The sequence below is a fragment of the Diadema setosum genome, chromosome 12, assembly GCF_964275005.1.
Source record: "Diadema setosum chromosome 12, eeDiaSeto1, whole genome shotgun sequence".
Classification (NCBI taxonomy): Eukaryota; Metazoa; Echinodermata; class Echinoidea; order Diadematoida; family Diadematidae; genus Diadema; species Diadema setosum.
This window is the reverse complement of record NC_092696.1, coordinates 7,143,224-7,215,312: the sequence shown is the minus strand read 5'-3', so window position 1 is coordinate 7,215,312 and position 72,089 is coordinate 7,143,224. Positions and strand designations below refer to the sequence as shown.

The 72,089-nt window shown below is 36.9% G+C and overlaps 3 protein-coding genes across 3 annotated transcripts; all 3 read right to left on the bottom strand.

Moving 5' to 3' along the window:
- Positions 1-16,526: 16,526 nt before the first annotated feature.
- Positions 16,527-22,685, bottom strand: LOC140235586 (uncharacterized). Its single transcript, XM_072315590.1, has 7 exons — positions 22,562-22,685; positions 21,035-22,063; positions 18,752-18,887; positions 18,279-18,443; positions 17,767-17,915; positions 17,187-17,278; positions 16,527-16,745 (listed from the first exon to the last, which is right to left on the bottom strand). Exons 1-7 carry the CDS (start codon positions 22,683-22,685, stop codon positions 16,527-16,529), a joined length of 1,914 nt encoding a protein of 637 aa, XP_072171691.1.
- A 6,544-nt stretch (positions 22,686-29,229) lies between these two features.
- On the bottom strand, positions 29,230-39,746 carry LOC140235593 (uncharacterized). The gene is made up of 7 exons (XM_072315597.1): positions 39,623-39,746; positions 38,114-39,142; positions 35,025-35,160; positions 34,576-34,740; positions 33,982-34,130; positions 32,946-33,037; positions 29,230-29,448 (listed from the first exon to the last, which is right to left on the bottom strand). Exons 1-7 carry the CDS (start codon positions 39,744-39,746, stop codon positions 29,230-29,232), a joined length of 1,914 nt encoding a protein of 637 aa, XP_072171698.1.
- A 7,807-nt stretch (positions 39,747-47,553) lies between these two features.
- LOC140236329 (uncharacterized) lies at positions 47,554-61,975 on the bottom strand. The gene is made up of 5 exons (XM_072316283.1): positions 61,822-61,975; positions 61,144-61,428; positions 60,149-60,412; positions 59,249-59,397; positions 47,554-47,607 (listed from the first exon to the last, which is right to left on the bottom strand). Exons 1-5 carry the CDS (start codon positions 61,973-61,975, stop codon positions 47,554-47,556), a joined length of 906 nt encoding a protein of 301 aa, XP_072172384.1.
- Between the last annotated feature and the right edge of the window lie 10,114 nt (positions 61,976-72,089).

Sequence of the window (72,089 nt, the reverse complement as noted above, 5' to 3'; positions counted from 1 at the left end):
CTTTAATAGTCTTGTACCATTTTCGCCTGGAACATCTCGTTTAGAGGTTAGGCGTGGTTGTTGAAATAACATTCACTTGATTCGACCTTTCAGAATAATGATAATACTCGTATTTTCTGACAAGATTTAAGAAATGATTGATATGTTCCTTCATGTCCTTTCTGGGATTCATCATTCCAAGGATCGTTAATCTGATAATAAAATCAGGTTCGTTATTCCGAAAACGAAATATTCTTCTTTTAGTTACAAAATACGTTGATGTGACAGCAATAATAAAAAGATTAAATATTATGCAGTAAAAATTGAATGAAAAAACGCACACGTATTCATGCCTACACACGTGCACACACACGCATTGACACACACAAGGATTAGACAACTGAAATGCATCAGAAAATTGTGCGTAAAAGTTGACGAAAAATTCACCAGCTATGACGAAATCAAATCAGATCAAAATGTGCTTACGTGATATATCAACTCGTCACGCCACTCTCTTGGGAGTTGCATGGTTCTCAGTTTGCTAAATCAATACGTTTTATCCAAGAGACGTATGCTTTGGATTAGAGGGCTTAAATGCATCAGACAGTTGTAAATAAATAGTGTCAAAAACAGGCAGCAACAGTGACGAAATCGAATCAGCCCACATTTTGCTCAAGCAATAAATCAACTCGTCATATCACTTCATTGAGATATGCATGCTTCTCAATGTGCTTTGTCAAGGTGTTATATCCAAGAGATGTGTCCTTTGGATTAGAGGGCTCAAATGCATCAGTCATTTGTAGGTAAAGGGTGACGAAAACAGGCAACGGCGGTGACGGAATCGAATCAGCCCACATTCTGCTCAAGTAATAAATCAACTCGGCATATCACTTTACTGAGAGCTGTGTGCTTCTTATTGTGCTTTATGAAGACATTTTATGCAAGACATGTGGGCTTGGATTAGTGGGCTCAAACGCATCAGATAGTTGTAAATAACGGGTGACGAAAACAGGCAGCAGCGGTGACGGAATCGAATCAGCCAACAATATTCTTTATTACCAGTACATCAACTCGTTATACCGCTTTACTGAGACTTGTGTACTTCCCAACGTGCGATATCAAGACGTTATATCAAAGAGAAAAGTGTTTTGGAATATATGGCTCAAGTATATCAAAGAGTTGACAGACAGGGGAAAACCCCACAACGAAGAGCTGTACGGTTCATATGCAGTGACTACATTTTCCGCGATCCAGACTGTACAACGTGCATGAGGGAGAAACTGAACTTGCCAACTCTTACCTTGGGATGCCAGGTCTGGAGATTAAAATCATTCTTCAAAGTGGTAGAGGGGTTGGTCCCAGCCCTATATTCTGGAATTGTTTTCACTAAAGTAAGACCCAAGCGAAATATTACAGCAAAGAAATATAAAGAATGTAACGTAAGAAAAAAATGTCGAAAATTACGTTACAAATCAAACTAAATGTTACACAGTAATTCACTGTAGCACATCAGTATACCGACCGAGTTTCGCTCTTTTTTCTTTTTTCTTTTTTGGTGAAACCGATCCTGGTTTGGAATTAAATTCCAGCTGAAGTCGTTAACAGTATATTAAGGAGATTTTCAAAGCAAAGATTAAGCAAAGTCTTCTTCATTCTGACTACCAACGCTCCCAACGTGCCCTCTCTCACCCGGTGCCTTATACCGCAAAGTCCTGCACCGTACTACATCCAGAACCAGACAGGATGACGAAAAAAAGGCAGTAACGGTGACGAAATTAATCAAGCCACGACATGCTCAGGTAATGCATCAATTCGTAATACCACTTTGCTGAGAGTTGCAGGCTTCCAAATGCTCTACATCAATATGTTTTCTCCAAGAGACAAGTGTTCTAGATTATAGGCTCAAATACATGATGACAAAGTGAATATAGGGTGACGAAAAAGGGCAACAACGGTGACGAAATGGATTAAACCAACAATATGCTAAAATATTACATCAAATCGTTACACCAATTTGTTTAGACGTACGTGCTTCTCAATGAACTATTTCAAAACGTTTTTGTCGCAGAGGTATATGCTTTGCATTCGAGTTCTTCAAGGACAAGTTCACCTTACTAGACATGTAGATTGAGTGAATGCATTTATATTTATGTATAATATCATTTTAAGCATATTGTTGCCTCAATCGATTTTGTCACCTCTGCTGCTTATTTTCGTCACCCTTTACTTGCACCTCATCATGTAGTATAGCCTCTAATCCACAGCACATGTCTCTTGGAGAAAACGTCTTGATATAGCGTACTGGAAACCAGGCACCTCTCAGCAAAGTGATACAACGATTTGATGTATTACCCAACCTCATTGATTCATTGATAAACATTGCAATTTTGTCACTGTTGCCTCTCATTTTCGTCACCCTATATGTACAACTGTTTCATGTATTTAAAGGACAAGTTCACCTTCATAGACATGAGGGTTAAGTGAATGCAACAATATTAGTAGAACACATCAGTGAAAATTTGAGGAAAACTTGACAATCCGTTTAAAAGTTATGAATTTGTAAAGTATCTGCACAATCACTGCTACATGAGAAGACTGTGATGTTATATGCATAGAACTATGATTATGACGATAATAATAAGAGAATTTCATAAAACTTCGCTTTTTGAATAAAGTGCATATTTCCTGGACTTGTTACCGACGTATGTTATATGAGTAACATTATCCCCCTCGCCTTCTGAAATAGAGAAGTCGATTGTTCTTTTGTTATGCGAGAAAAGTGGAAATATGTTTGATTTTCTTTATACTTTCTTTTTATTGTTGTACACATGTGACATCACAAGCCATATTAGTCTTGTCATCCAGCCAAGACTGAGCAAAAACTTCAAAAATTCATAACTTTTGAACGAATTGTCCGATTTTCCTTAAATTATCACTAATATGTTCTGCTAATATTGCTGCATTCACTTAACCCACATGTCTATGAAGGTGAACTTGTCCTTTAAAGGGATCGTACAGTTCTGGTTGAGACCTAATTTCAGGTTTCTAACATTTTCAGGTGAGATAATGAGAAATCTCATATGAAATATGAAGGAGCATGCAATTTTATGAGGAATTCAACGTTTATTTGATAAAAATTGGTTTTGAAATGGCTGAGATATCCAAAAAAGAACGATTCTAATAAAGTGTGGGACCCACACTTTGTAACGATCGCTTTGTTTTACCTTGTTTTTGGATGTTTCAGTTATTCCAAACCCGATTTTCATCAAATAAACTTTGAATTCCTCTTAAAATGGTATGCTCCAAATTTCTCCAAATTACAAATGCTTTGGATTTGAAGGACACGCTGAGATAGTTGTAAATAAAGGGTGGCGAAAAAGGCGGCACGGTGACGGAATTGATTCAGCCAACATTATGCAAAAACTACGCATCAAATCACTATGCAACTTTTCTGAGAGCTACATGCTTGTCAATGTGCTACAAAAAGTTTTCTCCCAGAGATATATATTATGCTTTGCATTCGAGAGATCCAATACATGAGAAAGTTGTATATAAAGGGTGACGAAAGAGGCAACTACGGCGAAGAAATCGATGCAGCAAACGATATGCTTACATACATCGAATTATTATGTCAAAGTATTTAGAGGTGCATGGATCTCAATGAGCGTATCAAGAATTATTCTCAAAGTGACATGTGCTTTAGATAAGAGGACTGAAGGGCATAGGACCGTTGTACATAAAAGGTTACGAAAAACGCAGCAACGGTGACGAAATTGCAGTGTTTATCAATGAATCAGTGAGGTTGGGTAATGCATCAAATCGTTGTATCACTTTGCTGAGAGATGCCTGGTTTCCAATACGCTATATCAAGACGTTTTCTCCAAGAAACATGTGCTGTGGATTTGAGGCCATACTACATGATGAGGTGCAAGTAAAGGGTGACGAAAATAAGCAGCAGAGGTGACTAAGTCGATTGAGTCAACAATATGCTTGAATAATAAATCAAATCGTTATACCACTTTGCTTAAAGTAGCATACTCCTTAGTGTGCTTTAGCAGAAAGTTTTCTCCCAGAGATATGTACTTTACATTTGAGTTCTCAAATTCAACAGTCAGTTGTAAATAAAATACATGGTGACGAAAAAAGCATTAACGTTGACAAAATCTATTCGGCCCACAATCTGCTGAAGTTACACACCAACTCTTCGTACCACTTTGCTGAGTGCTGCATACTTCTTACAATGCTTAATCAAGACGTTTTCTCGAAGAGATAGGTGGTTTGGATTAGACGGCTCAAATACATGATGAGGTTGTCAATAAAGAGTGAAGAGAAAAGACAACCACGATGACGAAATCGATTCAGTCAACAATATGACTTAATAACTAATTAAATCGTTAAAAACCACTTTGCCAAGAGTTACATCCGTCTCAATTTGTTATATCAAGAAGGTTTCTCCGAGAGACATGTGCTTGCATTTGAGGGCTCAAATACACAATACAGAGGTAAATAAAACAACCTCAAGCCCTTTTGGAGATATATTTCATTGAAACGCCAGGACAGAACCAGCATCCCCATTCAAACAAATAGGAAGACCGAATTCATGACAGCAAAACTAAGGCTCAGATGTTCCTTAAAGAGTTCAAGTCCTTCTTCACGAGAGTGTCTTATCTGATACCAGACATAGTTACTCCACCCTCCATGAACAGCACACCGCTACACAGTCAACGGTGTGGAAACTCTGTTCGGGAGAATAGAGGTTTCGAAGCCACAGGTCCAGACTGCACAGGTCCCGACCCATTACCTAACACAGTGCAAAAAGAATGTGCAAAGGAGCTGGCTCCAGTGCTGGGGAATATCTTTCTCTTCAGTTGTCAGTAGATACAGGCAACTTGTCATCTAACTGGAGGTCTGCTCATGTCACACCAGTGTCGAGGAAAGGAGATACACATCAACCAGGAAATTACAGACCTGTCTCCCTGACATCCGTGATGTGTTAAAAACGTGAGCAGATGATACGTAAGCATTCTTGCAACATTTGGAGAATCACAACATCCCGTCGCCCTTTAATCATGGTTTTAGACTAGTGAACAATTGCCCAGCTCCTCACAACAATGTATGATCTTTTTCTTGCCCATGGCAAGAAGATCCAGACTGACACCATCTTTTTGGATGTTTCCAAAGCTTTTGATACGTTACCGAACAGTTCTCAGGCGGTTACTATCTTTGTGCTGAATAAACGACCTACCAAATACCCTCAAGTCCCGACTCATTACTCCTTTTGGTAGATGACTACCAATTAAAAAAATAAGTCAAGTCTCAGCGCGATTATCTCAAGTTATAAGATTTATTTCAACTGAAAAAAAAATGGGCATCCGACTGGGGAATGAGGCTCAATGGTGACAAATGCCAAGTTATGAGCACTGACGACAAATCCTCATACTTGCCCCAGGCCACCATAGACAAAATTATCACTGAATGCAATGTACATATGACCAAGAATGAATTTCTCAGGAGATATCACTTTTCATGTGCTGATATAGCGAAGTACATATGGACACCTCATTACACTTGTCTGGGAAGAAGTGAAACTGAGCTTTCATCAACAGAGAACATTGAACTTGATGATCTCACGTCTGAAGATGGCTCAGATGTTTGGCCTATGAACGAGTATGCTGATGCACAAGATGGGATATAGTGACAGTGATGATGATTAGATACGGGAGTAGATCAAGTTCAAGAAACTTTACTGAATTAAAGGCATTATTTACCATGTGCAGATGAAACAAAAACCCAGCTTAAGTGCTTCAAAATAGTTCTAAAATTTGGATTAGGGATAGAAACGACAAATGTAAAAATTAAGTACTATGTATTGTTGAATATACAAATTGGGTACAAAAGTTATGATAAAAAAAAATAGCTAGACTAAACCATATTAAGTTATAGTTTATTGAGAAAGGCTTTATTGGTTGGGGCTTTTTTTATACAATGCATCAAAATTGACATGATAATTCGAACATTTTTAAATCACTACTCCCAATGGTAAACAATGCCTTTAATAATCTACATTGCCTCGTTAAATGTTTTTTACTGCTACTAATAAGTATTTCGTCTTGTGCACAACATCCATCTCTTTGTGTTGGATACACAGCATTTCGATAATATTTTCTATAGTTTCTAGGACTCCTTTCAAGTCATCTGCTCTTATCGTCATGGTTCGCTCGCATCTTAATAAAAACCGTGTTTAATTGGTCTTCTTGTTTTTGAAGGGAATATAAGCAACAATAGTGAATTATGATCAGTGCACTTCAATGCACAAGGCCAGCGCACTGGAGCAAACTGCAACCCACTGGTAGAATTAAAACTAACTAATCACATTGTTATGTGTACTATGACTGAACTGCAAACCGAATTTGGTTCACGTGAGTGAACATGTATTACACAATATAGGCCTATTTGAAAATGTAGGCCTATTGGCATAAATTTCCAGTATAGAGAATATGAGCAAAAATATATAGCAAGATTGAACAACCTTATTGCTTTTCTCAAAGCCAACATAACTTTAATCCCCTTTGCTTTCTAATGTAAATGCTATCTCGACTATATCATGGCCATTTGAGATAAAATATTTGTTGTATGGATGATTAAACTGTTGTCCTATTATTATTATACTGACCCATTCGTCTTGCACGTTATGGTGGTAAAAGTACTTGTCACAGGCAACCTTATTTTCTCAAAAGAAGGGCAATACAGAAAGCGTTTCAGCGCCTCTGTCACAAAATTCCATCATTTATCCATAAATTACAAATATATTCATCTCCCAAATTGATATATCATAATAATCATCATAGATTTAAGTCATTTTCACCATGATCATATAAATCGTTGACGCTATTTCTCCATAGTCATTAAACGACTCTTGACGTTTTATGACAGCATGTTTTACAGTAGGGCCTACTAGTAGTCGTTGAAATAAGTTGTCGGTCTATTCGCACACATATAGAATGCAAGGTTTCACTTCATACCCTATTATTCGATAAGTTATTACTCTATTGAGGCACTTCCATCATGACTGGTGATATATGTGTCGCTGGACAGAATCTGATAGAGGATCGCATTTCCATGTTTCGCTATACGAACAGAGTCACTTTCTTTGTCAGCTGAATTGGACACTGTGAAAAGTGTCTTTTTTTCAGGCAAACGTATATCAAAGCAATGAAAATTCTGGCTTTCGTGCGCTAGCCACTAACGCAAGTTATTTATACAGATATTTGGTTGAATAGATGCAGAAAATCATGATGGATAAAGCTTGAAAACTATTACAGTGTGCTGATAAAAGAGATAACAGGGTCTTTCGCGAAGCGTAACAGCGGTATCGTGTTTGACATCTTCTATGGAGTGAGAATGGTGAATCTCCACATGCTAGCGAAGCTTCTATCTGAAATCGTTCGTCACTGCATTAAGAGTAACAATTTTGAAAATTCCAATTCAGATGTCCTCATGCTCACTCGAGGTGCATCCATATTTAAAGAGTATGCTTTACCCATTTACGCCTATACTTCCTAGTCATATTTGACACTTTCAACAAAAATATACAAAATACTGCTGGCGCTCGCGCATTTCCAAACATTTACCTAATGTCTATACTTTGTGATGCCACGTTGACCTGCTGTACACCTGGAAATAAAACTTTAACTTTTCAACCAATGTATAACGTCCCTCGAAGCACTTTCTGAGATATGAAAACCAGGAAAATAAGGTATAGGAATTACCATGAGCTACCAACTATATAAGCATGTATAAAAAAATTATTCGTGGATGTTTGATTTGACAACCGTGAAATTGGATAAAAAATTACCATCACCTGTCTTTTCCGGCGCTTTGGCCATGGTCACATATCGTGCGTGTTATTCTTCAGTTTCGTAAGGGTGGGATTTCACGGAGCACGCGAACGATTTGCGAAGGACGCGAATGACAAAATCCAACATTCGGAAAAGTTTTTCTCCGAATGTTTTCCGACAATGAAGCCGAAAACTATTCTTACGCAATTTGTGCGAAGTTTTCACGACGTATGTGCGAATGTCGTGTGTATCATTGCTAAAGTACAGCATGTTACGTACACGAAGAACACGCGACGGAAATGCGAACAACGAAAAATGTTCAATAATCATGGCAGAAAATGTACCCAAGGAGAGGTGGAAGCTGTCTTGAGTTGAATTTTTTTCTTTCCTCTATTTCTCCTTTCTTTTTCTCTCATTTTTCTATTGTGTGCTTGCCTACATTTTTTTTTTTCCTGGGACGTATCTCCACTAGTAAAGCATATGATTTTTTTTTTTTTTTTTTTGCAGTTCCTCCAACACATAATCTTTATACTTCAAATGAAATTTTACATACTTTAGATTAATTTTAACTGTATTCTGCGATTTTTTTTTTGTATTTCAAACATTTCTTTCTCTTTGCTAGTCTTTAATTTCTTTTGTTACTATAGTTGTTAATAATTGTTTGATGTTTAGGTGTATGCTACGATTTTTATTTGTAGAAAACGTATAGGTTATACATCCCCCAAACGTGCGCTAAACGTTCGCGAGAATGTCTCAAAAGGTACGCGAACAGTTTGCGATTACGTCGTAAAATGATCGCTAAAACTTCGCAGATTTCGCGTAACATACGCGAGACATTCTCCAAAGTTTCGGAGTCTGTTTGGGGTTTCACGAACATTTTGCGAACATCACGCGTGTCTTGCGAAGGTCTTACGCATATGACGAGGCTTTAAAGACACTTTCGAGAACAATTCACGAGCAAATCACGACCAAGTGTGCGGAAAAGGTTCGCAGAAAATTTCAAACTTTTTTGAAATTCTCGCCGAAGTAAAAACGACATTCGCGAACAATTGACGACGCTTCCGAACCTTCACGTTCGTTTGGCGATCTTTTGCAGACCAAAATGCGAATGCTGGATTTTGCCATTCGCGTCCTTCGCAAATCGTTCGCGTGCTCCGTGAAACGATTTGCGAAGGACGCGAATGACAAAATCCAACATTCGGAAAAGTTTTTCTCCGAATGTTTTCCGACAATGAAGCCGAAAACTATTCTTGCGCAATTTGTGCGAAGTTTTCACGACGTATGTGCGAATGTCGTGTGTATCATTGCTAAAGTACAGCATGTTACGTACACGAAGAACACGCGACGGAAATGCGAACAACGAAAAATGTTCAATAATTATAGGAGAAAATGTACCCAAGGAGAGGTGGAAGCTGTCTTGAGTTGAATTTTTTTTTTCCTCTATTTCTCCTTTCTTTTTCTCTCATTTTTCTATTGTGTGCTTGCCTACATTTTTTTTTTTCCTGGGACGTATCTCCACTAGTAAAGCATATGATCTCTTTTTTTTTTTTTTTTTGCAGTTCCTCCAACACATAATCTTTATACTTCAAATGAAATTGTACATACTTTAGATTAATTTTAACTGTATTCTGCGATTTTTTTTTGGTATTTCAAACATTTCTTTCTCTTTGCTAGTCTTTAATTTCTTTTGTTACTATAGTTGTTAATAATTGTTTGATGTTTAGGTGTATGCTACGATTTTTATTTGTAGAAAACGTATAGGTCATACATCCCCCAAACGTGCGCTAAACGTTCGCGAGAATGTCTCAAAAGGTACGCGAACAGTTTGCCATTACGTCGTAAAATGATCGCAAAAACTTCGGAGATTTCGCGTAACATACGCGAGACATTCTCCAAAGTTTCGGAGTCCGTTTGGGGTTTCACGAACATTTTGCGAACATCACGCGTGTCTTGCGAAGGTCTTACGCATATGACGAGGCTTTAAAGACACTTTCGAGAACAATTCACGAGCAAATCACGACCAAATGTGCGGAAAAGGTTCGCAGAAAATTTCAAACTTTTTTGAAATTCTCGCCGAAGTAAAAACGACATTCGCGAACAATTGGCGACGCTTCCGAACCTTCACGTTCGTTTGGCGATCTTTTGCAGACCAAAATGCGAATGCTGGATTTTGCCATTCGCGTCCTTCGCAAATCGTTCGCGTGCTCCGTGAAATCCCACCCTAAGTAGGTCGTGCTTTTTTTTTTCTTCCTTTGCGTGTGTGTGTATGCATCAGCCACATTGGTTAGCTTAAATTTCTGCATTGGCATGCATTCGGAATGGTCAGAAATATGTCCTCATTTGCATTTGTAAAGAAATGTGAATCAGATTAAATCGGTTTATCATTACTTGTTGCCAGGACCACATAGATGGCATCTCGTAATTTCATGATTGCAAAGAATGCACCATATTTCACCGGTGCCTTTGGCTTTGCATGAATCTTTTTGTGTGGCAGCTCGTCTTTGTTTTCCCCTTGGACGCCCATGTTACCGCGGACGGGTAATTCCGTGACAATGTGATCACGCGTGAACACGACAGAAAATGCCAGTTTAAAGTCTATTGTGCTCCGATATAGAGATTGATGTCTTGACGGTAGCTTTATTGATGTTAAGCAAATATCATGCAAAGTTTAATACAAAATATGTGGTAACTCAAGATTAAAAATAATAAAGGGGAGTGTGTGATATTAAATACATTTCCGAAACGTACAATTAAAGTAAATATCAAGTAGACTTTACTCCAGTAATTGAAGGTTTGCATTCGGCAGTAATTTAGGCGTAGTTTCCACGTGCAAAACCCTCATAGATTTACAACTGAAGTCAGTTGCACTGATTACCATCATTCTTTTCTATTTGAAGTAAGGTAAGATGTAGTACACCTCAAAAAGTATGGAAAAGAGTGAAAAAATACTGTAGTAAGCTGAAAGAGACAGGCAAACTGTGTTTTTATTGAAAGATTATCTGTAGTATACCTAGGAGAATAGACTAGCATTTCTTCGGTCTCTGCGACGTGTTTTGATTGACATCCGATGCTCAGCCAATAAAACTTCGAGAGTTGACGACTGACAACTGTCTTGCCACACCCGGTTCCACGCCTCTATTCGGAGGTTTCTTACTAGACGTATTTTTAGTCAACTTGACTTCCACATCGTCGCGCCCTCTATTGACTGCCAGTCACTGATTTAGGCTAAAAATACGTCGCCCGCTAGACTAATGTGAACCCAGCCTCATCGCCAACAAAGTCTTATGAGAAAACGATTACAAGTAGGTGACAAAAGAGTATAAAGCCCCACACTTAGACCAAATTCCGCTCGTGCTTCTTCTGACAAAAGTTCTCCCCGGCAACGGGACGGTCTGATCAAGGTTTTGCTTTACAGTGTTTGGTGTAAGAGGCATTCTTTCACTATCACCACCTTTTCAAATCTGCTCAATAAAGCAGTTCACAAGGTACATCGGCTCAATTGACAGCTGATTGACCTTTCTGTTTTTCTCAATTGGTTAGACACATTCCACAATTTATGGGATTCACGTTAAAACAAAGAACTGACTCGCGCGGAGTAGGTGGCAAGAATGGGCTGTCAATTGACACTTCGGTATAGGCATTCCTGTCAATTGTTTTGTGTCTTTCTACCAACATTGAATCAGGCTTGCTGTTAGGTGGATGTGCTAGTGAGCACGATTTCCAAGGGTTACATGAATAATCATTGCATCAGGGATGTTTATCTCCGTGAGTTCAAAACCAAACATGCCTTATTGTATAAATGACGTTTTTCTGCCCATGCGCAAAGTACGACTGTAAACTGGCTTATTAAAAGTACTGTTAACCACTGGGAGCAGTAAATAAAATTGTTCGAGTTATCGCATTTGTACCACAAAACATTCTACCATTATATGAAACAAACCAAAAAAAAAAAAAAAAAACCACACACACACAAAAGTGAAACGTAAAATAAAAGGAAATATCACTATTTTTTCCACAAACCATAACCGTAGACGGTTATGCTAGAAGCAATTTTTTTATAACTGCGCAATGGTTCAACTGCACCCTAGTTCGAATTTTGTGCATTTAACAACATACTTATACCACTGATTACTGATTAAGATTAGTTTCTTTACATTGGCTGTTTCTATCCCTATTTGACTTATAAGAACTACTTATAGCACTCCTAAAACTGGGATTATGTTTCATCTGCATAAAATGCCTTTAATCATTACTGTAGACCTCCTTGAAATATACATCATCGATGGAAGTATGAGATTGTCAATTGAAAGGAGTAACCCCCTTTTTGTCGCGTTTTTTTAATGTTTTCTCTGTATTATACACATAGACACGAGTTACAGCTGTTCATAACAGAAGAATGTTGTGTTATGTCTTGACAAAATTAATAATATGGACGTTTCCACTGTTATTAACCCCCTGAGTGCAACTCCTGCGAATAGACAAATTCATCATCTGATTTATAGAATGATATGGACATATTTAAGCAGGAAAAAAAAAACCCCACACACATTTGTTTCATTTTGTGTTCTTGCTGTCATTAATAGATATTATTTTTTTTTTCATCACGCTTGAGCAGCAGTTCCCACCTGGTTCGACGCATTTATGTCAAATTCATTGGATGAAATGTTACATAAATGCAATCTTATTGGTCGAGACTTCTGCGTAGATTTTACTGAACAATATCCAATAAAGTATGTACCGGTAATCACTCCATGGAGCTATTGACTACAGAAATAGAGACCTCTAGTTCCATGGTTACCCTTATGCTATCTTCGTGCAGGACTTGTTACAAGCAATACAGTGGACAGCGCCATCTACGACGTATTGTCCACAACCGACGTATCATTGTTCACAGTATGTACAAGATGTACCACGCGACCTTGTACTTGTCTGTTCTCTGCCACCGACGCATTGAAGCCAAGATTCAGTGTAATCGTATCACATGACTATGAAGAAAAGAGAATAAGAAATCGATCATGCTCTGAAGAAAGATGCACAAGTTATCACTTTGTGTATTAGGTCATAACACGCTTCTATGTAGGATCCCACCACACATTTTTTTTTTTTTTTTTAATCCGTCATAATTGTAATGTACTTGAGAATGATTTCAATTGATTTTGTGTCATGCAAATGCTATTTGTATAAATATACTGAACTTATAACTTATAATTTATGTGTTACTTTACATTGTCATGGATTAATGTTGTAAACACTATAATGTATGATTTGTGTGGAAACTTAATGCATAAAATGAAATGAAATAAAAAAAAAAAATGATCCATTAGTTAGTGGCGTTTATACCAGCTTGTTAGGTGTCATGTAGGAGACATGTGGGTAACGGAAAATTCAAGACAGTAAACAAAAGTCCCATCGCTCACTTGGCAACTGTCCTTTCTCCATAGTCTTTTTTTGTTTAATTTTTTTTTTTTTTTCACAGAGCTCTTTATACATTTTTAAAATAGAATTGCAGGTGGCCACATGGTAAAGATGAGCTTTGACACCATTTTGTACAGCACCGGTAGTGCTCAAACGCGAAATATCCATTAAGTGATATGATGAATTACGATGAATTGAGGTGCAGATGGATAAAAAAGAATGAATAAACAAGGTAAGTTATATATGTATATATGTATGTATTATATAGTGTGTATATATATATATATTATATGTATAATACATATATATATATATATATATATATATATATATATATATATATATGTATATATATATATATATATATATATATATATATATATATATCTATATATGAAGTGTTTGTTTGCAAAAACCGATAAGTCCATATGTGCCAAATGGGGGTGTATTTGCGATTAAAGGTCAAGAAAAATAAAGAGAATAAGAAAATTTTTGCTTCTTTTGATCATAACTTCAAAAATGTACCTTCATATGTAGTGACCAATATAAAAGGTATTATTTTGTACTTTATGACAGAGACCGTACTTGAAAATCTTCAAAAATGGACTTATCGGTTTTTGCGAACAAACTTTTCATATATATATATATATATATATATATATATATATATATACGTGTATATATAATACATATATACATAAATAAATATATATATATATATATATATATATATATATATATATACATATATACGTGTATATATATAATACATATATAAATAAATAAATATATATATATATATATATATATATATATATATATATCATAATATCTCCTCTCATGATGATAAAAATTAGTTCGTGACTGAAGCCTACATTTTTGCATCTCTTAAGTTACATTTCATATAAACATGGGTCATAATTTTGCTTTCAAATAAACTTCTAGTCAACTAATACACCATTCAAGTCAGATGTACAGAGTCGGTAAGCGAAAAGATTCGATCAGTTTGCCTTGGCCTTGCAATCTAATATTCATCTATGATTGTTACTTGATACATAATCGCTTCTTCTTTTTTCGTCTATATCTAATGTAAGAAGGTTGCTGTAGTGACTTTAATTCTGACTTGAGCTGGGATTCAGATTAATCTGTTCTAGCCTATAACTTCCGGTATAACTTACACAATGATGATTGTCGAGGAATGGACACCAGTGACACTAATGACGAGTGTATACACAGCAAAATTCGTGTGTTCGACAATCATAATGATCTAACATTTTACTTAGCGTTTTCTTTATAAGATGAATTAAGTTATTGTGACCATCTTCTTTCGTTCTTTAAAACAACAACAACAACCATGATAAGGTCTCAACAAATAGTGTGAATTGCTACTTGACACTAATTCCGTTAACAAATGTTTAAAGCCCCTAAGGCATATTCCTCTCATGAAGCATTACGATGCAAATATTTATCTTGAAACTATCAGAGCGAACAAATAAAACCGTAGCAATATAAGTGTCTGTGTACATGTATCTGTCAACAAGATTAACGATTTATACAAGTGTTTGCTCGGATGCTATTAATTGTCATGCATTTTAAAACTGCACAAGTGCTTTATCAGATTCGTTTCCTATCCTCTGTAATCAGATATACGCAAACAAAATAAAACAAGGTTAGATATGCAGTCACTAAATGACTCCTGTCTAATATCGGCTATGTAAACTCAGCACTTTTTAATGCGAACTTCTGACGTTCGTACATCTCGTAAGATCCCACGTGAGGGCTTCGCTATCCAACAGATTCTAAGGCTGCTGTTTGTAACCTCACGTAAATCGCAGGGACGCTTTAAGAACTATATAAGCAAGAGTGTATTTACCTTGTTTGAATTGGAAATACGGTAACATGAATAATGGGTGCGGTTGTTTGAACAGTTTACGTCACGTGGGGGTTCACTGATAGCTTTGCAGAGTGTGAATGTGTGGGCAGAGCAGCCAGACTCTGCCTCATCTTTTGAGCTGCAATACAATGTTACAACCTTGTACCGAGAGGGACAGTGGCGAATGACGTGGCTCTTGCATGCGCTGGACATTGGGAAATGGTTGTGTGATGACACGAGATGATGATGATCTTTATGACTGTCAGAAAACTCACTACAGCATCATGGGAAAGAAGACATGATAAATCCACATATATACATTACGTGTACACAACAGAGGGAGGTGTTGGCCACTTTGTCAAGTGATCACAAAACGCATCAAACTGAATAAAATGCCCGTGCTTGTCTTGGCGTACAAACGCAAACATGTGTTTTTTCAACACAAAAATTATGTTCTGTACATTCCAGTTTATAGGTTAATTATCCAACAAAAAGGTACACGTAATGAAGAGTATACATTCGACAAAAATATATTTTTTGATTACTTGAAGAAATACAAGTCATAAAGTGTAATTCAAAATACACGTACAAATATTGCGTACAATTAAATGTGTAATGAGTGGAACAATTCATACTTTACAACAATAACAAAAAGTAAATACATTGCATAGCGATTAATAGAGCAATTTACTGAAATCGGAGCTATCAAGACGAGGATCACTCCAGAAAAAAATGCTAATAACACATACATCCATTTCTTTTTATCTGACTAATCCATGAAGCAAGTTACACAAAAGCATACAGTAGGCAGTAATTGTATTACAGTATAGAACATACACACATGGAATGAGATATAAATCTCACTCCACAAACCATTAATATTCAATGAGTCGTGTACACCATGGAAATATGGTGACATAAAACAGCAGTACATACAAACACACACAATTGGTCAAACAAAGAAAAATTAAAAAAAAGAAGGAAAGAACCGTTCACAAAGAACGCAATATTGTAGCAACAAAATAATAAGAACAAAACTCCAACACAACGAAAAACAACGAGAAAGCAGAAGAAAGGGTGAGAGGTCTGTTATTAAACACGCCACTTCATCGCCAGGAAATCTGGTGTGTATGTACCGAGGTTATTTCATAAACAAGCAAGATACCTTCTATAACATTTTATCTACCAAATTTTAACCGTAAATATATATTTGCATAAAAGAAAAACGTAACACAATAAAGTATGATGAATGATGACAGCGAATACTTCCGACTACATAAATTATTATGTATTTTATTCTCATGGTTAAGCGTGATGTAAAAAGGCACTATAAAAGGGCAAATGATTGCAGTATACTGGTCAAAATTTGCAACAGGTGAGGATCAGCTCAGCATAGATCCCCATGAGCTTGGGACGACAAATTACACCACTCCCTTTAGTAAAGTATCCACCATGGCATAGGTGCGCAATTTGCGGGGAACCTTGTACTGGTTGGCAGTTGCTCCTGTGTTTGCCAACAAATAGTCCTTGAGATCGTCAAAGGTTCCGGGTCGAACAACCAAGACTCTTGGATGGGAGATGGACACTTCGCGACGGAGACGTTCGTAGTCACTGTTGCGCAGTCGCAGCTCTTCGTCAATCTGGTCCGGACGAAATGAAAAAGGGAAGACAATGTGTTCAATAAGTGTAATATTTACTCATTATTTTTTTTTTGTTTCATTTTGGTTTCATATTACACATTTTAGTGTGCCATGATTGGGTTTCATATTCCACATTTCAAAAGGAAATCATAAACAAATGTAGAAATAGTATGTAAAAGAGATCGAATGGATCAATGGTTATAAAATCAAAACAAAAGAATCGAAATGGAAGCTTTGCTCGTATTAAAGGCGTAGAAAATGAAAAAGAGTTAAGTGAGGTCGAATCTTATAAGATGAATTTGGCAATACTCTAGCAAAATTTATAAATCTGTTTTAAGCTCATTCATGAACCCCCCTAAAAAAAGAAGCTGAGCTGTAGTTTAAGTTTAATTGCATAGCAATGAACGAAGAGCACAAGGACAACAAAGCGATGTTACATACTGCTCGCTTTTCTGCATCCGAAAGAGGTTTGCCTATTTCCAGTAGCTCGATGAAGAAGAGATAGTAAGGCGCTAGTTCATCCGGTTCAGCCACTGCTCATATAAGCACAGAACAAAAATAAAAAACGGAAAAACCAACTGATTCAAATCAGTTTATGCACAACTGTGATGTGTTTCATTGATGAAAGTTGGTTTGAAATGACTTAGATATCCAAAACAGAGTGATCTTTAGGACCTTTTTTCACTTTGTTTGTGGATGTCTCAGCAATTCCACAAACCAATTTTCATCAAGTGATAAACTTTGAATATCTCATAGAATGGTCCCTGTACTATCTCGCAAAAATTCAAAAGATACTGTACCGTCTTTTTATATTGCTCCTTAATTTGTTCCAGTTGCAAATTGATATTTTTTTTTTCTAGAAAAAAAAAATATCTTTCCTGCTTGTGGAAAAATTGAAAGAAACAGTTCCTTTGAATTGAACAATGATTTTACAAGTTTTGCTTTCTTTCAAAACCTTTACAAATAGTCGAGGAGGCAAGGAAACGTGTTGATATTAAAGACAAAGTTAATGTTGATATACCTGGGCAGTCCTTAGTAAGAATTGTGCTTTCAGCCACGGCGAATTCCAGCATGCATCTTCCAGGCCAGCGGTTGACCGCTGCTCTTACACTCTCCAATACCACGGTTTGGTCCAGCTTTTCAAAACGGAGATTCAACATTTGACCAGTCCTAAACAATACAAACAACGTGCATTATTGCAAACTTGGTTTTTGAATCTAGTTTTGATATATCCAATCAAAGTGGGACTGTGATTTATATGGAAAACTGAATATTACTCCTTAAGATAATTCTCAAGAGATAACGAATAACACTGTGAAAATAATGTACAGGCCACTCCCGTTACAACAAAGTCTTCGGGGCCGTTTGTTTTCATTTATTTTATAGAAATTTCGTTAAAGGTAAAAAAAAAAGTATATAGATATGTTTACTTAGATCAAAAGTTTGTAAAATGAATTCTTTACTTTGTTGTTATTTTTTTACCGCTATGACAGCGGTCTTTTAAATAAAAACAACAAAATAAACAAAACTCACCTGTACAGGAATTCAATGACAGGGGCATTCTCATAGAAGTCTTCGATTCGCACCACATCTCCCAACCGATATCGATACAGCCCTAAGCCTTGAGTGACAACTATTTCATAATTCTGTCCTTTCTCGACCTCATTCAAGAAGAAGGTCTTCGGTTTATCCAGGCCCCTGCAGGGAACAGAAGTTTGCTATCACGCCAATGTTTCTGTAAAACTCCTTTCTGTATAACCCTGCTTTACACTTTCATCTCATGCTAGAGTTGGTACTACAACCAACGCTACCCCTTACTTCAACAGTACCGATGATACCAATGATGTCATAATATGAAGCATGACTATGCAAATATGAAGCATGACTATGCAAATATGGAAAAGTATGATATTATAATATAATATGAAAATGAAATATTTCACACCGCCACTTTTACCTTCCATTTAATGTATCACGGATCCAGATCTAAGCACTTGGAAACTCACATGTCTTCCTCTCTGATGAATTCAAACAAAACCTGGTTGACGATAGGCAGGTAGCCACTTCTGAGGAACTTTGGCCCTGGACTGACGCACATGAAGGCCTCTGAACACCCGTAAACTAGCGTAACTAAAGGCAGTCCTGTCAATATGTATGTGGGTGAATGAACAACAATTGATTTGCATTAATGCTACCGTTTGGAATCTATATCTTACAAGGAGTGATTATTTGTTACCTTATTTCTCTACTGCAGTGATATCTAAATTTTAGTTTTACATAGAGTGCCTGTTTTTCTTCTTTTTTTTTTTTGGTCAATTTACCTCAAATCTGCCAGCAAATGCTGCCATAAATGATGTTACTATGATGAACCACTTTAGCCCCACCAATTGCTTATTGGTAGATAGAAGGACTGGAATAGTAGTTTTCTTAAGAGAATGTTGATTGCAGTAATGGATATCCTTGACTATGGGTGACCCTGCACCACAAAACGAACAAAAAGTCGCCAGACATGGATTTTTAGTTAAGGGCAGATTCTGAAAGAGCAGACTCTAAGCTTTAAAATGATGTGTAACTCAATTGACATGGACTCTCCTAACCTACCTAAATACTGGAAAGAAAGCACACACTCTGGAAAAGTGTGAACTCAGAAAAGAGGCTCTCAAGTACAGGGTCTATTCAAGCTCTTAATATTTCACTAAGCCGTGCTAGCAGCGCGATGAAAGGGACAAAACACAGGATGTCATACGCTGGAGCAACAACAATGAAGGGATCATCAGATCAAACTGAAATTGAGCATGTTCAATTAACAACATTCTGACCATGATTAATGCCAACTTTCAAAGCAGTAGCATTATCCTCTCAAAAGTTATTAGACTTGAAACCAAAGAGTGTACAAAGGATTTCAAGAAATTAAAAGGGGCCTCTAATAGCATACCTGATCATTCTACTCTCCCCCAAAAAGGGGTTGTATAAAAATTGCGGAAAACGCACTTTCCCATTTGTATTATGATCCCAAACTTAAGCATAATGTAGAAGAAACATAGTTCTTTCAGAAAATATGAAAAACTCAAGATTGACTTGGTTGACCCATTTCACCTTTTTTTGAGTCCTCATGTAAAATCAACGGGTGCGACTTTTTGTTCGCTTTGTGATGCACGGTCACATTTATTTTTATAATCAACATATTAAAATGTGCGTTTAGGTGACATTCTTCGCTGAGCATAAATGCAGGTTTCAAGATCATAGACTTGCACTACTCACTGTTACAAAGCAGTGAACAGAATACAACGTGATAGAAGAGATCATTAGAGCTCATCGCGGCCAGAGATAACACAGTCAGTGGCATTTCGTTAAGTACACACAGTTATTTTTCATACTTTTATTTTTTAGTTCTTACGTCCAAGCTTGAATAGATCTATTGACTTTAACTTGTCTAAACTTACATGTAGCTTTAAAGAGAAATCAGAAAGATGTTCCATTTTAGAATACCAAGAACTCAGGCATATATAATTGTATGTAGGCCCTTTACATATTTTCACACAGACATATAGAGCTTCCTAATCTTACCTCATATAAACAAGGGAAATGTTAGCTATTATTCCCTAGCTTGTTAAAACGCTCATTCTACCCATGAGTAAAAAAAGAAAAAAATAATAAAAAAAAATGAATGAATACAATTATTACAACATGATATAAATAATACCTAATCTTTTTTTTTATTTTGTTCCTTTTTTTAAGGTGGATGTTTATTTTTGGCTTACAGTCAGATTATTTCTAAAGTGAAGTCGTGACGATACGATTCACAGAGAGATATTATACAAAGGCCGGCGGAAGAGTGTACGGCAGAATATCGATACCTACGAGTCATAGAGCCCACTAGTCATACAACGTACCAGTAATACGGCTCGACACAGGGCAAATAAGACTCACGAGTCCAACACCAGGCAGATAAGGCCCACGAGTTCGATGCTAGGCAAAAAACAAAAAACAAAAAACAAAAAACAAAAAACGAAACCAAAAAAAAAAAACAAAAAACAAAACAATGAGCGCGATATATCACAAGGCTTAATAAGATAGGTCTTATGGACATTATTTGCCTAGTGTCGAGCTCATGGGCTGTGTAACTTGTACGTGTCAGGCTCGTGGATGACCCCCTGCTGACATCTATTTCTCATAAAATTTTACGTTAAGCCCTTTGAATTACCGGTACACATTATATTTCTAGCACGCTTTCTAGCCACTCTGAATAAGCAGCAAACGACTAGCGATCAACACGAAGATAATGATACCTTCAGCGCACGTCTGACTAATCCGTGGCCAGCTATTCGATGAGTCGATACCATGGATGCCGGGAATACAAGGCCAAATTCTCTTGATGATCCGATGGAAACCCTTTTCAAACTCCTTCTCAAGTTGAGCGGCTCTCTTCGGGTCGGGTCCATGTCTGGCGAGGTCTTCAGAAAGTTCTCGGCGTATCGTGGCTGGGAGCTTCAGTGCTGGATTAAGAGTTCCATGCTTTATGTCATAAACGAGTTGTTTCCAGTTGGTCTCCAACATCTTCATGGCACTCTCCAGGAAGTGAACAAACCCCAATATCATGGCACCTATATCTGGATCTAGGAGGCCAAAAAGTAACTGCACATATAGGGCTTCGTGTAAGGTGGTGATCTTGTATCCAGCAGGGGGCGTGGAGAAGCCACTAAGGCGCAGGTCGTACCCCTCAGGAATCGTCGCTCCTGTCTCGATATCCACCCCTGACTTTGTTTTCAAAATTTCTGGTGCAACATAAAAGTAGAGCGTCTTCTTAAGTGGACCAACTTGGTAAAGATCGTTGTACACACGGGTCATTATGACCATGGCATGAGATATGAGCCTCATTCGATTAATCTGGGGGATATATTTTGATTTGCCCGTTGTTCCAGTTGTCCTGATATACGACGTGGGAAGACCGTGAATGAGGACGTCTCGTTCGCCTTCTATCATTCGATCAACGTAGTTCCGGAAGTGCTCATAGTTTGTGAGAGGATGTTGCCTGCGAAATTGCTCAAGTGAATTTATCTCCATGAGGCGATGATCTCGCCCGTACACGGTGGGTCCATTCCGCTTGATTATTTCTCGCAACAGACGCTCTTGATGATGCATTGGATTCTCACAGAGTTTCAAAAGCTTTCTACCTTCTCGCTTTCCAAATTGGTTCATCAAAAACCTTAAAAGAAAGTGTGCAGTGACAGTTGTTAGGGTTTGTCGCGGTGTTGGTTGTTGGAAGAGAATCCAGGCATAAAGAAAAGATATCATTAGAAGACATAGGCCAAGAGTACCTAGAAATACAAGAAGATATGAAACAAAATTAATATCGTAAGGAGCGCAAGGACTATTCGAAAACATGAAGAGACATGGAATTATACTAAGTTGTTGCCGATTCCTTATCAGGGGAAGAAGAAGACATAAACTTTAATGAATTGACTCTAAATGTAGTTCTTAAGATATAAAGCTATGTGTGCCCTCAATGGAAAAGTGCATAACCGTAAACCGGCATTGGAAAAGTATTGGTTTAATTACCAAACTTCCAAAATTGAATATGGCGATATAAATCTAAGATGAATTCTTGTTTCGACACGACGGCACGATATGTCTCATATTCCGACACAACTAACATGCGTTCAACTACAAGCATGCCCATGAGAGCAGAAGTTGCTCGAAGAGGAATTGTAAATATTGCATTTTAATTATATATGTCCCATTTTACTCATCAGATACAATGACACGAAACTCTGCATAGTCCATGATGACATGCCATGTGGACTACTAGTAATTACCAGATATGAGACGAAGCCACAACATCGATGAATCAGACAGAGCAGTCCAGAAGAGTAGTACCGATAGGAGAAATAACGTGATGCTTAGTAAGCCCAAACGATTGTAAAGAGAATAGGACGCCATATTGTAATGGTGTCCGTAATGTTATTGCTTCAACCAGCGACCATGCAGTACCAACGCAAACTCAAGAATGAAGGCACAATCACTTTGAGGGAGCCGAACTTTTAAATATACCCCGACTTTATAAATGCAGTTCTCATATTAGTTGAACTTTGAAGTCAAACATTTACTTGATCACTTGTCCCTAGACGATAAGAAAAGCACATTGTCTGGTTCATAATGAGTTCAAAGTCTTTTTCATACTTCCATGTCACGACAAAGATCAACGTATCATACCCCTCTTTCCTTGTATTGACCCAGAGAACATCATGTGGTCATGCTCCTTCAGCTCTGGCTGGTGAGAACACCGAGTCTGATTATAATCACATTTATGACCATACATCGCAAAACCAACAGAAAGTAGCGTGCCAATGCTTTACGTGACGATTCAAAATAGGGGAAATGGGTTTACCTGGTCAATGATTCTTCTCTATTCTGTTTTCTGAAAGAATACCTATTTATCTTCATAATTGTACAGTTTGGGATCATAAGTCAATTGTGATTTTTTGTTGTTGTAAATAACACTTTCATAAAGTGTGATTAGACATGTCTTATCGAAGCCCCATTTAATTTCTTAAGAAGGAAATCACATACTCTTTACTTTCAACTCTAATAACTTTTGAAAAGGAACTTCTACCTTTTTTGAAAGTTAGCATTCGTCATGAATAGAATGTGCTTATAAAGTGTGCAAAATATCAGCTCAATCTAATAAATGTCTTTTTCATGATAGCCCTGTAGATTTACGGCCTGTTCATTTTCCCCATTCATTGCACAGAGTATTAAATGCAACTTAATAAGTATGAACTACCTTAGTAACCTGTTGATCACATGAATGGATATGTGATTCAAAATCAGCAGCATCGATTTATACTTATCTTGTTCTTCATGTTTTCCTTTCTATCCCAGCAGCAGGCGTAGTTTTCTATTATTTTATTGTTGTCTTTATGGCCATCTACTCAGTGTTCTCCTCTTTCTTTTTTTTTTCTCTATGTTGTGTGTGTGTGTTTGTGTGTGTGTGTGTGTGTTCGTGATATTCTGTTTGCTCAGAAAGGATATTTCTAGAAACGACTTTTTTTATTTCCAAATCGTGCTAAGCCATGCGTACATTTTCATAATCCACTGTGGTTACCGTGAAATGTATGCAATGATTCTGACCTATCACCTTTGTATGGGCTTGCCGTATAGCAGTTGGTTAAAGTCGAATAATACGTTGCAGTGGTGGTCTTCTCACTTTGTGCTACGAAGGTCAACTTTGATATTGAAAGGCCATTCATTCATTTATTTATTTGTTTCAATATTCTTTTAGCACGGTACCCCTTTCAGTTTAAAGGGGCCCTGCTCACATTATGTTCATATAAAAATGTCATGAACATAAAAAGAAAATATAAACATTGAAATAGCCTACGCTAAAACAGATTAGAACAAAACAAAACAACACAAAGAAACACACACACACACACACAAATACTCCAAGATAAAAATACAAAGTCAAACAATATCACTATTACCATTCGGTAGGGAAATTAGGAAAGTATTGCCACTTCAGTTTTCCCCCTTATATTATCATTATTCAATGCCTTCAGACTTTATATCAGACTGCACTATCAGTCATCATTCAAATTATTTTATTTTATTTCTTAATGTTAATTTTATGAAGGTCATTTTTTAAGTTGAACCATCTTCATCTTTTGATACAAAATTCAGTAAATTTTACGGTGTGAGTGAAGGTCAGAATTCGTAATTATGACACACTGTAAAGTAACGTTGTCTAATTAAGAAGAATGCAATATCTATTACACATTTTCAAATTTACATAGAGCGTTTGCCTTTTGAATCTTCTTTCGTTCGTCTAGTCCTATTTCCATCCTATACCTTTTTCAATTTAATTTGATCAACAAATTTAATGCACAAATTATGGATTTGTCGATTCATAACATTGATAAATTTGAAAAAAAAAAGAAATACACATTATGAAATATATACTACCATAATATGTTAATACTACTATGCATGCAAATATACATAATCATTTATCAGAAAACAACGTGCACTCTTCAAATGAAACCTAGAAAAATAAAGGCAATGAAAGAGTGATCTACTAAGAATCAGTGCTTGCACATCCTACATCACTCGACAGAAACAAAAATAGAAAATCAATTGTCAAATAACATGTTTATCCAAATTTGATATAAACATAAATATAAATATATATGTGACCCTGCACCACAAAACAAACAAAAAGTCGCCAGACATGGATTTTTAGTTAAGGGTAGATTCTGAAAGAGCAGACTCTAAGCTTTAAAATGATGTATAACTCAATTCAAATGGACTCCCCAAACCTACCTAAATACTGGAAAGAAAGCACACACTCTGGAAAGTGGGAACTGAGAAAAGAGGCTCTGAAATACAGGGTCTATTCAAGTGCTTAATCTTTACTAGAGCCGTGCTACCTGTGCCATGAATAGGACAAAAACATGATGTTAACCACTGCAGCACCAACAATTAAGGGATTATCAGATTAAACTGAAATTAAGCATGGTCTATTACCACATTCAAGTTCAAGTTCAAGTTCAAGTTCATATTTATTAGTTTTTTCCACAATATACAAACATAAATCTCACTTTCTTAAGTGAACAAAAACAATGCATACATAGAGAAGGCAACAATAATAGAAAAAAAAAACAACTAACAGTAGCGATGCATTGCAATAGGTGCTAAGATAACGAAAATGAAATGGTTTTCAATATATGCATTGTGTGAAAAAAAGGAGGGACCCACTAAAAAGACAGAGCTTGTAGAGTGTGGGCCCCTCTTGTATTAGAAGCCCGATGTAAAAATTGAATTGAAAACAACAAAAAATCCGCACAAAAAGTTCGTCACAAAAAAAAAGTTTGGGAGCCCACTAAGAGACAGACGAACAAACAGTTATACAAAAAAAAAAAACAACAACAACAAATAAACAGAGTTATGAACATGCAACAGGACTGGGACAGCAACAAGTGTAGGAGGAAAAACAAGAAACAAACAGACTTGACGACACAAGAGGAAACAAGACTATAGCGTGATAAAGAGGTAACAGAATAGAAAGGAATATGCAACACAGACAACGATCCTCGGAGGTTTGAGGAAGAAAGAGAAGAAGAAAAAAGAATATAGAACAAACCCTTCAACTGCGAAGTATAGGTTAAAGAAAATCTTATAATCAAGGCTTGAGCAATAGCTAGAATAATAAAGAGAACGGCAATGCCGATAATTGCGGATGAGTAACAAAGTAAGCCTATTAACTAATCTGATTCTGCGAGTCGTCGTTATAAGATTGTAAAAGAAAAGATTTTAATCTCCTTTTAAAGGAGTATATAGATGGAGCAGATTTTAAATCATGATTCAGGGAATTCCAATAATTTGGTCCAGTGTAAATAAGTGTATTCTTTGCTAAAATCGTTCGAAGAAGTGGTAAATGAAACTCCTTAGAACGCCGGGTGGGGTAATTATGGAATGATTGATGTTTTTGAAACATAGAACCAAAGATAGGTGGGAGTAGATTGTTATCATACATATACATGAATTGACCTAAGTTAAATAAGAATAATTCGTTGATTTTTAATAGCTTATAACAGTCAAACAATGCATTTGTATGTGAACGTGTAGGAGAATTAGAAATAATACGGAGGGCTTTCTTTTGCAATAATAACACTCTATTCAGCAGTGTCTGATGAGTATTGCCCCAAGCTAAAATTCCGTAATTAAGGTAAGGGAGTATCAAAGAGGAGTATAACACTAATAGGGTCTTTTCAGGAATATAGAATTTCAGTCTATTCATAACACCTATATTGCGAGAAATAATTTTGCAGATATGATCAATATGTATTTTCCAAGAAAGTTTATTATCTACAAAAATACCAAGAAATTTAAAACATGACACACTTTCTAAATTACACTATTTCTGAATTCAAAGAATCAACAGTATTGCTGAAAAGCATATATTTTGTTTTTTGAACATTCAAAGATAACTTGACCATGATGAATGTCAACTTTCAGAGCAGTAGCATCATCCTTTCAAAAGTTATTAGAGTTGAAAGTGAAGAGGGTGCAAAGGATTTTCAAGAAATGAAATCATGATTCAGGGAATTCCAATATTTTCCAATTTCAAGAAATGAAAAACCTGGTCACAAAATTCTACGAAAAAAAAAAGGTGTTGTAGAAAAAAATGCTGAAAACCCACTTTCCCGTTCAATTTATGATCCCAAACTCAAGAGTAATGTAGAACAAAAATAGCTCTTTCAGAAAATATGGAAAACTAAAAATTGACTCTGTTGACCCGTTTCACCTTTCTCGAGTCCTCACGTAAAATTCAAGGGGTGCAACTCTTTGTTTGTTTTGTGATGCACGGTCACATATAATACTGAATATAAGAACGACCCAAGTCCAGGGAAGACCATTTCGAGTAAACTTTTAAAAAAAAAAATCATATTTTTTTTATTTGTGCAATAATATTCCATTAAACTGTGATGGGAAGGCAACATTGTATATACATATTAGAACACATATTATTATGACAATTAACATTTACATTGATTGTGGAGAGGCCATTTTGTGTGATGGACTTGGGTCGTTCTTTGAGTGATATACATGATATTTTGCCATAGAGATGAGAGAAGGACGAGAGAGGGCGCTAAAATATGAATGTAAGAATGACCCAAGTCCTTCATTCGTACATTCATAAAAGATTTAACTCATTTATTTCAGGCACTTCCGGGGGTAATTGGGATTTATCATTTATACAAAAGATGAGTCCATGCAAAAGCTACAATTTCCCATGTCATACTGAATTTGGCCAAAAATTGGACTTGGGTCGTTCTTATATTCAGGTCTTCATATATATATATATATATATATATATATATATATATATATATAAATATATAATAAAAGTATCATGCTATCAAATTCGACAATATTGATATGCGATATTGAAATAAAACCATTCATAAACACTACTTGTCACATATTATTACAAGAAAATATAACCATGAAATAACATAATAATATTGAACACTGTTCATTAAGCCGTATGTACCTTGAATGAGAGAAGAAATAACCTTGACCATATCATAATTGACGAACTGGACCTTGATAATAATCATCATATTTTTTTTTTTTCATCTTACAACCTGTCCATTCTTTCATAGTTTGGAATTTGTAACTTTGAATCCTCATGACCACATTTTTAGATTATTCCCTCTTTTTTCTCTCTCTTGTTTAAATCACTTGAGGAAGTGTAAGTCATAAAGTATAATTCCAAATAAACGTACAAATGAATATTACGTACAATCAAAGTGTATAATGAGGGGAACAATGCATTCCTTGCAATGGAAACAAAAAGTCACCACATTGTATAGCAATGTAGTAGAGCAACTTACTGAAAACGTAGCTTTCAAGACGCGGATCACTTCAGAAATAAATTATGCTAATAAAACGTATATCCAAATTGTATATCTGACCCATCCATGAAGCAGGTGACACAAAAGCATACAGTGGCCAGTAATTGTTATACAGTATAAAATATACAAACATGAAATGAGATATCAATTTCACTGCACAAACAATATTCATTAAGCTGTGTATACCAGGGAAAATGGCGACATAAAACAACAGTACATACAAATACAGTTGGTCAAACAAACAAAAAAGGGGAAAAAGGAAAGAACCGTGCACGAATAATGCATTATTGTAGCAACAAATAGGAACAAAATGATTATACAACACCATGAAGAACAACGAGGAAGCAGAAGAAAGGAAGAGAGGTCTGTTAACACGCCACTTCATCGCCAGAAAATGTGTAAGTACCGAGGTTATTTCATAAACAAGCAAGATACCTTCTAAGACATTTTATCTACCGAATCTTAACCGTAAATATATATTTGCATAAAAGAAAAAAAAAAACATAGCATAATAAAGCATGATGAATGATGACAGCAAATTCTGTTTCATGGTTAAGTGGATGTAAAAAGACACGATAAACGGGCAAATGATTGCAGTTTACTGGTCAGAATTTGTAACAGGTGAGGATCAGCTCAGCCTAATAGTCCATGGGCCAAGACCCGAAAAATGGGATATTGGTACCACCTGGGGTGGCAAAACCTTTTTGGTGTCATTTTGTTTGTCGGACATAGATATGCTTATCAAGCTATTATAGCATTTCCAAATGAGTAGCTTAGTCATAATAAATGAATTTGTAACCAATTTGGTCTTGTTTTTATATCCCTATACTTCTGAATCGAAACTAACCGATATACAAAGAAGAGCACTGTCTTCTTTATGTCCAAATTGGCTAAAAATTCATTTATTATGACTAAGCTACTCATTTGGAAATGCTATCATAGCTTGATAAGCATATCTATGCCCGACAAACAAAATGACACCAAAAAGGTTTTGCCACCTTAGGTGGTACCAATATCTGGCCTGGCCCATGGACTGTTATAGATCCCCATGAGCTTGGGACAACAAATCACACCACGCCCTTCAGTAAAGTATCCACCATGGCATAGGTGCGCAATTTGCGGGGAACCTTGTACTGGTTGGCAGTTGCTCCTGTGTTTTCAAGCAAATAGTCTTTGAGATCGTCGAAGGTTCCTGGTCGAACAACCAAGACTCTTGGATGTGAGATGGACACTTCGCGACGGAGTCGTTCGTAGTCACTGTTGCGCAGTCGCAGCTCTTCGTCAATCTGGTCGGGACGAAATGAAAAGAGAATGAAACTTTCATGATCTCTTTCCTTCTCTCGTTTTTCAAAGTCCATATTCCATTCCGCATTACATTATACTCATGTAAATGATGCATATACACTCTGTAGAAATCGCATGCGCAAAATTGTCGAATTTTATACATGAAAGCATTACTTGTAAAACATAGCTTCTCATGCATGAGATGGTTATAGAAAATTCTTACATGAAATTTACATCTGTAAAGAATTATGAAGTTGAAATGAGATGTCAAAGAGCGATAGAGAGAGAGAGAGAGAGAGAGAGATAGAAAGGTGAATATCCAGTATTTTAGTTGCAAAAAAAAAAAAAAAATTGCAAAAAGGAAGGATTGGTCGCATTGTTTCTGTGTTATTCCAGTACATGAATTCGTTAAAAAAATGATAATCAGTTCTTCAAAAGAAAGACTAAAGTATTTACCAACAGTTTTTTCACTTTTATTTCAAATAGGATACAAATATTGCATAACAATAAAATGTTGTGCATATTGAAGAACAGATCGTCAAAGTTGTTTGCACGTCAAAGCAAACTTCCCCATACCGTGCACCCCGATATAACGAAGTCCTCGCGACCGGCTTCCGTTTTTGTTTCTTTCGCTATCTCGAAATTCCGCTATAGTCGAACAGCGTAGTGAATAAAACATATTTCATAAAGATGATAACATTTCGACGTGAATTTGGATTCGTTGTAACAAGAACTGCGTTATAATTGTATTTGTTTTTAACGGAGTGAACTGTCAACTAACAGCCAATGTCCCTATATTGTTCCTGGCCACATGTCCCTTTTAGCTCTTTTTCACGTATGCCATCATAGAGAATGATTCAGAGCATGATAAAATCCAATGCTTCAGTCCTACTGATATATCATATTCTTTAGCTTTTGACTTATCATAATTCTCAAACTGTACAAAACTGTTTTTACACGTATTCATGAAAGGAAACAAATCTTAAAAAAAAAAAAAGCTAAACTGAAGTTTAAAAGAAAACTGTACTGACATTTTCTAATTGTCTGATAATTCTAATCTACATTTTTTGATGCCAACTACTGGAAAGAGAGGATTGTAAAACCAAGGATAAGCCTGTAATGATTTTTTTTTTGAAAAAAAAAAATGAAAACGAGCAAGCCATGGAACGATCCACACAATTTGGCCTACGTCACAGGTGCTCTTGGTGCACAACTCCGACATTAGCAAGACGAACTACATAATGCCAATTTACTGATGAAATCCCACACGAAGTACTGCAAAAGCTGTTATTTAGTATAATTGCAATATGGAGCTATAATAAACATGTTAAACAATATCTATCAATCTTTAAAAGCAATCTCTTCAACAGCTTTTTATTTAGATAAAACTTGTGGGGAAATGCAAAATGAAATTGGCATCGTTATCCAAACGTGCTGCCCATAGAAGACTGTGTGTAAGTAACGTTACGCATTGATGATCATGATCGAGCGATGGTTCGCCAGTTCAAACTGTGTAACGTAGATGAGGGCTGAGTGAATCTAAATCCAAATGGGATGGTAGATAGACTCTCTTCAACGGCACACACGATTTACGCTTAGTGAGATGAAAACGGTATCCAGTACACATAGACTCTGAAATACTAGAACTAAGACTAGGACTACTGAGCAGTCAAGGAGTAGGTTCTACGTGGCAGTCCAAGTTTTGACGAGTAGGCCCTACACTCACTCACCGTCGACATTGCAGCTGTAGGCCCTATTAATGTGCAGGGCGCTAATAAGGCACAGCGTAACGTTACATAGCCCTGCTGGCCAGAACTTGAAGAAAGTCCAGACGAAAGTCCAGACTCCAGATCTACGTAGATCTGGACCCTTGTCCTGCAGGCACTGTTTTTCCTGTGCTGGATTTTTCAGGTAAGGTATCTCATTTATGGATTTCCGATGTTTTGTAGTCGAGATAAATCTCATAGTGGTGGTATTTACACCAAGGACTAATGTTAGATCTAACAGTTTGTTTCAGTAGGCCTACTACTAGGACCCATATCTCGGAAGAGTGGCCTGACCACGTAGATTCTAACACAGTGTCGCCGCTTCGCGATCCCAGCCCTTGTGTAGGTATAGTGCTAGCGTACTTCCGTATCCATGTAGATATCTCAAAATTCACCTTGCCAAATGGCACCACTCACAGGAAATACTTTATGATTCATATCCAACAGCTCACGTTAACAGAGCTACCAAGTCTCACGCATTCCACGTGAGACTCAAGCATTTAGGGGCCATCTCACGATCGCACGCATGACACCCATTTTTCTCACGCATCGGGCGAAGTCTGCAACTTGGGCCTATGAGCATAGCTCAAAGGATTTCCCTTTTGTCTTTCAAAATAAGTAAAAAAAAAAATAGACGCTTACTTGTAAGTGTGCACCTGATTGCACCATTAAAAGCTAAAAATTGAAAAAGCTCCCTACCCTGGGAAAAAAAATATTGCACCCTGGGAGGGGGAAAAACCCTTCCCACACCCTCGCTCGCGCACACATTTGCGCGCCGAGATGCCGAGTCATGAAAATCTCACTCATAAAAAGTTTTTGAACTTGGCATCCCTGCGTTAATTGGAAACAAATCACATGTCGGGAAGCGTAAGTGTAGCTGTCGACTTTCCTGTCGGCGTCGCTAAAAATAATCTGCTCTACGACTAACACGAGTAATTGCGGCCAGGCCCTACCAGCCTGCTGCGCACGCACAGACTGAAGTTAGCCATTTAGTATCATGAGACAAATCTTTCAAGTAATCGGGGGCAATAAATAAATTTTCAAATGATTAGTAGTAAGTTGAATGAAAAATGTAGTTCCTATATCACACAAGTCGCAAAAATCATTACACTTTTGACTTTAGTTCTCGCGTAAATTCCCCGTTCGCACAGTACTAGTCGGCTAACTTCAGTTCTAGATTGTGCATCTTGCATTCGCCAAGATCTCTCGCGAAGAGTGAGTTTTTTTTTTTTTTTTTTTTGAGGGACGACTTGAAAGTCGACGTCAATATTGATACTTCTCGATTACTGATTTCGCTCAAATATAAGAGAATACTTTGAAATATGCTATGAAGTAAATCCTGTAATTTTGGTGCGATTTGGTTTAGTGAAATTTGAGAAAGCTACATGGATAGAACAGTACACAAGCACCACCTGCCAGGTATAGGCCTAAGCGTCGTCTGCTACTCGATACGAATTAAGCACGCGTATGCGAGCACTTGTAATCAGTAAGAGTGAGAGCACCTGTGACATCATAACATCCGGACTCGTCAGCTCATTAGCATAATTCTCACCTAAAAAAAGTTCCATTTTTAACATTAAATTACGGACTTAATCGTTATGAAATTTTGATTCTGTTTGCACCGCTGGGTCTTTTACAATTAAAAGAACTACATATAAAAAATAAAAAACCGGTACAATGCCCTTTTAAGTTTAACCGTAATGAATGCAGAACACAATTGCGATGTCACATACTGCTTGCTTTTCCGTATCCGAAAGAGGTTTGCCTGTTTCTTGTAATTCAATGAAGAAGAGGTAGTAAGGCGCTAGCTCATCCGGTTCAAGCACTGTTCATACAAATACAAACAGAAAAGAGAACCATGGTAAACTTAAATTCGAGTGAAATGGCAATAAATTCCATTTTCTTGACAATGATATCGTAAAACGCTATATGATGAGGGACCCTTGAAAAAAAAAAGACGTTACAGTGTACAGTATAGCTGCTTGAAATATGAATGTAATAACAACTACCTGTATCAGTATTGTTTAACGATACATGTTGAAATTGCTCGGTAATTTGTTCCAGTCGTGGATTTTGTTCTTTAGACATGTTAGATGTGTCCCTGTTTGTGGAAAACAAAAATGGGCATTACAACTGATTGACAAATTTCCCTAAATCAGCGTAAATAAGCACTGAATTGATCCGTGTTTTAATAGTAGCCATGATAAAAAGTCATGGGCGTACATACTCGAGCAGGATTCGAACCTACGACCTCCTGATCTCCGGACAGGCGTCATCTCCACAACACCAGGAGGTCGTAGGTTTGAATCCTGCTCAAATATGTAGGCCCATGAGTTGCAATGAAAATATCTCGATGGAAGAATTTCATTAATTTGAAAAATCACGCAGTACCCGCTGCATGCTATAAGGATTAGAACCTACACTTGCTGTCGGGCGGAAGGGAGATGTGTAGTGTGTAGTGGAGAGATGACGCCTGTCAGGAGATCAGGAGGTCGCAGGTTCGAATCCTGCTTGAGTATGTACGCCCATGATTTTTATCATGGCTACTACTAAAACACTGATCACTTCAGTGCTTATTTCCGTCGATGTAGAGCAATTACGACAGTTGCAATGAAAACATCTCGACGGAAGAATTTCATGAATTTGAAGAAATGAACATTTCCTTTGAAATGTACGACGCTTTTAAGTTTTGCGTCCTTTCCACAACTGAACAACCAGTCGATGTGGAAAAAGAAACGTGTAGATATTAAAGATATAATGTTGCTATACCTGGGCAGTCCTGAGAAAGAACCGTGCTTTCAGCCACGGCGAATTCCAGCAGGCATCTCCCAGGCCAGCGGTTGACTGCCGCTCTTACACTCTCCAATACCACGGTTTGGTCCAGCTTTTCAAAACGGAGGTTCAGCATTTGACCAGTCCTAAACAATACAGACAACATGCAACATTGCAAACGTGGTTCTTAAGACATGTTTTGATATATCCAATCAAAGTTGAAATGTCATCTATGATATAGATGACATTTCAATAGATACATTTCCCACATTATGGAAATTTGGGAATGATACTCCCTGAAATAATTCTAAAGGGACAAGAAATAAAACTGTCACACATACCATATTGTTTAGAGACGATTCCCGTCTTAAAAAAGTCATTGCGACCAGCAGTTTTCGCTTTTAATATTATTGACATTTTGTTATAGTCAAACAATAAAGTATGATACAGGTGTTATGTAGGCCCTAAATAGTTTTGGAACCTTGATTTTTTTTTTTTCACTTCGTTATAACAAGTTTCATTATAACAATGTTTGGGAGTGCACTGTGGTATCTTCCCTCCTTAAAAACAACAACAAGAATAGAAACTTACCTGTACAGGAATTCAATGACCGGCGCATTTTCGTAGAAATCCTCGATTCGCACCACGTCCCCCATCCGATACCGATACAGCCCAAAGCCTTGAGTGACGACTATTTCGTAATTCTGTCCTTTCTCGACCTCGTTCAAGAAGAAGGTTTTCGGTTTATCCAGGCTCCTGCAGGCAACAACAACAACAACAACAACAAAAATCTTATCATGCCAATGTTTCGGTAAAACTCCTTTCTGGGTAGCCCTCCTCTACACTCACTTTGATCTCCTACTAGAGATGGTACTATAACCCTTATTTTTAACCGCACCGATAGTAATGACGGCGATGATGATGATGATGTCATAATATCCATGAAACATGCTTTGTTAATATGAAACCATACGTCACACCTTTATTTCTAGCTTTCCTTTAACGCATTAGGAATCCAGATCTAAGTACGTGGCACTCACATGTCTTGCTCTCTGATGAATTCAAACAAAATCTGGTCGACGATAGGTAGGTAGCCACTTTTGAGGAACTTCGGCCCGGGACTGAAGCACATGAAGGCCTCTGAACATCCGTAAACCAGCGTTATCAAATGGAGCCCTGTCGGGAGGTGTGTATAGGTAGATAAACAACAATTAATTGATTTGCATCGATATATTCGTTTGTAATCTAAAACTTACAACGATTCTTTTTTAATTAGGTTTTTTTTTTATTTAGTTTCTCTGCTGAAGTAAAATCTCAACATTAGTTTTCCGTATTGTGCCTGTTAAAGCACTTGCTTTCTTTTTCTAAATACACCTTTAAACAAAGTTTGATGCTCATTATTCCAGATGTTCGTTTGTCCAAAAATGAAATAATATTTCTTGATCTAAAAATGAAAAAAAAAAAGCCATGATGTCTATTTACGAACCTTCCAATTAACGAACCTCATTTAATTTTCGGATTAATGTAATCCTGGAATAACAAACTGTATCCGCAGCAAAAAGTGCTGCCATAAATGGTATTACTGCAATGAACCACTTTATTCCCACTGACAGTGCATTCATACATAGATCCTTTCGGGTTGCTCTAAGGATACAATGACAATTGCAGTAAGGGATATCCTTGTCTATTCTACAATCAAAATTTTTAATGTGCGTTTGGGTGACAATTTTCGCTCATCATAAATGCAGTTTTCAAGGTTAAAGGCATTATTGACCATTAATTTTGCAGATGAAACAAAAACCCAGCATTAGTGCTTTAGAATGCTTCTAAAGTGTGACTAAGGGATAGAAACAACCAATGTAAAATTTAAATCCGTAAAATCGATGGTAGTAGTGTTAAATACACCAAATTTGAACAATAATTATAACAAAAATGATTCCAGGCTAACCGTCTACAGTTATGGCTTATTGAGAAAAAATAGTGATATCTCCTTATATTTCATGCTTTATTGCAAAAATGTTATATGGTAGGATGTTTTGTGATACAACTGACCTACACACATGCATCATAAGTAATATCTGGAACATTTTGTAAATCACTGCTCCCAAAGGTAAACAGGACCTTTAAAGGGATAGTACAGTATTGGTGGAGATGAGAATAGGGCTTTTAACTTGTTACGAGATACCAAGAAAACACTTATGATATAGTACAGAGCATACCGTTTTAAGAGGAATTCAAAGTTTATTCAATGAAAATCGGGTTTGGAATGACTGAAACATCAAAGAAACACAGTAAAACAAAGCGATCGTACAAAAGTGTGGGTCCCACACTTTATTAGAATCGCTCTGTTTTGGATATCTCGGCCATTTCAAGACCAATTTTCATCATATAAACGTTGAATTTGTCATGGAATTACATGCTCTTTCATATTTCATAGGAGGTTTCTCATTATCTCACCAAAAAATGCTAGAAACCTGAAATTAGGTCTCAACCAAAACTGTACGATCCCTTTAAAGCTTTACACTATTCACACAGACCACTGCTTCACTGGAGTGAATGAAAAAAAAAAAAATAAGACTATCTCACTTAATATCATAAAATTTTCCTTCGCTAACCTCAGTCTAAGTCATCGAGGCCGGAGATATTATTATCAGTCAGTGGCTCTTTGTTTTTACGTATAGGGATTCTTTTTTGAAAGATATCTCCAAGCCAGGCTTGATTTATTGACTTTAGAACTGCCCAAAATTTGCTTTAAAACAGAATCAGAAAGATGATCCACTTGAAAGTGACTAACACTCTGGCATGACACATTATATATATATATATATATATATATATATATATATATATACATATATATATATATATATATATATATATATGAAGAGCTTGTTTGCAAAAACCGATAAGTCCATATTTGCCAAATGGATATATTTGCAATTAAAGGTCAAGAAAAATAAACAGAATAATAAGAAAATGTTTGCTTTTTTTGACCATAACTTCAAAAATGTACCTTTATATGTAGTGACCAGTATATCATTTAAAAGGTATTATTTTGTACTTTATGACAGAGACCGTACTTCAAAATCTTCAAAAATGGACTTATCGGTTTTCTCTTCATATATATAATAAACATATATATATATATCATATATATATGTATATATATATATATATATATATATATATATATAGCTGAGACAATGTAGATAACAGAAGATGTCGCATGAAACCGGCAGAGTTGTGAAGCTTTCGACCGTGGTCTTCCTCAGCTTTAATATCTGTTTGTGAAACGAAATATATGTTTTTGAGCATAACAAATCTGAAGTCATAAACACAATATATTAAATATAAGTTTCATGCGACATCTTCTGTTATCTACATTGTCTCAACTATGATTTCACTTAAGATGACAGAGGCGTGCGGTAGGAATATCATCATCATCACACTATATGTATATATATATATATATATATATATATATATGTATATATATATATATATCATTATATATATATATATATATATATATGTATATATACAGAGGCTAATCTAAATCTAATCTCATCAAATGTGAGCCATATAAGCTATAATGAGATATATGTTTGTCATGCATCTCATTGGAAATCATTGTCTAACTTGGTGAAAGACCCATGATTGTACCCATGAGTAGAAAAATGAATAAATATAACATGAGATCAAAAGCACCTATGTTTGCATTTTGCATGGACACTGATGGGAAGTCTTGACGCTATTCTTATGTAAAGACCAACAGACGAGTGCACATCACGAGTCCGACACCCACGAGTTATGCAGAACACTAGTCATATAACGTACGAGTAATACGACCTACGAGTCATAAGGTTCACGAGCTCAAAAAAAAAAGTCTTGTGTCCTACATATTGGACTCATGACCCTTATTTGCCTAGTATCGAGCTCATGGGCTGTATGAGATGTGGGTTTCGGGCTCATGGATGACCCCTTGCTGACAACTATTTCACATGAAATATTTCACATGAAATGTTTGGTACTTTAAATCCCCGGTACACATTATTCTCCTTGGATGGTCAGAAAGAATCGTCAACTTTAAGCAGCAAACGGCTAATGGTCAACTCCTGAGATAGTATACCTTCAGCATACGTCTGACTAATCCGTGGCCAGCTTCCGGAAGAATCGACGCCATGGATCCCATGAATGCGAGGCCAGATTCTCTGAATAATCCGTCGAAAACCCTTATCAAACTCCTTCTCAAGTTGAGCGGCTCTCTTCGGGTCGGCTCCGTGTCGGGCGAGGTCTTCGGAAAGCTCTCGGCGTATCGTAGCTGGGAGTTTCAGTGCTGGATTAAGAGTTCCATGCTTTATGTCACAAACGAGTTGTTTCCAGTTGGTCTCCAACATCTTCATGGCACTCTCTAAGAAGTGGACAAACGTCAATACCACGGCACCTATATCTGGATCTAGGAGGCCAAATAGTAACTGCACATACAGGGCTTCGTGTAAGGTGGTGATCTTGTATCCAGCAGGGGGCGTGGAGAAGCCACTAAGGCCCAGGTCGTACCCCTCAGCAATTGCGGCCCCTGTCTCGATATTTACCCCCGACTTTGTTTTCAAAATTTCTGGTGCAACGTAAAAGTAGAGCGTCTTCTTAAGTAAACCTACCTGGTAAAGATCGTTGTACACAAAGTTCATAAAGGCCATGACTTGTGATAAAATGGCCATTCGATTAATCTGGGGGATATATTTTGATTTGCCTGTTGTTCCAGTTGTCCTGATATACGACGCAGGAAGACCGTGAATGAGGACGTCTCTCTCGCCTGCCATCATTCGATCAACGTAGCTCCGGAAGTGCTCATAGTTTGTGAGAGGATGTTGCCTGCGAAGGTGCTCGAGTGACTTTATCCCCATAAGGCAGTGATCTCGCCCATACACGGTGGCTCCATTCCGCTTGATTATTTCCTGCAAGAGGCGTTCTTGGTGACGCATTGGATTCTTGCAGAGTTCAAACAGCTTTCTCCTTTCTCGCTTTCCAAATTGGTTCGCTAAAAATCTTACCAGAAAGTGTGCTGTGACAGTCGTTAGGGTTTGTCGCGGTGTTGGCTGTTGGAAGAGAATCCAGGCATAAAGGAACGATGTCAGTAGAAGACATAGGCCAAGAGTACCTAGAAAATACAAAACAGGTATGAAACAAACATTGTAAGGATTATTCTAAAACAAGAACGCAGACATATACAAGTTGTTGCAGATTCCCAGGGAATTAGAGACATTTACTTTCGTGAATTGACTCCATTATAGTTCTTAACATATAAAGCTATGGGTGCCCGTTATGGAAGAATGCATCACCGTTAACCGGCATTTAGGAAAGTATTGGTAATTACCAAAATCTCCAAATTGAGTATTGGTGGGCCTAGCTCTTTGATGAATTTATGTTTCGACGCAACGTCAATGACTGTGACATGTTTCGACACACCTAACAAATGTTAAACAACAAGTATACCCATTAGATCAGAAATTGTTCGGAGACTAAATATTATACGTTGGTGTGTTTTTATGTTAGGTCCCATTTCACTCGTCAGGTACAAGGACACAATAGTCTGCACAATCCACGCATGTGTGATACCATGTGGACAGCTAGAAATTACCAGATATGAGACGAAGCCATAATCTCGAAGAATCAGACAGGGAGGTCCAGAAGAGTAGTCCGGATAGGAGAAACAAAGCCATGCTTAGTAAGCCCAAACGCTTGTAAAGAGAATAAGACGCCATGATGTTATGATATCTCGTAATATTATTACTTCAACCAGAGACCATGCAGTACTAACGCCAGCCCAAGAAAGAAGACAAAAATCACTTGGAGGGAACCGAGCTTTTAAACTTACTCCAACTCTAAAACTGCAGTTATCGCATTACTTGAACTTTGAAAGCAAACATTTACTTGATCACTTGTCCCTAGACGATAAAGGAAGTTCAGTCTGACCTGTTACTTTGGAGTTCAGAGTCCAATTTACACTTCCATGTCACGTTACAGATAGTCGTATATGTAAGTGCCCTTCCACCCTTATGTTGACCCAGAAAACCCCACTCGGTCATCTTAGCCATCCTCTTCCAGTTCTGATGAGAACACCAAGCCTTCATAATCACATTTATCACCGTTCATCACAAAACTATCAAAAACTCGCACGCCAATACTTTATGTGAGGACTCAAAATAGATGAAATGCATGGGTCAACCCCAAAACTTATATTCTTCTACCAACCTATTTTCTTAAAGAACAGCTCTTTCTTTACATAATTCTACAGTTTGGGATTATAAGTTTATTGCCAAATTTTATGGGTGTTTGTTTGTTTATTTGCTTTTGCGAAGAACCCTTTCTTAAAACGTAATAAGATATGTCTTAGAGGCCCTTTACATTTTCTTAAAAAAAAAAAAAAAAAACCTTCGCACACTCTATACTTTCAACTATACCGGGTGTCCCAAAAAAAGCGGAACGGTAAATTTTCAGTACCTTGCGTTCCAAAAGTGATATATTTTTGGCATCATTAGAGAGAACATCTTCCGCAGAAGACAATGATACCAACATCATTAAATTTGGCTTAGTACTTTTTATTCTACACCAATTTCTGTAAATGCAGTCATTTTCAAATTTCGCCGGATTTTTGCGACTTAAGAGATAATAATTTGAGCGCGACACACAATCCATACGGTGAATATTGTGTAAGCTCGGTGATCCATGTCAACAAAAGATACAGCTTTCACATTGGGCGCGGGCCAGGAAAAAACAGTGCGTGTGTGTGTATTGCTTTGAAAGTTTGGGTCTGTAATCAGTATAATGTGCTTATAATGTGTGCAAAATCTCAGCTCAATCTAATGATGTCCTCATAGTGGTTGATCTAATAAGAGCTACATTTTTCATTTGTCCCATTTACTGGACAGAGCACAGCAGCTGCTTGGTGAAATTAAGCACTTCAATAAACCCTAAACTTATTATTTCTTTACATTATTTGACACGTTTTCAGAGGAAAGTCCATTTATATTATTTTGGCGACTTGTTGGTGATATTGTGATAAAGAGTCACATTTTCGCAATGTCCCTTGACTTGAAAGATATCCGCTTTTTAAGTTTACGACTTGTATTTATTTTTTTTTTCGCTTGTCAGCTGCTTAAACCCGGAAGTGGAGAAGAATTTCAACTAAAAAGACCCACTTTTTCTACTTCTCAACCCTCTCATAAAAATCCCAGCTACGGGCCTGCTCTCCATACATGCAATGCAAAATACTTTAGATCTTCAATGGCTGAACTCTAATAGATTTTTTTTTTTTTTTTTTTTAATACTGAATCACAACTAATTTCCGGATTCAAAATCTTTTTTTTTTTTTTAATACTGAATCACAACTAATTTCCGGATTCAAAATCTTAGTAAACATGAACAAAGTATTTTGGTGACAGCGTATACGAATGACTGATTCAAAATTATTAACATTGATTTTTACTGCTGCACTATGATTATTGAATAGGTCCTACATATTGTATTGTTCTCTATTCAGAGTTCCTGTTTTTCTGTCGCAGCTGCAGGTACCTGTATAATGTCTAATGTTGTCTTTAAAGCGTTCTCCTCTGTTCTCTTCTCTCTCTCTCTTTTATTTCTCTCTGTTGGCTGTGTATGTGTGTGTGTGTGTGTGTGTGTGTGTGTGCGTGTGATGTTTTGTTTGCTCAGTAAGGAGTAATGTACAGAAACTGTTTTTTTTTTTTCAAATCCTGTTCAGCCATGCTCACGTTTTCATATTCCATAGTAATTAACGTGAAATGTATGCAATAATTCCGACTTATGACCTTCATTTGTGCTTGGCGTAACTAAAATAGATCTAGTAGACAAAAAGTAGCTGTGGTGGTTTTCACTCCTTGGGCCACGAAAGTTGATAGATATTTTTGCAGATATAAATTACGGTATCTATATCTTATGATACAAAGTTCAATGAATTTCACTGGATGAGTAAGGTCACAAATCACAGTTATATGACACCCTCAAGTAACATTGTCTAATTGAGAAGTTTGCAATGTCTGCCATAATTCAAATTTACATCAGCGTGTTTGCTCTCTGAATCTTTTTTTTTTTTGTTCGTCTCCTTCCTCCCTCTCTAGCGTGATCATAGCATCATTTCTTTTCTTTCACAACTATTCTTCAGCTATTTCTTGTGGTACATTTCAAAGTGTATTTGATATTTACGTCGGGTTGTGTCAAAGAAAGGTCTGCTCTATTTGCAAATCACTTCCATTTCTTTTTTTGGTTCAGTTTCGTGAGGAATTCGTTATTTTGAGTCTTAACTGCATTTCTCTCTCTCTCTCTCTCTCTCTCTCTCTCTCTCTTTCTCTGTTGCTCTGTTGAGACGTTCTGTTAAGCCAAAATATACTTTTAATTCTCTCTTCGGGGTTATGGTGTGATACAACCCTAAAATCTGAACTCGGGGGACACTTTTAAGCACACGTATGTAATTGTAGTTTCCATGACAAAATATACACGCTTTATTTTGTTGACAAGTAAAGATGATGCATAACAATGCAGCAATATGATTGAAATTACTGTTACAATTCACCGATTGCAAGTGGTGATTGCATGATAGGATACGTTATATTACAGGCATAAAACAATTTTACGATTATACTGATGATTATGAATAACATGTTCGATAATAAGTCAGATGTGCTACAAAAATTCAAATAAGTTTAATTTATGAATATTTGACGAAATCCAACATCTTATCGATAATTGCAACGAAATAAGAGTAAAATAGACGTGATATTCTTGATTGTCAATATGACTTTTTTTTTTTGGCAAATACTAAAAGTGGGAGAATTATTCTGCCCTACTTTGGCAAAAGGAAGTGACAAAAGTGACATTTCTCGTAAAAGATCAAAATGTGTCTGTCATTTACACTGACGTCAATGGACTATCACGATGTCTTATCTAACATATCTCTTAGTAGGATGAGTGTTTCTGCATGAAATTTGGCCTGGAAGAAGAGCTTATTATGTGAATTATGAAAACATCAATAACTCAAATTCGGATGGTATGTCACTTGCTTCCTTTTGCCAAAGTAGGGCAGTATTCTCAGACGGATTAAGACACTAAAAGGGCATGTGCACTATTGGAAATAATGACTATGACCTTCTACGGAACCTTAAGCATTTATAAGAAATAGCGCCACAGTATACACATAAATTACATATTGTATACTCTTTGTGAACATGTAACACTTGAACCACAATATATGATTGGTTTATAATTCTCAAATAAAAAGAAAAATAAACGAAAACAACTTTCAGACTTAATAAGAAGTTTTTTTTTTTTTGGGGGGGGGGGGGTGGGGAAGGGAGGGGAGGTGGGGGGGGGGGCGATTGGGGTCGGTCTTGCAATCATGGTTTTCATAAATGTGCCTGAACGTTTGAATAATGTGTTAATAGTTCCCTTAAAACTTTCATCATAAACATGATAATTTATGCAGTATTTTGCTCTTAATGGTAGACAGTTCTGTGTGCAACGAAATATTACAACTACGCTAAAATCCGATATCAGGCAATACCCACTGGCATGGATTCTTTACTACGTATAGCAGACTTCCACTATTAAAACCGGAAACCGCATATTATACACTGTAATATCACGAAAACGTTTTCACTTAAGATTCCCATCGAAACTATGTAATGTGATCGACTGCATTCTTTGAGTCGTCACTTCAATCAATCTGCATGGTAAAATTAGAATTCATTTCCGAATGAAAAAGATCAAACCGTGAGAAATCCAGACAAGTCCGTTTACTCGTCGAAAGAAATCGGATGCCGTGTCTGATCTCGATTAAGTGCGTAAAGATTTGGTCCCTACCTATGAAATTACAAAGTTATTGGGTGTACTACGAATAGACAATGCTCGTCTCAAGTGTGAAAGTCCTGGACTCGTCTTCCTCTCAGTTCCCATTTTTTTTTTTTTTTTTGGGGGGGGGGGGGGAGTCATTCACACTGATTCTCATTAATGAAGTCGTCAATTTTGTAAACCTATAAGACACAACAATGGTGTTACTTTACCGTTCACTTTCCATTCTCTGAAAAAAATACATGATATACCTCAAAGTTTGCAATTAGAATGATATTGATTTCATCGTTTCTTAAGGACCACTTATATAGATATTTATTTATAGTCCTAGGCCGCATGTGCTTGACGATTAATAGTAGTATACAAATATAAACATATTAAAATAATCTTGTACATAACGGTGTTCTAGCCATGAAAACACCAAAACCTGTGTAGAATAGTGAAATATTCAATGTGACAAAGCGTATAAACAGACAAACCTTAAATCTAAATATGGTAGGGAGAAGCAGCACACGCTCACACACATACGTACACGACTCGTGTGAGTTTTTTGGGGTTTTCAGCTCATCTTGGGGACAAGTTGGTAAACAGTGCAAGGTTACACAGCGTTTATGCTTTCTGCAGCACTGTAGTTTACTCGTCTATCGCTAATACTTCCTTTGTGGTAGAAAACATTTTTCTACTGTTTACGGAAGCGACCGACACGATTGCGGAGAGGAAGAGCACAACGGCAAGGAGGGCGTAGGTTGTTGACGATCGCTGCAAAGGTCCTTGGCGCTGAAAATCTGTCATTATTCCCAATGATATAGAGATAAACGAAACACAATAACAAATAAAGATAACTGGGCCAGAGACAGCTATATTGGTGGCATGGCAGGGTGTTATCATCATGTTGCATAAACTTAACGGGAATTTCACTGCCAAGCGAAACGAACGGCTGGTCTTTGATTGCTGTTCGGGAATAGACACATTCTGAAAAGGCTGTCAGGGTGAATTTCCTTCATTTTAATTGACATCATAATATCACATATTTGAAAGATAATGGTGTAAAGTAAAATGCACAAACTGTCGTCTCGAAAATTATCTCGTTCCAATCTTTCCTAGCCCTTCAGATCTAACATTCCTTTCCAAAATAACGGAGCTAATAAAAAAAATGTAAGTTACCTGTTGGACAAAATTCATTCACTGTGGATGTCGAACCAAGTTCATTCATGCCAATACACGTGACGTCCGTGCAGCCTGGAGGGCTTGACGATACCGTGAACGATGACGAGCTCGAGTTTGACACTGTCACACTTCCAACTTTGATCTCGTACCTTTCGAGAGCAGGGTAAGGTTGGTCGATGTCGTTCACGTGACAAGAAATGATTAAACTACCTCGACAACTATTATCCAAACTTTCACTGAACTCAATGTCAATGATATGATCACGTGGTGGATCTGTCAAGGACTTATGAAGGGTGATACAAAACACTCATAAAAACAACGTCACGTCAAAAGTCATATCATAATAGTTATTATAAAATAAGATATTATTTATCGAGGGTAGCCTCTTCAGTGTTTCCACTGCTCTGCCAGAGGGTCATGCCACTATTTTCACCCTATGTCAGGTACCAATTGAGTATCTGAATATAAGAATAACCCAAGTCCATGGAATACCCTTTCGAGTAAACCTAAACAAACTTCATATCTTTTTTATTTGTCCAACAATATTCTATTTAACTGTGATGGAAAGGCAACATTGTATATACAAATTAGAACATATATTATTATGACAATTAACATTTATATTAATTGTGGAGAGGCCATTTTGTGTGATGGACTTGGGTCGTTCTTTGAATCATATGGACTTGGGTCTTTCTTTGAATCATATACATGGTATTCTGCTATAGAGATGAGAGAAGGATGAGAGATGGCGCTATAATGTGAATGTAAGCATGGCCTAAGTCCTTCATTCTTACATTCATATAAGATTTAACTCATTCATTTCAGGCACTTACGGGGGAAATTATGATTTATCATTATATACACAAGATGAGTCCATGCATAAGCTACAATTTCCCATGTCAAACTGAATTTGGCCAAAAATTGGACTTGGGTCGTTTTTATATTCAGGTCTTCAATTTATACACCTGGGTCGAGAGGGACATTGTGGGCAAGAGCGGATCCAGGAATTCCGTAAAGAGGGGGCGCCTTTACAAAATGAAAGGGGGGATGGAAGCCCCCCCCCCCTCCATTTTTTTCTTTACAGAAAGTGGTTACTTCTTGTGTTTTAACAAAATGATAAAGGGGGGGGGGGGGGCGCCCGGTGCGTTCCCCCTAGATCCGCCACTGGTGGGTAAAAACATGTTGTCCAAAGACGTATGCATTGGGCGGAATTCGAACTCGGGTCCTTTGATTTGGAGTCCGGAGTCTTATCCACGATGCCACGCCTCCCATACAGTGTGAACTACGGGGAATACGTAAAGAAGGTTGTCATTGATAAAACTAATTCAGATTTGAAAATTAAAGATTAAAAATGGTGGAAACTAGAAAGGCGGAAATAAGCAACAACTGTGGGATAGCTACCCGGGATAGGTATTGCATTTTGTGTAATTTAAACAAAGAATAGCATTTGTTTTTAATTTCTTATTCGTTTATTTCAAATTTGCATTCCAATCTAAATTCCCTACTGAATTGCAGGAACTCAAAAAAAAAAATGTTCAATTCCATTCATATTCACTGTTTTACACATGTGATGGCTTACTTAAAGGTAGGGAATCCCATTTACATGCCTCAAATGAAGAGTTGTATAAATACAGTGGTATGTTGAAGAGAGTATCATTTTAAAAACTCCCATAAAGTATTGAAAGTGGAAGGTAACATTTAGTACATTTTTATTAACCGTTAGATTTTGAATTGAATTTTTTTCGGGGCTCACCGTAAATTCCAGTACATTACTAGGCTACACTTGCAGACCCATGCACTGCATGTGTGTCCATCATGTATATTTTGTGAAGAAAGTTCATCAAAACTTACAAACATTTCTATATACATTCTTGCCACACACTCTATATGTTATTACATCAGCTCTTATACTTTTAGATTTGTGTTCATAGATAAAAGATACAGAAGACTGCAACAAAAAGGCTTAAGTGTGGCTGACACACAGAACTACTGAACAGTTGAGTTTTGTGCATTATTCAAATTGTAGATAACTGTTGACTTCCAAATTTCTCAGCAGTGGCCTAAACAAGTCCCCTGAGGTTCATATTTAATGTTTTGCTGCATTTTGGGAGGTCTGTAAAAGGTATCCCCTAACTTTAAGGCAAACTGCGGGATGAAATTGCACGGCTTCATGTTTGTAGATTTGCCCTATATATGTATGTTATACATGTATATCATCTCCAAATAACTATATTAACGCGTAATACTATGCCGCTGTAATGCCTGATATTTCAATGACATTAGAAGGCTTGAAAGTGATGACAGATGAATTCTTACTTTTGGGACAGTACGTTTTAACAGATGATGCCGCTCCGTTGCCATTTCGGCCAATGCACGTGACAGTAGTACACTTGTCTGGTCGAGGAGATAAGGTGACTGGGTTAGAGTTCGACAATATTTGACTATCTCTCTTGATGACGAAGTGTTTGATAGGCGGGAATGGTTGATTATGGGACGCAATATCACATGATATAGTCAAGTTAGTATGACCTCCGACCTCCCTCAGAGGTTCCGACTCTTGGAATTCAACCTGCATAGTGCCATTGGCTGGGGGCACTGTGAAAAAAAACAAAAAACAAAAACAAAAACATAGAACATCGAAACACAATCATATTGAAAGGAGAAAGGCGTTTTTCTGTACAGAGCACTCATTATGAAAATGGATGTTTTCAAGAAATTTCATTTCTAATGAATGGTATATTTCTTTATATATATATATATATATATATATATATATATATTGAAAACTCAGGTGTTCTTATGAAAACGCTTATGTTTATAAACTATCATAATAGTTGCATTCATGCTGTAAAGCAGATCTGCTGATTGGTGTGTTCTCGTCATCTGTCATCGTGTGTGCATATCATACCTCGTGGGCAATAGATTGCAACACTCGATGTCACTCCAAGGTCGTTAGATCCTACACAAAATAGTTCGATGCACCAACGAGGCCGTGGAGAAAGGCGAGCAGTAGGAGAAGATGACTGGGAGAGTGTGACGCCATCAGCTTTGATGACGTATGAATTGATAGCTGGATGTGGCTGGTTCTGAGGGATCACGTGACATTCAATCTCCAAGGAAGACCCCTGATCACGTGTCTTTATAGTTAACACGTCATCGGCCGGACCATCTGCGTATTGGAAATAATTGGACTGCCATTAATTTATCAAGCCAATTGTTGAAATGCAGGGAAGAAATATCAAAGATGTGGCTTAGTGGTAAGACATTCGGATTCACAATCTTGAGATCTCTGGTTCGAGTACTCAGACAATAGCATTTGTGCCCTTTAGTCTAGAAGGCAATAATACCCTCATAGCTGAGTCTTTCGGAAGAGACTGAATGTCGCGGTTGCTTGTTTTGATGCAAGCACTAAATTACTTTCTTAACATTGTTTACTTTAAAAAATCCAAAAGCCATTGTAAAACTTAATCTAATAGTAATTATCGTGATTAGAGTTACGGTAGTATGACCTATGGTTCTCTGTTTTGTTTTGCCAATATGCATAAAATCACTTACGGAGACAAGAAAGAATATTTCGGGATCATGCTGATGTGTAAAATATCAGCATGCCACACTTCATTTTTTGAAATTTCCTGAAAGCTCCCATCCTAAGTCAGGAGCCTGTGAATTTACAATGCGATAATTAATTCAATGTTTACATCAATGAAAAGACGCTCAGCCTTTACAAAGCTGACAGACCAGTGAACCAAAACCAGAGGATTAAGATACAACAACGAAAGAATCCCAATGTACCTTGCATTTATACACTGGGGTTGTTTTTTCGTTATTATAAAGACAATTTTATCCTTTTTATTGTATACAAGGAACCAACTGTCTATATCAAAGAATTGATAAAACTTGACAGCAATGACTGATGACTGTGTAGTCACTAAAATCCTAACCGTGTTCCAGATTTAACAAGCTGCTCAAAGACCTGACTATTTATGAACATATAAAAAAACAAAAAAAACAACCAAATAGCTTCAAATATGACACGTGACAGAATGTATAAAATATGTAGATTATCTGAGTAGTAAACTAATACAGATATGAATGGACAAATAAGTTCAATCTTTTGTAATTACACACCCTTTAATAATCAATAAGGATTGTCTAGCCAGAGAGCAGTTATTGATGTTCTTCGACAACTTATGATTTCATTTACAAAATAACCCCCCCCCCCTCAAAAAAAAATAACTTAAATCAATTATATGTTATAGTTTGTATAGTTTCTGGAAGTTTGTCAACAGAACCAAGATTTCATGTGAGCCATGTTACAAAAAAAAAAAAGTTGCTTTAAATCTGTAGAAAATGCATTGATTATTCATATAACCATTACATCTTGCCTTTACTGATGGGTTGCGTTTATTCCACAGAACTTTGTATAGCCCTAGCGGAGTGTATGGTCTAGTGAGTACTCATTAGAATCTAATTTTCACCCAAATCTATTGAAAGAAATCATAACTCTGTAACTTTAATAGAAACACACCACGAGTATATGATTTTCTATAAAAAAAGTCATACTATAAGTACTACTCGATCAATTATTTTATACTCAAGATTAGTAAACTAAGTCAATCAACGTTACTACCGAGGACAGTTTACTTCCATGTCTTTTTTGCTTGTGATTTGATGAAGCTATGCTTAAAAAAAAAACCAAAAAAAAAATGTTTAGGTTAAAAAAAAAGAATGAATTGTGACTTAATCTTCTAATCCTTTTGTCACTGGTAAAGCTTCACATGCCCCTCCAAATCCATCTTAAAATAATACGTCTTAGTGTCATTCGATACATACGTCTAACGTTCAGCGTGGCTGATTGTTGAGAACCGGAAATGATGCACTGTAGCGTCTTTCCATGATGAGAGGAGGAAGGAGTGAAGGTCAACACACTTTCGATGTTGTAATACGTCTTGTAGTGATAGCAGCGATCCGTGCAGTAAAAGGGTTTAGAATAAAAGCAGCTGCCAGAGACGCCGATGAAGAACTGAATGTTCCTACCGCAGGAGCGATGTATTTAGAGTGATGGTTATGTCTCCTGGCATCTTGTTTAGTCTAATCTTACGCCCTACAAGGTTAAATAAATAAACAATCACTGCTTGATGAGGTAAGTGTAACAAGTTCATCTAGAGTAAATCACAAAAACAATGTTTGTTATATCTGTGAAAAACCTTAGCACTCACCCATTCAAATGCGTATGTTAAACATGCATGTCTTGATAATTTTGGTATCAAATCTGTTGGTTTTACTTTGAATGCAACACCTCAAAATTAACTCCAAACTTATTCCCCATTCCAAGTCTACAGTAGGCCTCTAACCCTTCCTTGCCATACCGTAAGCATCATAAACAAATACCCGAGCAGCAAGGTACAAATGGCCGATTATCAAAGACTCTACCATTTTAGATGTAAGATATTTAGAGCGGACACGTAATCCAATGATAAACAAGCAGCCAAATGGGAGAAAATTCCGTAGCTTCTGATTGTAAGATATCTATTCGTACAGGTCCATTTACTGAAGTTACGATAGATTTTTATCTCGGATCATGTCACCTATTCTCCCTACAATACGACAAGCTAGATTAACATTGGTTTTTAAGGATATCTGTAAATTTCAAGGGATGGCTAATCGCATCAGTCCTAGAGTGGTCCACGTTGCGTGTATTGTTATCTTCTTTTACGCCCATAACATACCACTTTTCAATAAAACGGTGATAGTGAGCTTTTTCAATTTTTTAACTGGAGAAATAGTAAATTCCTTTATTGTTGACATTTTTGAAAACGTGTTTTTTCTTTGTCTACTGTAACACATTCATGTGTTTTCATCTTTCTAGCGAAATAAATGTTTTACACGTCTTGTTATTATGTAGTAATAAAGGTTACTTCCGTCGGTGTCGGAAAGGAAACTGAACAATAAAGGTTTCAAACTGGCTTCATCCTAGAGTTTTTATGATCATGATCAACAGGGAAATAGATCTGACATGAATGCTGGTGAAACGATTCCTGTTGCGATGATTGTTTATCAAAGTATCGTCATTTCCGTTTGGAGTGGCATGGCAGAAAAATCCAGCCAGAATGTGAAACATCAAAACTCGTTTTTGCACAAATAATGAGTCTACCTCTTCTAAAAGTAGAGCGTACATATCTAACCCTTTCCAACACATCGTTGAGGCAATGGAGTGGTGTCTGCCTTCGTGTTTCTGTTTATGTCGTCTTTCCTATCACACGTAAAATCTAGCGGTAGAAGTGTATATGTCTGCAGGTCTAGTCGAGTGGATGTTTCCCTGGTAACCCCATCTTTTGTCTTGTCGAGCCTGATTGCTATTTGTGACCACGCCCTCAGTGATCTGGACGCCGTCCAAGAACCAGCTCGCTGTCTGTGACTCGAGCACGCCACTCTCCGTATACACCGCGCAATGACTTGGCGGTTAGCCGTCACCGTACTTGGTACGGTAAAAGTCACAGCAACTGTAGAGTAAAATCAAAACGGAGTGATATAAGAAAACGTGCAAATGATTGTAAGTTAAGTTTGTTCACTATACGATCAATACCAACCTAATCATGAGTAGAAATGATATGTAGAAGAGAGACGAGATTATTGTCAAAAACATCAGGTTTAGAAATAATCATAACTAAGTGATTTATTAGAACTTAAGTTTTGTTTTATTGTGTCGTTTATTATTGTGTCTCCTTACTATGAACACAGACTGGTCAATGCTGATAGAACGTTCAAATACACTATACGAAACGCCATAAACGCACTTTATCATTTAAGAATATGAGAGGAAGGATATCTTACCACAGGAATGCACCGAGAAGAGCAAGATCCAACACGTGGCCATGGTTTGATGCGCCATGTCGACCCTGCAAGTGTCCAAAATACTCTGCAAGAATATTAAAAGCACACCTGATGATAAGTGAATACATTTACAATTAACAGACACACACACACACACACACATGTATATATTTATATAATAGATATATACATTTATATAAAAATACATGTATATATATATATATATATATATATATATATACATATATATATATATATATAGAGAGAGAGAGAGAGAGAGAAAGGAGTATGAAAATATGGAAATAAAATCTTCACTAAAGAACAACTGATAAAGAATCTGCATTGCTATCACTTCAAATCAAGGGAGTGAGTAGTTGCAGGCAATGTGTATCAAGTTCGTACGTTTTCAAAGTCTTTCCACAAGGAGATGCCAACAGTCAGAACGCATGCAGTCGCAGCCGACTTCCTGTAAATCTGTGATACATTTGAAACATCGAGACTGGGCTCATCGCAGACGAGGAAGCATGGGACTGCGCACAGACTCTGGACACAAATATCACTCCGCCTGCTGCCAAGCGTCATGTGCACTTGAAATTTATTGCAATTTACATCCTATCAAATTAGAATCTACGTCGTTTTGAAAGAGGACTTTTGGTGGATATTAGATTACCCTGTCTCTTTGGAGAAAATTCCGTAGATTTGAGTACATAAGAACCGGCGTGTCACTTACAAAAGCTGGGCCATATGCGAGCTTTGACACAAAATTGCCTTGTCAACAACATCAGGAACAAAATAATGTCATGTTTTTTGTTTCGAATGGATTCTTATCACGTCACATACCTTGCAAATGCGGGATATGTTTGAAGACTTGATATGATATGAGTTTAAGTAATATGTCAAGAAGTGAAGAATACTTGAGAAAATGTGAGAATTCCAAAGGAGATAAGATTGTATTTGTAACTCCTGTCTTTAAAAGTGAATGAGAGGAAACTTACATAAACGATTAACATTTCTGGTGTGGTACTATGCGAGCAAGGTATTATAGAAACATGCCCATTTCATGACGTTTACAAATGAGGATATTAATGTTCGTCACATGGATAGTAAACTTGTTTGTTTTTTCCCCGATTTTTTCCCCGATTTGACGCGCTTAGAAACATCAGTATTAAGCGCTATGTAAATGTTATTCATTATCATTATCATTATCACAAAAGTTGGTAATTCTTCAATAAAATATGAATATTACTGAACCAATTCAGGCTACAACGAAAAAAGAAAGAAAGAGAAAATATGTGTCAGAATTACGTAGTTGACTGTACTATATATTGTAGGCCTACACATATGACTTATGAATAATGGAAAAAGAATGAAAGACATAATTCGAACCCATCGAATAATTTAATTCAGAAGCACTCATTGTGTCGATAGCACGATTTCTATATACAACCCGGGCGTCTAGGTATGATTCATTTACAGGTAAGGCATCTAAAAAGAGTTTGATTGTTCTTTAATTTCAAAGAGTTAAAAAAAAACCACATTGTATATCACCGTACTAATTCTATTTTGGCCAACTCTTTAAAGCCCGGTCACACAGCGCTTTACGGCTTAATCACGGCCAAAACACGTCAAAAAATGGTCTCCCGTGAAGCAGACGATGTTGTTCGCGTTGATGTCGAGTTTAAGACGAGCTACGGTCGAGTTATAGACGTGGCAGGACGCGGGGAAAAATCGGAACGGCGTCGAACGCGGTAAAAAGTTTTGAACTGCTCAAAATTTTATTCCGCGGACAACCACGGGCGGCGCACGTGGTAAAGACGTGCAACACACGTGAAACACACGTGATAATCCGTGTTCCGGCAGTGATTAAAACTTGGGGAGACGCGGTAAGACGCGAAAGTTTAGCGGTCTGTCACGGGCAGAGCACGGTCATCTGACGCGTGTTACGCGTTGGTATCACGGGAAACAGTGTGTGTTTAGCGGCTTGTCACTGACAATGGATTTTTCTGCGTACATACACGTGGCTGGACGTGGTTAGCCGTGCTTAGGCAGTGCTTCAGCAGTGGAACAGCCGCCAACGGCCATACCCCGTACAAAGCACGGCCAAACCAAAATTGACCAAAAAATTACCACTTTAATACGACCACGTCCACCACATTTTCATAACTTTTTGTACGTGATTTAGACGTGGAGTGCTGTGTGACCGGGGCTTTACAAGAATGATTTTCTTCTATACAGTGTAGATGACACTTTTGAGTAAATGTTCGAAGGTTTACTTTGAATTGTGTGAAAGATAAATGTACTGCAAGAACATTATGAAAGTGTACGAGGATCCTTATATGCAGAATCTCGTGTTTATAATGGAATGTACACGGCTATCAATTGAAGTCAACTGATACGACCGGTAACTACATGTAAATACTGTTCTTAATGTTCAGTGTTAAAAGTGCAGACACTGGAGTTATTGAAAGTGCGTCTAAAATGTCAATATATTATGTTCAAATCTCAAACTCAAACAAGCTCTCTCTCTCTCTTACATCATAGATATGAATGATGTCAAAAGTCTACCGAACTCATATCTCATATCCACACTGTCTCCACTTGTCGTAATGGCATTATATATATAATACAGTATATATGTGACCGTGCATCACAAAACGAACAAAAATTCGCACACATTGATTTTGTGTGAAGACTGAAAACAGGTGAAATGGGTTAACCTAGCCGATCTAGACACTTTCATATTTTCTGAAAGAGCAAGTCTTCTTCTACATTATGAAAAAAATTGGGATTATAAAATGGGCAGGAAAGTGTGTTTTTAAGCAGTTTATCTCGAACATTTTTTGTTGTTGGTAGAATAGTGTAATATGGTGTGTCTTTAGAGTCCCCTTTATCTCTCTTAAAAACCTTGTACACTTCACTTTCAACTCTTATAACTTTTGACAGGATGATGCTACTGTTTTGAAAGTTAGAATTGATTATGGACAGAATGTGTCGATAAGGCAGGCTGAATTTCAGCTAAATCTGATAATCCCTTTATTGTTGTTACTCACGTGATTCAGATCCTGTTTTTGTCTCATTCATTGCACAGCCAACACGGCTTGGTAAAGATTAAGCGCTTGAATAGACGCTGTACTTCGGAGCCTCTTTTCTCAGTTCATGCTTTTCCTGAGTGTGTGCTTTCTTTTCAATATTTAGATAGGTTAGGAGAGTCCATTTGATTTGAGTTAGACATCATTTTAAAGCTTAAAGTCTGCTCTTTCAGAATATGCTCTTAACTAAAATTTCCTGTCTGGCGAATTTTTGTTTGTTTTGTGATGCAGGGTCACATATCTATATATATATATATATATATATATATATATATATATATATATATGTATATATTATATAATAGTTTGTTTGCAAAAACCGATAAGTCCATAATATTTGCCAAATGGAGATATTTGCGATTAAAGGCCAAGAAAAATAAAGAAAATAATAAGAATTTGTTTGCTTCTTTTGACCATAACTTAAAAAATATACCTTTATGTAGTGACCAATATATCATTTAAAAGGTATTATTTGGTACTTTGTGCCAGAGATCGTATTTCAAAATCTTCAAAAATGGACTTATCGGTTTTTGCAAACAAACCCTCCATATATATATATATAATTGTAGATGTCCCACAAATAAATACTTAATCGACTTAAATATATTATATCTGTTACCACCTTGACTATTTTTAACATTACATTCTTTACCAAATAAAACATTGATACCTCATTCTTCTTGGGTTTAAATAATTCATCGCTCACAATACAGACTATGCATAATACTTTATCTTTACTATCATTATCGCTGGTCTTGTGTTGTCTTACATTATAAGCATATGTATAGAATATATTATATATATATATATATATATATATATATATATATGTGTGTGTGTGTGTGTGTGTGTGTGTGTGTGTGTGTGTGCGTGTGTGTGTGTGACCCTGCACCACAAAACCAACAAAAAGTCGCCAGATATGGATTTTTATTTAAGGGCAGATTCTGAAAGAGCAGACTCTAGGCTTTGAAATGATGTATAACTTAACTTATGGACTCCCCTAACCTATTTAGATACTGGAAAGAAAGCACATACTCTGGAAAAGTGTGAACTGAGAAAAGAGGCTCTGAAGTACAGGGTCTATTCAAGCGCTTAATCTATAAAGGAGACCTCCGGATGATTCTCAGATTTTTGAATTTGAACAGCTATAAATTAGTAATACTGAGGACAGAGTTTCAGAATTTATGATACTTGGGATGAAGAATAAGAATATTTTCAAAATTTTGAACAAATTCCAATGAACAAGGATAATGACATGGCAGAGTCACCATTATGAATGCATGAATTGGGGCTCAAGGAGCAGAACAAAAGAAGAAGGCATGCATAAATTATACACAGGTGAACTCTCAAGCAAATGGTATTGTAATTGAATTACACTGCTACATTTCTGAAATATGTGAATCTTCTATGTCATCATCCTTGTTCAGTGTAATTTGTTTAAGGTTTTTCAAAGTATTGTTTCTCTGCTCACGAACCACAATAAATTCTAAAAATCTATACATGCAATTTTCGATTTATGTACTACATGATGTGAAATTATGAAAATCGTCTGGAATGCCCCTTTAACCAAGCCGCGCTAGCTGTGAGATGAAAGGGACAAAACACAGGATGTCAACCACCGGAGCAACAATGAAGGGGTTATCAGATTACGCTGAAATTGAACATGTTCTATCAAACCTTTCTGTCCATGATTAATGCCATCTTACAAAGCAGTGGCATTATCCCTTCAAAAATCATTAGACTTGAAAATGAAGAGTGTACGAAGGATTTCAAGAAATGGCTGAAAACACTCTTTCCCATTCGTGTTATGATCCCAAACTATGAATAATGTAGAAGAAAGATAGCTCTTTGAAAAATATGGAAAACTCAAAATTGACATAATTGACCCATTTCATCTGTTTCGAGTCCTCTCGTGAAATCAAGGGATGCGACTTTTTGTTTGTTTTGTGGTGCACGGTCACATAATATTATAATGTATAGACCATACATTCATTTTGTATTTTAAGTATAATTCAATAAAGCGCTACACAAGAAGGGGACGTTTTGATGGAGGGTTATTAACAAGGGAAGAAATAAGTCTGTCATGTACTTCAGTGAAGGATAAGAAAATTACTCATACTACCACACAGAATCAGTGAAAAAAACAAAGATGAAAATATGCTGTTTTATTCTTTTTATTTTAATAAAGAAGGTAACGACAGAGATTAGAATGCATCAACGATTTCTTTTTATTTTTGAAAAGAACAAGCTTTTAAAGTGCAAACAGATGATAACATAAGAACTAAATTTGTTTTTACAAAACATCCCTGAAATTCTATGGCTTCTAAGCTTTTTATGTTGTCATATCTGCCGTATGTGTATACAACAAAGTCAACTTAAAACTCTAACTTTGATTGCGAAATGTAAGCTTGATATGACAAATAATCCATAATATTGGCCTACTTCACGTGTTTACTGCTGTAATTTTACTAATTCACAAATTAATTCTCATTTAAGAAACAAGTCAATTCATGAGACAACAAATGTTTGTTCAGCTAGTATTCTGCTGTTGTTTACATGCTTCCTCTGTCTGACTTAAACAAACTGATATGCATATCAACATCGCTGGTCTGACGTGGATGAAGTGCTTGTCTCATTTGTCATGTCTGTCTAAATGTGTTCGATTTATAAAAATGCTCTGTGTAAACAACGCAAAACCAATCATCACTTCCGACAAATTACCATGAAGTTATAATTCTAATAGATGTACATATCATAATTATAATGTTAAGAGGGAAAATTCCAGTGCAAAGTGACTCGCCAGCATTCGACATATTACGTAGTGAACGTAAGTCATTTTTGCACCTCCAGATGTTGAAGGTGGCGCTAGTGCATTGCCAACCAATGCTAAAGTACTTTACACACATGTGTTCACAAGTCTTTAAACCTATTCGCTGTAATTGTCACAATGCTTCTAAACTGTGACGGAGTAGTTAAAGGAGACCTCCGGATGATTTTCAGATTTTTACATTTGAACAATTATAAATTAGTTATACTGAGGACAGAGCTTCAGAATTTGTGATAATTGGGATGAAGAATAAGAATATTTTCTAAATCTAGAACAAATTGCAATAAACAAGGATGATGACATGGCAGAGTCACCATAAGAATGCATGAGTTGGGGCTCAAGGAAGCAGAACAAAAGAAGAAGGCATGCATAGATTATACACAGGTGAACTCGCAAGTAAGCGGTATTGTAATGGAATTACACTGCTACATTTCTGAAATATGTGAACTTCCTATGTCATCATCCTTGTTCAATGTAATTTGTTTAAGGTTTTTCAAAGTATTGTTTCTCTGCTCAAGAACCACAATAAATTCCACAAATCTATACATGGAGTTGTTGATTTATGTACTACATGATGTGAAATTATGAAAATCGTCTGGAATGTCCCTTTAAGTCTCTCGAGTATAATTATAGTTTCACGTGGTAGATGTTGGCTCTCCGGTCTATACAGTCTGCGTGGCGATGCGTTATCATAATTGCTACCCAGACACTACATAATAAATCTACGAGCCTTGTAGTACATGATATCGTTGTGCAAGATCAGGATCTTCCAGGGTCCTTTTGTGGGGGGTAGTGTTCACGCTCGCTCTGTACCATCTTCACAGGCCTTTGACTATCGGTCCTATGGCTTTGGCTTATATTCCACATTGCACGTCTTATTCGAGACGAAGAGGTATAGAGGCAAGGGTTGACAGCGTGAGAGATTTTTGCATCGCTATTCTCCACTGTGACAATAAAACTAGTCTCACATAAGTCAAGTGGTGTGAAATATAAAACTAGGACACGAGGCTTGGAAAAAGGGCCACATCTTCACGTACTTGCCACCTGGGTGAGAAATAGGACAGAAAGACATTGAAAGTTGGGGGGGGGGGGGTAAAGATTAAGGTCACCCTGCTACTGCCATTAATTGCACTTTTGTACGGAACGTTTTTTTTTTTTTAATGAAAAAGGTGAAATATCACTAGCTATGCTTACCTTACATTATGATGGCTAGTAGTCTGTGATTAGCTGTAGAGGAAAGAGAAAAATTAAATATTTTAATTCCGGTTTCTTCCATTCGCAAGAAGAAATGCAGCACAGCTGTCGCTAAAAGAAGAGCCCGGGATTTCTAGATCAGGCTAAACGAAATGAAAACAGATATACTTCAAACATTAGAAAAGTATCAGTATCGACTCATAACAACAATGGCGTTTCATGCGTTCTGAACAGAAATGAATGGCAATAATTGTGCTTAAAGTCAGTGAATAAAATTAATGTAAAACTTTACCCCCATGGGAGAGGAAAGTTGTTTTCTTCTAATAGCGGCAGCAACACAAACCGCCACTGATAAGATGAAGGTGATCGTCAACAACGCTGCAGTGGTGGATTCGTGATGCAAAACTCCTTCTACAGTTTGCATCTCTGGACATGAGTTATCTGACGAGAGACGATACAGGCTGATGTCAAAATATCTGAAGGGTTAACATTCTCTACTTTCAACTTAATTGGCAGGGCAAGTCAACATTTCCAAGAGTAGTTTGAAATCTTGATGGTACCAATGGCACCTTACATCTCATCTGCATTTCTCTTTTGCCACATGTCGACCTATGAATGGTTTGTATTAACAAAAAAAAAAAAAAAAAAAAAAAAAGGGAAGCGTCAGCACCAGCTATGTTTCTGTGACGTGACCACTAGGGGATTTCTGTGCTCACTGACCCTGGGAAAATACCTGAACGAAAAAAGAGAAAGCAGCAACAAAAAACAAACAAACTCCCCCTCCTCCCTCTCCAAAAGCCAAACATGTCTTACCAAACAAATCGAAAAGAAAAGGTAAATGATGTATTCTTCCAAAACAGAAAGAACAGCTGCAATAAGGGAACGCGGCAGTTAGACAGAATGACACAAAACGTACTCCCCACTACAAATTCCATGCATAGGTACCGCGAGGCACGTTCTTGGCGCTTTGTGGTACAGACACCCGAGTGCACTCCCGTTATAACGAACATGGGTATTACGAAATTCCGGTTACAACGAAGTGAACATTCATTTCAGTGAAGCAACATTATCCGCTCTATATTTCTTATTGCTTATTCTTTCGGTTATAACGAAATTTCGATATAACGAAAAGAAAACTACTAGTCCCGATAACTTCGTTATAAAGGGAGTCCACCGTATCTGGTTTTCTTACCTGTAGGACAAAGTGTCTTCGAGGCTGCAATCAAGCCATAGGCATTCATGACCTCACAGGTGATGGTGGTGCAGCTATTGGGCACTGGTTTGATAGTGATCGGTGTGGAGCCATGAGTGGACCACGTGACATTATTCACTGTGATGGCGTACGAATGGAATCCTCCGTGTGGTTGGTACTCTCTTGGCACGTGACATGACACTTCAAACATGACGTCATTATCATCATCCAGGAACTCAGAGACTTGAATTTCAATTAGGCTGTCTGAAACATACAATCAAGAATATAGGAAAATAGGAATTAACTTCAAGAACACAAAAATTGATTTGATTAGCCTAATGATTTGGAAAATGCATCACATAATATTCTTTTTGAAAGCCTCTTTAATGTGGAAAGCAGTGGTATTCGTAGATACTTTTAAAAGTCCAGAGAACTTTCTCGAATGTTCTTCAATGTTCGCGTATACTTCATTGGTCAGAAAGACATGTGATTGACATTTTGTCATCACTTTTCTAATCGTTCGTCATGATGTACATAATTTTGTGTGCATATAGTAGTTAGTATGGGCAATGGGGAGAGGGGAATGCGATATTTTATAAACAGATGTACAACTTCCTGTATGGTTTCATTTATATAACTTGAATGTACTCCGTAGGCATTCTTTGAATTATGCGAATTTTTTTTCTTATCAAATTTCTGCACCATACCCAAAGATAAGAAAGCATCGTAATTTAGACAATTTATGTTCGTCATATAGGTTATAAGTTATAGGTAAACTACAGGTAACAACCAGCTGCTCGGACTCTAACACTGAAATGTTAAGGACATTCAATGTCACACATTAATTGGCGTACTCATCGAATCAAGGACATACCATGCAAACTACTCATAGTATTCACGGTGTTGTGACTGCTGTCTGTTATTTTCCATTGCTTCACTATCCCTTAATCTATAGAATCTCAGGAAAATGAATACAAAGTTGCATTAGTGCTTACCAGCATCTGTAGGACAGTATGTCTTTTCAAGCGATGTAGAGCCAACTCCATTTTGACCAAGGCAAGTCACGTGAGTACACTTGTCTGGACGAGGTGCTATGATAAAGGAAGGGATGTCTGACGACGAAACTATATCCTGGTCTACCTTTATGATGAATGTATGGATGGGAGGGTACGACTGATCACGCGGTTTCAGTTGACACGTAACCAAAAGGTTTCCTTCTGGATGGTTGGCGTCCTGTTGTTCCTCAAGTCTGATTGACAGGGCGTCGGCTGCAGGTGCATCTATCCATGTATGGCGATCAGGCAAGAAATGGTTTTGTGAGATGCTTGTATCATATTATCAAAATACCTTAGTCAATACCTGTACTAGAACGTGACAAGTCATATCATCGTCTCACCACTGATTTCCATGGCGTTCCTGGTGAACTCCTACAAGCTTAGAAGACTGAGGAATGGCCTTTCAAATGCAACATTCATACTGTAGCAATCACTCCTATTGTATATGGACACAATTCTACGCTCTCTTCTGCATAAACGACCCTACTGCACAAAAGCTTCGCTTGAACAATTAGACAACACTTCAAATACACACAAGCACACAAACACACAATCTCAAGTGAATGCTCATTTAAACATACAGTAGACAGCAGCTGAAAATTAATGAGACTGATTTACGTTTTGGACAGTAAATGGACGTTGTCGTTGTACTTCTGAATCCGTTGCTTCCTTTACACAACACGTCCACACACCAGTGGGGAAGAGGAGAAAGACGAGTTTGAGATGAAGACGATCTAGAGAGCATGACGCCACCAACGGTTATCTCATACATTGTGATGGGTGGAGATGGTTGGTCGTGAGGAGTCACGTGACATTCAATGATAAGACCAGGATTGACGTCAGGGTCTGAATGATTGTGAAACTTGATCGATATTACGTCTTTCTGAGGAAGATCTATAATAAAATGGATTTGAAAGGAATAATCATTGCATTTTTGGTATATAAGAGAAGATCTGTGGTTGGTTGACCTAACATCGATTTTATATTAACGTGCAAAGCATCTGTCAATCCTTAAGCTATTGACATTAATAACACACATGTACCGCTTTGTATCATGTATTCTTTTGTTGATTGAAATAATAATAAACTGAATTGAATTAAATTGAAAACACACAAATATAAAGTAGAACGTCCTCCCCCCCCAAAAAAAAAAATGTATATATATATATATATGAAGAGTTTGTTTGCAAAAACCGATAAGTCCATTTTTGAAGATTTTGAAGTACGGTCTCTGTCAAAAAGTACAAAATAATACCTTTTAAACGATATATTGGTCACTACATATAAAGGCATATTTTTGAAGTTTTGGTCAAAAGAAGCCAGAATTTTCTTATTATTCTCTTTATTTTTCTTGACCTTTAAAGGTCCAGTTTACCTTTGGGAGCAGTGATTTCAAAAATTTTCAAGATATCATATTTGATGCATATGTGTAGGTCTGTTGTATCATAAAACATCCTACCATATGAAATATTTGCAATAAAACCTAAAATATAAGGAGATATCAGGGTTTTTCTCAATAAACCGTAACTGTATACGGTTTAGTCTGGAAAAATTTTTATTATAACTATTGTTCACATTTTGTGTATTTAACAACACTTAACATCGATTATACGGATTCAAATTTTGACAGTGGTTGTTTCTATCCCTAACTCACATTTTAGAACTATTTTATAGCACTAATGCTTTCATCTGCAAATGGTAAATTATGCCTTTAATCGCAAATATCTCCAATTGACAAATATGGACTTATCGGTTTTTGCAAACAAACTCTTCATATATACATATATATATATATATATATATAATTCTGCAGCTCGTGGATTAAAACAAAAATATGATGATAAAACACTGAGATATAACTTTAATGTCAATTATTCTTTCCTTAGACATGCCTGCAAGTCTTTATCACAGTTTACCTGGTGGACGGAAGGTCTCGGTTGCAGTGGTGGAGCCAAAATCGTTCAATCCCGTACAGGAGACTTCGGTGCCCCCGTCGGCCCGAGGGGTGAAGGCAGTCGACGGCGAGCGGGAGGATGAGAGAGTGACGTTATCGGCTGTGATGAGGAAGGCATGGATACCTGGTGTCGGCTGGTACTCCTCGTCGATGTAGCACACCGCTGTGTAGATTTTCTCATCGTTCTCTCCCACGCCCTGGTTGAACTGGACATCGATTATGTTTTCTGTTTCCAGTACACGAAAAAAAAAAAAATGGGGCCAACAATGTCATTCGTAAGGAACAATCATGTAACACTTATTGAACATTCATCGAAGCGTCTAACACGAAAATTCAGAAAATGAAATACACAAGATCGCACATATGATTCAACCACATATCTTTGGAATATCAGGTAGAGCTGCTTAGTCGGACCTGAGAGAGAATTGTGTCATAACTGACACTAAAAAGTTGTCCCATTTGCGCCGAAATCTGCCCCTATCATCACTACATAAAAATACAATTGTCATAAAAAGTAAGGCCTTTGGAAGGGAACACCTATCATGCTAAGCCGAAATATGAATCCGTTCAGGCTGTTTGTAGCTTGTGTAGTTTTTAATATTACAAGAATTCCGATTAAGTGGACGCAATAAAGGGAATGACAGATACAGTCAACCCAGTATCAAAGAGAAGAGGGATGCAATTTGACTTTACCTCTGAAACAGTACAGCTCCGTAGCACGGGTTGACCCATGTTTGTTCTTTCCTTGGCACACAATGTTCATACACCTCTTAGGGCGAGATTCCACAATTGCTGACTGAACACTCGATGATGAAATCGTCTCACCGTCAACAGAGATCACAAACGCGTCGATTGGAGGTGTGGGTTGGTCACGTGGTTCAATGTGACACGTGATCAACAGATTGACCTCGTTCCCGGCATTCTGCTCTTCAATCTGCAGATCTATGATATTATGGCCCGCGGGAGGATCTGAGTTGAATATCATGAAGTTAATCAAAGTAAACAATTTTGTCCTATCTTAGCGGTTACTTTACAATGTATTCGTAACATGAGAATACGAAAGCAATATACATATACTATACAACAACACACATATGAATTGATATGCCACTCCTGCTTTGCTTGAAGGAAAATGTAACGTTTGGTATTCGTTACATGCAATTCCTTACAATCAAAGCGTTGGATTTTTAGCGATCTGTATCTGTTGCATTATAATCATCACATATCACTCAATTAGTTCCGAAATGTAAATTTACCCGCAACCTGTAAGTTCTCTGCCAGTACACAAGCTGTAATTATAAGATGTCGGAGACTCAATCGACATAAAGTTAGGTGCATTTCCTTCCGCGAGGTCAGCAATTCCAAGTTTCAACCCAAACGTACTATGGAAAAGATGCCTGTTGTCAGTTGGTGTAGACCTATTTTTAATAGTTGGAGAGTTGCTGTTTGAACTTAAAAGGAAGAATGTTTTTGTTATGTGATCTAAGGCACCTTAAAAAACACAATACATGAGAAGATGATACACATTTTTTCACTGTATTGTATTCATCGTATTTTTAAATCAAATGTCATGTATTCTGCTTACAGTTGTCCTATGTCCCCAAATACACATACACACACACACACACACACAAGAATAAATAAGTCATATCTGCAATATTTACCTGTAGGACAAAATTCTCGAACAGTGAGAGTCGATCCAAGTTCATTTATTCCAGTGCACGTGACGTCAGTACAACTTGGAGGGCGTGGTGATAGTACGAACGATGACGAGCTCGAGTTTGACACTGTCACTCTTCCGACCTTGATCTCATACCTCTCGAGAACGGGGTAGGGTTGATCAACGTCGTTCACATGACAAGAAATTGAGACGATGCTTCGATCACTATCATCCAAACGTTCGTCGAACTCGATGACTATGATATGATCACGTGGTGGATCTGTCAAGGAATCATGAACATTTATAGGAGCGAATCAGGGGAGACTGCCACTGAGGGAAAATCGTCACATCAAACGTCTGTCTTGAAATCTGAAGTAAAGACATCCATTTGTTTTTGTTTTTTGCTGCCCCTCAGATGTTTTGAACAGTGCATTCCCAACCAATTTATAAGTGCTATGCTGGTTGTAGGTCCTACATTTTAAATTCCATACACATTCGTAATTTCATAGGTTGGTACATAAATTGTGTAGTCTTAACCATAATTTGAATGCGTCGATACCTAAAAAGTGTTGATACACACAGTTCATTTTCACGTTATAAAGAAAGACACATAATGATTATCTTTATGTATTGTAGCTACAGATGTCTGATAGGCTGCAATTGCCAAAATGAAATAATGGAAAAGAATGTAGCCTTACTTTTGGGGCAGTAGGTTCCAACGGATGATGCTGACCCGATGTCATTTTGGGCAATACACGTAATATTCGTGCAGCTGTCCGGTCGAGGAGATAGGGTGATCGACTTGGACGTCGACACGGTTTGACGATCTCTCTTGATGACGTAACTTTTGATAGGCGGGAATGGTTGATTATGGGACGCTATAGTACAAGATATAGTGAGATCAACACGACCTCTGACCTCCCTGAGATCACCCAACTCTTCGAACTCAACCTGTAGAGCATCATTTGTTGGGGGCGCTGTGCAGAAAAAAAAAAACATAGAACATTGGAATACATTGATTTTAAATACAAAAATACTGAGAAGCTATAAATAATACATATCAATCAGTACTGAGATGATGGATTTGAAATCCATAGTCTCATCAAGTGACACATTCCATCTCTTTTTCTAAAGAAGAAAACAGTATGGTAATTACAATAACCTATCACAGTAACTCAAGTCATGGTACAGAAAATATCTGACTCAACGGTGGTTTGGAATTGTTGTGTGTGTGTGTGTGTGTGTGTGTGTGTGTGTGTGTGCGTGTGTGTATGGGTGTGTTTGTTTGTTTATCATACCTCTTGGGCAATAGATCGATGTACTCGATGTCTGCCCCAGGTTGTTCGTTCCTTCACACGACAGTTCGATGCACCAACGAGGTCGTGGAGAAAGGCGAGTAGTAGGAGAAGACGACTGGGAGAGTATGATGCCATCAGCTTTGATGACGTATGAATCGATGGCTGGATGTGGTTGGTCCTGTGGGCTCACGTGACATTCTATTTCCAAGGAAGACTCCTGACCACGAGTCTTGATAGTTATCACGTCATCGGCCGGACCATCTGTGGGTAAAGTTAAATGAAAATGATTTTAACTGTATTCTAGAAACATGTCAAAATAGGAAAGGCATGTTGACTTACTAAATTTCATTCAAGTTTCGTATTAGGTAAACATAAAAAAGACATGTAAATCTCGTCTGTCTGTACTCGTGCAAATGAGATAATGCTGTGGAAACCAATTCAAAGTTGTTATATAGATGATTTGTAATACAGATAAAGAATAGCAGGTTACTGTATAAGATGTTATTTTCGCGAGGATTTAATTTTTGCGAATTTTGCGAATCACAGGTGGTTCGCGAATTACTTTAATGTTTGATCATATTTTTGTATAAGGTTCAGTATTAGGACCTACCCTGTTCCTATTTATTCCCCTTTATATTAGCAATTTGCCATGATCGATAGAGTCGCTTGGGGATAATTTGGGTTTATTTCTTTCTTTTTGTTTAAAAGTTTGAATACTGATTTGAAAAAGGTTGAACATAATTTATTATCTGTTTTGAAACGCTGCAAATTAGCAATGGACAATGGACACCGAAACAAAATAAATAGTTTTCAAAGGTAAACGTGTTATGTGGAAATAAATGGGAATATTAACATAGGCACAGATATAATAGAACGGGTAGTTTTTACTTATTTTCTAGGAGTTAATATAGATGAGAACTTATTTTTGGTAGAAAAAAAAAAAGTAAAACGTTGTCTGCTTCAGAGGACCTACAGAGCACACTGGCACCTTTAATTTACAGTTGCTAGATATTTATAAACGGTACAAATTTGTAATGGGATCTTCAATGTATGACTTATTTAACATAATCTGCCTCACCATTTGTCTGACTACTAAAATCAAGGGCCGTTATGCCACAAATCTATAAGGCAAATTTTGAATCTTCTGTCAGCAAAAATCAAATCTGGTATTAGTATACAATATTCAAGTCAAATGTAAGCGGTATAATTTGGAGAGGTTTGCCTGATGATGTGAAAGATATATATTCTCATGACATTTTTTCTTCTCAAATCGTATACGAAAATATCTCGTAGCGAACGGCGATTGAATGCCCCCCCCCCCTCCATTACAAACATGTAAATTTGTGTATTGGAATGTTATTTCTGTTAATATCGCAGATAAAATTTAAAATTGTGAATAGTGAAAGCGGTACTATAAGTCTTATCGTGAAAGGATTAGCTTTGACTTGCATTCTTGTTATTGCTGTTTTTTACACCTCATGTAAACTAATGTTCTTTTACTTTTGACTACTTCATGATTCATATTAAGTTTGTTATCGATGTCATCGGTAGGTAAATAATTTCATCTCATCTCATCCCATCTGATTTCATTTCATGTCATATATGAAATTATCAAATTGCCTAGAAATGTATTTTTGTTGTTTCTTAATCTGAACGTCAACTCTAAGTTTGAAATGATTTTGATGTCTTTGTTTGAATGAAAACCGATTAAGGCCCATACATTAAAAAAGTTTTAGTGTTATATTCAGCATAACAAATCTTTGCGCATGTAGTATAGTGTAAAAGCTACTCAGTTCCTTATTTCTGCTAATGAAACAAGCAGATGCTTTCAGGAAAACAAACCCAGTGCAATCATTCTTCTTTTTTCTTGTTTAAAAATACCATACGTTCCGTCAAGTGAAGATATATTTTTTTTTTTATAAAAGCAAAAATAAGCCCGTCAATGTGCTGATTTATTATTGACTAATCATGACTGTCATACAATTCTTCAAATATCAATTTTATATTTGTGACCCTGCACCTCAAAACAAACAAAAAGTCGCCAGACATGAATTTTTAGTTAAGACCATATTCTGAAAGAGCAGACTTTAAGCTTTAAAATGATGTATAACTCAAATCAAGTGGACTCTCCTAACCTATCTAAATATTGGAAAGAAAGCACAAACTCAGGAAAAGTGTGAACTGAGAAAAGAGGCTCTGAAGTACAGTGTCTATTCAAGCGCTTAATATTTACCAAACCGTGCTGGCTGTGCAATGAATGAGAATGAATGAGAAAATATGAAAAAAGTCAAGTTCGGCTAGGTTGACCCATTTCACTTATTTTCAGTCCTCACGCAAAATCAGTGTGTGCGACTTTATGTTCGTTTTGAGGTGCACGGTCACATTTGTGTTACTTGCGTACTCATGTTCATTTCAAAGACAATCAATTTATATTTTGTCATAGTTATATTTCCTGAATGAAGAAAAGTACTCTTGCGAAATAAATCGAAATCAGTTGAAATTACGTGTACAAATCACCTTTTTGAAATGAAAGATAATAGTAAAAGTGATTAAAATCGCAATAGCAAAGCCGCTTCATGCACACAGTGTCGTGAATGCACTTTAGGAACATGAATATGAACGTTTACATGAATTAATTTCGGGTGATATTTAGTACATAATACGTCTTAAGTGACCCAATCTTTATAAACTTTGCTTTTCGGTGGGGCACTCTTTTTTTTCTATTCCAATGTTTACTTTTCTGTCAACTTTCCAAAGTGTGCATTTCTATTCTTGGTTATTTAGTAATGATGGTAACTGTATAAAATTTGACCTTTAACGGTAGCTCTATTGTATAATGTGTGATTTTTACAACTCATGATATTTTTGTTATGTATTATTACAAAAATGAGAAAAAATGTTTTAAATTTAGACTTTGTTTTGATTTTTTACAGATGAATAGAAATCAATATCAATTGAACTGAAGTGAACTAGACTGGAGTCAAATTTAACTGATATTTATGCAGGCGGTATTGCCCAAGCCCGAAAAAATTGAAGAGTCAATATCGACTGACTTTGGGATCCTCCAATGCACACGCTCACGGCCGACATGAAACAAAATACAGACATAGTTATGAATGCGCTTTTACTCAAAAGTCCATGTTCATAAAAGGGGTTTGCTCAGTCGAATATGTACACGTTATAGTAACACATTTTTCCTTTGAGGAAAGCAGATGACATCTCCACCGACACATCCTCGTTAGACGTTTGACGATTTACAATGCGTTGATCTACCATCGAGAACTATCGAAAAAAAAGTGTAGTCTCTTTGCCAAAGCCTCACAAGTTACAACGCGCAGACAGAACACAGCACACAGACACACAGACACACAGACAGACACACACACACACATTCACAAACATAAATTGAGACATTGTAAGCGACTGTATAATTATAAGTGGTTACATACGTCTTACGCTCAAAGTGGCTGATTGTTGAGAACCGGAAATGATGCATTGTAGCTTCTTTCCATGATGATCAGAGGAAGGAGTGAAAGTTAGCGCACTGTTGACATTGTAATACGTCTTGTAGTAATAACAACGGTCGCTGCAGTATTGAATATCGGTGCGTAGAGACGCCGATGAAAGGTTTAATGTTTTGTGCCTGTGGAACGACGCATCTTGCGTGATGTGTGTGTCTTCGCGATCATGTTTAGCAATTTTTGGTCTAATCCCACGTCGCTACTGGCAAAAAGACTGTAAAGAAGCCAGTACTGCGTAAAATGAGTCTGCCAACTCCACATAAGTCAAATTACACCAGCTTCATCTGTGATATATGCGAACCTCTCATTCCTCACACCAATAAATTCATGTTTAATGATTTTATGTATACCAATTTTTGTAGTATATTTTTGGTTCATATTTCTAAAATTCTGCACTTCCCATCACTTTCCATTTGGCGCTAAAATCAAATCACATACCGAGACTTCTTATTTCTGCTTACCCTATCACAAATCACAGAGTAGGAAGGCCCAAAGTGATAGTAAATAGAAAATGTTATCCTTTTTACTTGAGGCTATAGAGTCCGGACACGCAAACATATGAAACTCAAGCAACCAATTGGAAAGAATCACCATAGCTAGTCTACACAATATATTCATCCGTAAGCGTCTATTAGTAAAGTTACACTTAATTCAAATTCGTTATGACTCTATTCTCATTTTCTTCATCTCAGCAAGCCGATTATTTATTCTATTTGGAGAACATCTGTGATTTTAGAGTCCATGCTAGACGAACGTAGAGTGGCCGAAGTCAGGTATGGTGCTATCTTCCATTATAGGCCTATAAACATTTGTTGCTAATTCGGTAGGAAATCCCAACTTTTCAATAAGTTTTACAAATGGGAGAACTATGTTCTTCTATTCCAAGTGATTTTCAAGTTCTGTTCCTTGTTTACTTACCATGCCACATTCCGACATATTCGTAATTTCAGGTAATAAACAGGATCTTGCATCAAGCTTCATTAAATTGTACTTCCGTCGACGTCGGTCAAGAAACTGCAGAATTAAGACAACTGCAGTGGCAATGTTTGAAATTTCATTATTCTGTATAATCAAGCGAAGTATCTAATATGCATACCAATAAGATGTCCCCTTGTATTGCAATTGTGCGTTAAAATATTGTAATTTCCATTTTAAGAAAGATGGCAGAAAAATAGGCCGAAATGAGATAAATAAACACTTGTTTTTCTGCGAGCCATGTACTTAGCTCATGTGAGAATATAACGCTCCCTTATCAAACAACCTCTGCTCGTCATTAAGGTACTCGCACTATGTCCATAGTCAATATTCTATATATTCCATCTTTTCTATAACGTATAGAGAATCCGATTCAACGCTCTCTTTTTCTGCTCGACGAACTTGCAAACACTTCTTCGAAATGAACAGTATAGCAGCATGCTCTGCTTCATACAATTGTCCCTACATACTCGACAACCTTATCACTAGTTACGTAAGATTTCAGATTCTCTGTATTTCTAATACTGTAACAGGGGTCATTCCAGGAATGAAAATACGGCGAATTTTCCATCACACATGCATTTCGCTAGACAAAGGTTACTTCCGTCGCTGTTGTCACCCGGTGAAGACTACATCATGGATACAATAACTAGGCAGTCCTCTCCCCCATACTGTCTTGTGTGTGACCAATCGCTTTAGTTCGTTGGTCTGCTGTTGAACTTTTACTACTCAGACACACGCACACACACACACACACACACACACACGCACACATACACGCACATGTGATGAACGTACTCATTAACTGTTTACTTCTTGAGAGTAACGGTATAAGTTCCATACTCAATAATAATACAAAGACACTCAGAGAAGATCGTTGATGATCTGATCGACCATAATATTTTTCTTACTTTAATTCGCAATATGTCTTGTTATATAAATCACATGAATATACTCACATATATAAATGAATACTTTCTAATAGAATAAAGGAAACACCACTGGAAAAGATAGAGGTAAGATTTTTTTTGCGACATTATTGTAGTCTTCAATAAAAAAAAAAAGTACACACACATCATGAATATATTTTGAAGATAAAATTTTGGTAGCTTATGACAATTCTTGTTACCAGTAAGATACCTCTGAATCAAATGAAAATCTATTCATCTTCTTATATGTCAGTATGTGAAATAAAGAATTAACGAAAGTAACAAACTAAACACACTGTCGTTGAATTGGCTGAGTGTAAAAGTTCTCAGATTTTCTAAAATCTATTCGGGACAAATCCTTATCATGGCACCATTCAGCGGTGCAATCTCGTTAACGTCGGAGTGTTCTGACATGATATTAAAAGATATCAGACTGACAATGACCACGCTGCCAAGTGTAAAGACAAATATAATGAGCAGAAATCTACCCCTGTCCGCGAACGTTTCTAGAGAGATTTACCACGTAACATATCGTTTGCAGGTCGAAAA

What these genes read in the sequence shown, in the direction of transcription:
- LOC140235586 (XM_072315590.1), bottom strand. Translation starts at nt 22,685, where the DNA reads ATGGCGTCCTATTCTCTTTACAATCGTTTGGGCTTACTAAGCATCACG. An exon ending in GTGGCTTCGTCTCATATCTG is followed by an intron (nt 22,064 to 22,561) that starts GTAATTACTAGT and finishes TTGTATTTCTAG; the next exon opens with GTACTCTTGGCCTATGTCTT. An exon ending in CGGATGCAGAAAAGCGAGCA is followed by an intron (nt 16,746 to 17,186) that starts GTATGTAACATC and finishes CGTCCGGACCAG; the next exon opens with ATTGACGAAGAGCTGCGACT.
- LOC140235593 (XM_072315597.1), bottom strand. Translation starts at nt 39,746, where the DNA reads ATGGCGTCTTATTCTCTTTACAAGCGTTTGGGCTTACTAAGCATGGCT. An exon ending in ATGGCTTCGTCTCATATCTG is followed by an intron (nt 39,143 to 39,622) that starts GTAATTTCTAGC and finishes TGTATTTTCTAG; the next exon opens with GTACTCTTGGCCTATGTCTT. An exon ending in TAGTCAGACGTATGCTGAAG is followed by an intron (nt 35,161 to 38,113) that starts GTATACTATCTC and finishes ACCTCCCGACAG; the next exon opens with GGCTCCATTTGATAACGCTG.
- LOC140236329 (XM_072316283.1), bottom strand. Translation starts at nt 61,975, where the DNA reads ATGTATGAGATAACCGTTGGTGGCGTCATGCTCTCTAGATCGTCTTCA. An exon ending in ATACTGTCCTACAGATGCTG is followed by an intron (nt 60,413 to 61,143) that starts GTAAGCACTAAT and finishes TGTATGTTTCAG; the next exon opens with ACAGCCTAATTGAAATTCAA. An exon ending in AACTTTCCTCTCCCATGGGG is followed by an intron (nt 47,608 to 59,248) that starts GTAAAGTTTTAC and finishes TTTTTTTCACAG; the next exon opens with TGCCCCCAGCCAATGGCACT.